Source organism: Carya illinoinensis, chromosome 5 (assembly GCF_018687715.1).
Source record: "Carya illinoinensis cultivar Pawnee chromosome 5, C.illinoinensisPawnee_v1, whole genome shotgun sequence".
NCBI lineage: Eukaryota > Viridiplantae > Streptophyta > Magnoliopsida > Fagales > Juglandaceae > Carya > Carya illinoinensis.
In genome coordinates this window covers 13,546,777-13,600,334 of record NC_056756.1, presented here as the reverse complement: position 1 = coordinate 13,600,334, position 53,558 = coordinate 13,546,777, and the positions used below count along the sequence as shown (strand labels likewise).

At 34.5% G+C, this 53,558-nt stretch overlaps 4 protein-coding genes across 7 annotated transcripts in view; 3 read left to right on the top strand and 1 right to left on the bottom strand.

The window, feature by feature from the left end:
• The first annotated feature begins 26,271 nt into the window (after positions 1 to 26,271).
• LOC122309585 (choline/ethanolaminephosphotransferase 1-like) lies at positions 26,272 to 41,944 on the top strand. 2 transcript variants are annotated; one of them, XM_043123111.1, is made up of 20 exons: positions 26,272 to 26,532; positions 26,783 to 26,948; positions 28,512 to 28,521; positions 28,696 to 28,746; positions 30,804 to 30,881; positions 33,918 to 33,993; positions 34,129 to 34,151; positions 34,228 to 34,328; positions 34,927 to 35,021; positions 35,195 to 35,263; positions 37,632 to 37,701; positions 37,986 to 38,049; positions 38,135 to 38,175; positions 38,265 to 38,349; positions 39,294 to 39,356; positions 40,608 to 40,666; positions 40,760 to 40,812; positions 41,083 to 41,155; positions 41,517 to 41,576; positions 41,737 to 41,944. In XM_043123111.1, exons 2-19 carry the CDS (start codon positions 26,812 to 26,814, stop codon positions 41,536 to 41,538), a joined length of 1,170 nt encoding a protein of 389 aa, XP_042979045.1. In that variant the 5' UTR covers positions 26,272 to 26,532; positions 26,783 to 26,811; the 3' UTR covers positions 41,539 to 41,576; positions 41,737 to 41,944. The 2 variants fall into 2 exon arrangements, with proteins under 2 accessions (XP_042979045.1, XP_042979044.1); XM_043123110.1 differs by having other exon boundaries at positions 26,273 to 26,532; positions 41,517 to 41,561.
• A 355-nt stretch (positions 41,945 to 42,299) lies between these two features.
• LOC122309586 lies at positions 42,300 to 45,780 on the bottom strand. 3 transcript variants are annotated; one of them, XM_043123112.1, is made up of 8 exons: positions 45,213 to 45,777; positions 44,675 to 44,755; positions 44,506 to 44,565; positions 43,955 to 43,998; positions 43,148 to 43,190; positions 42,984 to 43,055; positions 42,801 to 42,902; positions 42,300 to 42,681 (listed from the first exon to the last, which is right to left on the bottom strand). In XM_043123112.1, the coding sequence occupies exons 1-8, from the start codon at positions 45,597 to 45,599 to the stop codon at positions 42,562 to 42,564; spliced, it is 909 nt and encodes a 302-aa protein (XP_042979046.1). In that variant the 5' UTR covers positions 45,600 to 45,777; the 3' UTR covers positions 42,300 to 42,561. The 3 variants fall into 3 exon arrangements, 2 of the variants coding, with proteins under 2 accessions (XP_042979046.1, XP_042979047.1); XR_006242460.1 differs by having other exon boundaries at positions 42,639 to 42,681; positions 43,033 to 43,055; positions 45,213 to 45,780; XM_043123113.1 differs by lacking the exon at positions 43,148 to 43,190 and having other exon boundaries at positions 43,033 to 43,055; positions 45,213 to 45,779.
• A 3,760-nt stretch (positions 45,781 to 49,540) lies between these two features.
• On the top strand, positions 49,541 to 51,410 carry LOC122309363. Its single transcript, XM_043122834.1, has one exon. The coding sequence runs from the start codon at positions 50,196 to 50,198 to the stop codon at positions 51,369 to 51,371; it is 1,176 nt and encodes a 391-aa protein (XP_042978768.1). The 5' UTR covers positions 49,541 to 50,195; the 3' UTR covers positions 51,372 to 51,410.
• A 2,089-nt stretch (positions 51,411 to 53,499) lies between these two features.
• LOC122308835 overlaps positions 53,500 to 53,558 on the top strand; it is a 1,968-nt gene continuing 1,909 nt past the window's right edge. The window contains exon 1 of the mRNA XM_043122093.1: positions 53,500 to 53,558. This exon is cut by the window's right edge and continues 435 nt beyond it. The gene's annotated coding sequence lies outside the window, so the exon portion shown is untranslated.

The following is a 53,558-nucleotide window of genomic DNA, read 5'->3' as shown; positions in this document are numbered from 1 at the left end:
TCCGTCTCAAGATCTGTCTAATCTGGGCCTATTAGGTGGCAAGTGACAAGAAAGATAGGAGGATGACTCGTGCAACAAGAGGCCGAGGAAGCCGAATATACAAGACTACGCAGCAAATAAAACTAGATCCAACAAGATTTGGGTTTATTTTTGTTTTGTTTTTGTTGTAGGTTGGTTTTGGGAAGTAGGGGATTTTTGTTGCGCCGTGCATAGGCAGACTACCGTTGGGACCAATCCACTCCCTAGCATTTGGATGAGGGCACTCACACTGTAGTCACACATGGGGGCAAGGCCGACGACCACCTGTACGGCAGTACATGCAACCCATACTGGTGATGTACCAATGAAAGTATGGCAACACATTGACTCGTGATCACGTGAGCTTGCTTTCCAACCATTGTCAACCATCTATAACGTTGATCCAACGCGCAATGGCTCACTCATAAGCCATGTAACTACTATTGCCTTTTCAGTGGAGGTAGCAATTTGTGACATGATTTGTGAATTTAATACGAATATAATATAAAATTAACAGATTTTGATTTGATGTTCACGGGTTTAGATTAAAACAAGTTAATCCGTTAATACACAATTTATTAATGGGTCAATAACTAGTTAATCCGCTTAATATGAAATCAATTCATTTTGACCCGTTTAGATTTCATTTCAAAATTAAAATTTTATTATTGGTAAATTGTAATATTATTATTTTTAAGTGTTATTATATTTTTATTATTTTTATTGCTACGATTGTAATTTTAAACCTATGATCATATTTGTTATTATATGGTTTATAATATTGGTTTTATTATATGTTAAAATTTAAAATATATCGATCTATATTTTTAAGATATTGTGGCTACTAATAAATATAGATTTTAATTTTTATATAAAATTATATTAATCATGTCAAATGAGTTATGCGTCTTAGTTCAATCAATTTACATGAAAATAGTTTTAATAGGTCGTGTTGTGTTAATTTATTTCTGATTAATTATTTAATGTGTCAAAATTGATGACACGACATAAACCGTTATCTAAATGAGTTGAATTAAGGTTTGAAAATTTGACACATTTAAGTTTAACGAGTCAGGTTCAAGTTGATTTATATAGTCGAATGTTCATGACTTGACACAATATGAATACGACCTGAAAATACAATTTGCCACCCCTACTTCTCAGTATAAGCCTGTAACAATCATTGTAACAACCCACTTGTTATACATGAACCCCGAGCGGGGTGGTGGGGTAGTCAGATGCAGATACTCATCCAGCACCCTTATACCATGTTTGGTTACGCAGTTTAGATAAGATAAGATAAGATGAAAGTTTAAAGTTAAACAAAATATTATTAGAATATAATTTTTTTAATATTATTTTATTTTAAATTTTGAAAAAATTAAATTATTTATTATATTTTACGCGGGAGTTTGAAAAAATTATAATGATTATATGAAATGAGATAAGATAAGATAGTTTGATTTTATATAACCAAATCAAACTTGAGAAAATCTACGAGAGAGAGAGAGAGAGAGAGAGAGAGAGAGAATCCAAAAGGTTCGTTTTTTGAAGTACTTGATATTCAAAACTGGCTTTACAAAATTAATCGACTTTTTCAGACAAGGTAGGTAGATGGGTTGGATGTAATCGACCACCGCCCACCCTTGTGCTAGGGGACATCACTAGTGGAAGCTTCTATCGTTTTCCTTTCCTATTATTAGATGTCTTATTTGTAATGGCTAGATTTCTGTCATTTTTTAGGCATTGTTTTTAGAAATGGACATTTTCTATGTTTTACTGAAGATAATACATTCACGCCGGTTGGGCTCCCCAATCTCAAAAAACAGCCCTCCAATGACAACTTGCCACATAAGTCGTTTAATCTACGTCTCCTGCATTTGCCAGCAGCTGATCAAAAAATCACAAACTCTTCAATCTTTCTCTCATGCCGGATATACTCATAAAAAAAGAAACATAATACTAAAGGGGAAAATCTTTCCATTTACAACGGCAGTAACATCTTCAACAAATCCATCCATAGCTGCAAAATTGAAGGTCCCAAAACAGTATTAATCGACAAAAATAAAATCCAAGCGAATAAGAGAGAAAAGATGAAGAAACCCCCTGTGCCGAACCCCCTGGTTTCGGCTTACTGGTTTCATGCAACAGTCTTATTTCGGCTTATAGGAATGAGTTTCATGCAACAGTTTGTGATTATTGGTTTGCGTTCAGTCATTTCCATGCAATCTGTCAAAATGTTATCCACATAAGTTGTTTAGTTTACATCTCATGCTCTTTTTGACGGTGATTGCTTCGATGTTGTTTTACACGGACCACCTCGCTACTTTTACCTCATCTTCCTGTGAGTTTCTCTCATGCTTCATCAGCTTATTTACCTGGCTTTATGGGTCCAAACTTAAAATATTCCAAAATTTGTTTTTCCTGTCAATTCTTATGTCTCTATTGTAATATTTCATTAGTCCCAAGTTTCAATTTATGGTTGCGTTAGAGTCAATTAAAGTTTTTCATTGAGTCATTGGAGTTTCTATAAGATATATATTCTTTTTCTAGAGGCCCTTTTCAATCAAGCTTTTGTTGGCAATTGATTTTGTCTATGTTCGGTTCTCTTTTTATTTTTGTGGTTCCTTTGGTTTTGGCTAAGGGGGAAGGGGATATAAGGATTTTATTTCAGATAAGTTGAGATTAAAGTTAAAAATTGAATAAAACATTATTAGAATATATTGTTTTAATATTATTTTTGTATTGAAATTTGAAAAAATTAAATTGCTTATTTTTTTTTTGTTGGTAATGGGGTTTGTTATGTCCACATGGGTGAGAAGTTACTAATTAACTCTCCACCACTACCACATCTTCAAGGGAAGTTAATTAGCTTCCCATATGAAAACTCTTTAAAGAAAGGGTTTACTTACATTATTTGGTGTGTGAAAAGTTTAAGAAAAACTCTCATCTCTCTCCACATTTTCCTAGATAAACCATCTAGATCTCTTGATTTTGAAGGGTGGAATTTCTTATGAAACTCTAGTAGCCTCTTAAGTGACGCAGAAATGCAAATAATAAAGTGACGTGGGCCGTAAGACGAGCAAAGATCCAACCTTATGGAAATTCTGCTCCTTAAGGTAATTCGATTTAACCTTATTTAATATTAGTATCAGAGTTAGGTTGCTTGTTTTTGCCCATTTGAATATGATTACATGGTGTTTGATGCTTTGAAATGAGTGTAAAAGCATGTAATTGATAATATGATATGATTGTTTATGTTTCAGATTTTTCATTAGAGGCTACAATATGACATGTTTAATGTTGAATTATTTACATGAAAATATTTCTTATAATGTCATAAACATGTTTATTAAATTTGGTGAAGTTTTGTTGCATATAGAAGAAGAAATCTCAAACCCTAGTTTTTGAAGTTCATGTTGAGATCGTGATTTTGAGCCCCGTTTTAACCAATCAGATCTTATTTTATGAAAATATGTTACCCAGATGACTAATACAAGAGGAGGGTGAATTGAGTTGTATTTAAAAATTAATAATTATAAATCAAATACACAATATAAAATATAAACAAAATACGAAGCAGCAATAAATATAAAAAATAAGGGTAAGAGAAAAGCGAACTCAGTATGTTAACGAGGTTCGGCCCCACTGCCTACGTCCTCGCCTCAAGCTACCCCTTGAGAATCCTCAAATTCACTATTGAACCTCATTCAGATGGAGATAGAAACCTATTACACCTTTGAACAACACTGCTATAAAGGATCCGTGTAGAAAACTCTCTATACTTGCAATCACCTTACACGCGGTGATTCAATTATTCCTTGTGTAGAATATTTTCTACACGCACAAGAGTTATACACATCATTTTACTGATTCAAGAGATGATAGTGGGTAGGTTATCAGAAAATACTCATCAATGAGTGAAATAAGAACAATACAGCGCAAACTATATCTCTCTCAAAATAAACAAGAATTAAAACTCAATGCTTAGAAATGATATAATGAAAGTTTTGAATAAATGTTGTATGCTCTTGGTGTTGTAAATGTAAAACTGAAGTTCTCAAATGATCTATTTATAGGCATATAAGATTTTATATTCAAATTTAAAAAGTTCACATGTCAACGATAACATCATTCACTTTTTCAAAAGATTCAAATAAAAGTTTTTCTTTTTCAGTTGTCAAAGACAACATTATTCAATTTTTAAAAATTGCAAAGCTAATCTTTTTACTTTTCACATATGACAAAATAAATACTATTTACTTTTCAAAATTTTCAAATAAAATCATATACCTTTTGTATAAGTCAAAAAGAGTATCAATCACTTTTGAAAATATTCAAATAAAGCAAACACATATGAAAGATGACAATCAATCATTTTTAATATTTTTAAAATTCTCAAACAAAATCATTTACTTTTTACATAAGTTAAAAAGAGTATCAATCACTTTTGAAAATATTCAAATAAAACATGTACATGTAAAAGATGACAATCAATCATCTTTAATATTTTCAAAATTTAAACCTTTAATCATGTCATGCACATGTAAAAGATGAGAATCAATCATTTTTCAAAATTTTCAAATTTAATTTTCAAAATATTCATGCACATGTGGAAAATGTATTTTAATACTTTATGATAAAATATTAATTTTGATTCTTAATCCTAATTTCAAATTTTTAAGAGATTTACAATATTACTCTATGAGTTTTAATGTAAACTTGTTCCCTTCTTGCTCATGCTTGGTTCCTTGATGTGCTTGACTCTATTGTGTAGACAACTTGAGTTTGAGATTCCTTTATTATTTGAATTCATTTGTTATCATCAAAATCCATATGTACATATATAATTACATGAATCTTGAAATCTTAGATTCAACAAAATAAATATTATATGGTTAGAAAGCTGGGTTTATTAGCTGTAGTTTGATATACCATATGCTTGATTTGGATTTCGTATGAGTAAGTTATGATCGATTGAACATGTGTGCTCGAAATCCAAAAACGACAGAATTTTTGACTTGATGAAGAAGACGATGAATAGTATTTGTTTTTCTTGTCTCACTCTTGGTAAGAAAGAGTATAGTCCACCCATCCACCTTGCTCCAATTTTTAATCAATTTACCTACAAAGAAATACATTAAAATGATCGAACTTTGTGTTTAGAAGTCTGAAAACACTATAAGAGGTGAATGTGATGTGCACTCTCTGCCACGACAAGTGAAGCAGAAGCAAAACAGCCTTTAGGGCAAAAATGAAGCCCACACGTGTAGGCAGCGCATGAGGGCACTTGCGGAGTATTCTAATGCCATTTTTTTTGTCACTTCCGGCACATGTAATCATGTGTTGGTGTCTAAAGTTGACTCATATTTTTATTTATTTTTTGGTTGAAATAGACAGCCAAACTTTTTTTTAAATGTTTAAAAAAAATTGGAATTTTTTTATCATACTTCCTCAAGTCCAAATTTCTGTGTTATGTGATATTTATATAAATTATCTGTAGACATATGTATTGAATTATTATTAAATATATGTCCACATTGAATATGTGTCCCTAGATTTGATGACCTATTAAACCATTCTCATTAGTTGAGAATGTGGGCTCTCTATCTATTAAACCATCATATATACTATTATGATTGAACGTTTGAGTTCATTAGTTTAAATATATATATATATATATATATATATATATATGTATATAAATGGATAGAGTTGGCATTGATAATTTGTTGGGCTCATGTGTAATGTATATATATATATATATATATTTATGTGAATGGAGAATGTGTACCTTATAAGTATATCGATGGCATAGCATTCCTATTTATTTATTGTTCTCTTAAAAAATTTGTAGTAAGATTTTCTTTGAAAATGTAATATTGGGAATGTAATTTTATTGTTGAGGCCATGTAAAAGGATGTGCTACACGTTTATCACTATACTTTAAGGTCACCTTAACATGATAATGTACCAAATTACCAATGAGACTTCAGGTAGAGACTATGCGCAATGTATTTAGCACAATGATTATGAATTCTCATTTTTGCTGAATGAAGTATATGTGTATGAGTTTTGAGTATTAAAAAAAAAAAAAAAACTCATCTATAAATTTTATTCAAAATTAATTGGATATGGTATTTTGACTCATAGTGGGAGATGATTACTAGCTTTTTGCAAAATTTTCGATCTCATTATGTAGGAAGGAACTCCATAGTCTAGTTAGATTTTAGAATAAAATTAAATGTGTACTAATATCAATCTTGCGCAATGAATATAGTGATAATGATAACTAAGAACGTAGTTGCTGACCTTACTAAATGAGAGAAATTGGATAGAACCAACTATGACATTTGGCATAGAAAAATTCAATATCTGCTTAATGAACAAGAAGTCCTTGAGAATTTGTTTCACCATATGATTCAATCTGAGGAAGGGAATACTTCCCAACATCATCGTGATATGAAAGCCTATCAGGTTTGGGTAAAAAAAGATTGGTGTGCACTCTTTACCATACTTAGCAACATGCACAATGATCTTATTGGGGAGTTTGAGAACTACCAAACTGCCCAAGATATGTGGAACTAGCTAAAAATCACCTATGGGGGGACATCAGCTACTAGGCTCCGTGCTCTCTCACTTTGAGGTTTGAGCAGTATGTTATGGACCCTAAATATACCATGACTGAGCATTTGAGGTCAATGTCTACCTTGATTCGTGATTTGAAAGCTGCTGGCAATAATCTCACTGATGAACAACAAGTTATCGCTATGATATGATCATTGTTCGAGTCAACTTGGGGGCATATGAAACTTGTTTTGACACACAGTGAGAATATTAAGACTTTTGCCGATATATCTCACCATTTAGAGCTAGAGGCGGAGCGCATAGATACGCACCGTAATATTCTATTTGTTGCCCAAGCTGTGAAAAGCAAGACATTCAGGGCTAAGCGCAAGCAACATGGAAGATCTGCTTGAAAAAGTAGTAAAAAGGCAAGCATACTGGCAATGACAACTCCAAATTGAAATGCTATAACTATGAAAAATGGAACATTTTGCTCGTGAGTGCACTGAGGCAAAGAAGGTGCTCCATAAACACAACTCTCTCATTATTTATGTTTGTTCACATATTTTTATTACTCACTCAATTCCTGAATAGATTGTAGATACAGGAGCAACCAAACATGTAGCTCGAGTTGAGTTGAGTTCATAGATTATAGAAGAATACCAGTTGGCAAATAGTGTAATTCTCCTAGATTCTGCTTGGGATCAAACAGACATATGAAGCGTCGGGATATGCAACACATGGTTACATGCCCCCGTTCATGACATATAGAATGCAATATTCCTAACATGCATATAATATTATGCAATATTCGCAACGGATAATTTTTTTTTAGCAATACTATGCACCAAACTTATAATATTCCAAATAGTTAAATCGTAATCCAAGCATACTTAACAAAATAAACATTCACGATTTCAATACGAGTCTCAGAATACTATAATCTAAAAAATATGGGAGACCAAACTCCATATTTATATTATCAAAATACACTATTGAGAAAGTTCGTCAAGTAACTCGTGTAACTCGACTAACGAGACCAGAATATTGTTCAAAAACGAACTATGGAAGTTGTAAGCTCTGCGGCGTCTAGTCAACCTACTTTAGTCTACTAGTGTCTTCTCCCTACTCTGATCCTAACACATCGCCTACAATTCGGAGGGAATTACCACTGAGAGATTTGATTACAAATTTCAGTAAGTTAACAGAAAACTCTCATGCAGGTTAATGATGCATGCATGACAATAAAAGTATGAATGCATAATTAAAGTCGTAAGTAAGCATAACATAATTTGATATATAACATGGCATAACTGACATAACCTAAACTGAAATGTGAACTAAACTTAACTTGACATGACATGAACTTGAACTTAAAACATAACATGGACTAGCAACATAACAAGAACGTGAACTTGAAACATAATATAGACTTGAAACATAGCATGAAAGTGAACATACATAACATAAACATGAACTTGAACTTAACATAAACCTAAGTATAATATGACATAAACGTAAACTTGAGATATAACGTAAACATGAACATAACATAACATGAATGTGAACTTGAACATAACATATACGTGAACATAACATGACATAAACGTGAACTTGAAATATAACATGAACCTGAACATAACATGAACATGAATTTGAACATAACATAAACATGAACATAACATGATATGAACATGATCTTGAAACTTAACGTGAACATGAACATAACATAACATGAATGTGAGCTTGAACATAACATAAACATGAACATAACATGATATGATATGAAGATGAACTTGAAAGTTAACATAAATATGAACATAACATGTACGTGAACATAACGGCAGATTATACTCCTTCATCGTAGTACTCAGTAGCACATAGCCTTGACCGCAGTACCAGGTAGCGCGTATCATCCTTTTGTAATACGGCAGATTATACTCTTTCACTGTAGTACTTGGCAACGCATAGTCTTGACCACAGTACCAGGCAGTGCGTATTATCATTAACCGTAACATAATTTAACATAACGGTAGATTATACTCCTTCACCGTAGTACTCAACAGCACATACCTTGATTGTAGTATCGGGCAGCGTATATTATCCTTGACTATAACATAACTTAATATAACGGTAGATTATACTCTTTCACCGTAGTACTCGGCAGCACATAGCATTGACTGCAGTACCAGATACCGCATATAATCTTTGACCATAACATAACTGATTTAACCATCTATAGTACGATAGATTATACTCTTTCACCTTAGTACTCGATAGGGCATAGATTTTACCGCAATACCAGGCATCGCGTATTATCCTTGACCGTAGTACAAATTAACTGATAACTGAAACTTAACTGTTCTCAAAATAATCAACTGTATTCAAGATGAAAAGTGACTGGAATATGAAAGAACAGAAGTCCTGAAGTCACATAACATGACTTAAACATAACTAGAGAAACATGACTTACTTGAGATAGAAATATTTTATAGTATGACATAACATGTAACAGACAACATTTCATGACATGACATAACATGTAACAGTAAATATTACGTGACATGTCATACATGTAATATATGGCATAACATAATATGACATACTTGTGACATATAATAATACGTGACATAATAAATTATGTAATAGATAAGCCTTCGTGATAGAATAAATCATGGGTAACAGATAAACATGTAATGACATGACATATATGATAATATACATATATAAATTGTAATTCACTTACCCATCATACATACACAGTAAACTGATAGTAAGTTAGAAGCTAACTTACCTTAATCGTCGCATTCTACAAGAATAAAGTGCGAAACTTAAGGAACTGTAAAAAGGTATTCTAAAAGTTAGAAATTTAATTACTAACAATTAGAAACATGAAAACAGGCTACCTTAGATTAAAATTATCATTTTACCCTCTATATGTAGAAAAATGGCAATTTTACCCCTAACTTAAAAATTTCACATTCTAACTCCAAAATTTTTTTAAATTTACATTCATTTTGTAAATTTTGTTCTAAACTCAAATATTAATTCAGAAATTTTTTAATGGAAAACACACTATGGCCGAAACATCTATAGGCCAATTCTCTTGGTTTTTGTGGCATTTCCTTCCAACTTCTAAACTCATGCTTAAACCAAAATTTTACAACAAAGATCTTTATATCGTAAATTTAAAGCCATACTTAAAACATTCATTTAGAAAAAGCTAATAATCAATACCAAACATTTTGTAAAAAAGATCTAAATCCTTGAATCATAAGTTTTGATCCTAAATCAAAACATTTTCAAGAATTTCAAAAAATCAAATCTTACTTATAACATATTCATAATATCATCCTAAGATCAACCATGCTTTAAATCATCAAACTAAAGTTACCAAAATCACAAAATAATACTTGGAACTTTTGGTTTTACACTTAATCAAAAAACATAAACTTTTTTCTTAACTAGCTTTGATCAATCTCTTGATCCATGACTTAAAAAGATGAGATCTTCAGACTAAAACATCACATGGTTAAAAATGTGTTCTAAAGAAGATTCAACCATCAAACTTAAAATCACATGGCTAAAACTCAATAAAACATGGATCTAACTCAAAATATCAAATTTTAGGCCTAACCGAAATCTTCTTGCATAGAAAAATCATATATTTAAAACTAATACTAAATATTTTCAAAATGACATCCTAACATAAAAATAAGGGACTCGAAATCATCATATAAAAATATCAAAGTCTTTAGAGTAAGATCAAACCACGAAATATTCAAACTTTCTCTAAACAAAACCTGTTTTTTCACTTCCAGTTTTTAAGTTTCTAGATCTAAGAAAATCTATCATCAAAAACTTTATTCATGCAATAAAAATTCAATGTAAACTCATAAACATATGCTAATAATACTCCATAAAATTTTTGGACTAAGATATTTCTATTAGATTGGTCAAAACTCCAAAACATAACATATTTTCCAGTTTTACGTCCAGAATAACTTTTCCATGGTTAAAAATACTTTTAACCACTCAAATAACCATGGAATGAGACGAATAATATATTTATGGAAACTATACTCAAATATGAACATCTTTTATAAAGGAGTTATAGTGTGAAAATACTTAACAAGGGTTAAAAAACTCCACGCAAAAAGACTCAAATATGCCCGAGATAGCTCTTTTGGGTTTCTATCTAAGAACAAGGTGAAGAAGTGATTAAATGGAAAGAAGTGTCTTGCACGACTCTAGACTTCTGGAGGGGGAATATATGGACTTGAATGACCTTTGACTGGTAGTGGCTATGTGACAGAAAGTGGAGAATAGTGAGAGGCAAAAGACTGCCTGTAGAAGCTGTGAGGTATGGAGGTTGATGAGGTGGATTCTCCTTCACATCAAGGCACTATTGGATGCAGCCAAGGGCAGTGAATGGTCTACCATGTGGGGGAGGAAATTGTTTCAAGAAGTTTTGCCAAGATGGCCAAATTCATGGGTCTTGGTGGGTCTCAACAAATTGGGCTTCAATTTGGGGTTTAAATGGGGTTTGGTTAGGGTTTGAGATATTATCAAACCCAAATCTAATTTTTCTTAACCTAATCAAATTTTCAAGCTTTAAAAGGTTGTATAATGATATCATAACAAGGATCTGGTGAATTAATATCATGTGAAAGTGATTTAATCAAGTGATTAAATACAATACTAGAAATCAGATAAAAATAGGTTTGGAGGCCAACTTTAGGATTTAGGAAAACTGTTTAGGGTTTCAGTTTTCAACCAAGTTTTTGGAGTTTCAATTGGATTCCAACCATTTAGGATCTCGCTAGGGTTGAAACCCTTTTTGGTCTGGCACAATTTGGTTGACCAGATCAATGAAAAAAAGTTTTGCTTAGGTGACATGATCTCACACCTTGATTTCATTCACAAATCCATCTAATGGTTCCTCTTTGTGCCAAGTGTCTAATACTATTCACTATGTGTGGTTAAGATCTTGCCAAGTGTCTAAATAAAATTTCTCTAATCTAATTTGGACATTTCATATTGTGATTTTGAAAACACTGCACTTACTACGCTTATCGAGATTACTATTCACTCCAAAAAAATGCATAATAAACTTAGTGCTAAAAAATCCTAAATATTCATATTAATTTAGAGTGAAAATAGTTTACCAAAACTCAACCCCGAAGTACCCCTACAAATAATTTTACAGTTTCAAACAGGCATTTCGTCTGAAATTATGAAAATAGGTTCTTACACCATAAAATCATAAATAATCAACTGAGTCTAGTGGCGTAAACCATAACATATTCTGACACTTCTAACTACCTCAAACAATTAAAATCACATTTCTAACATCATAGTGAGTGATAACACTGACTATGTTGACAGACTAAAACCTTTGCGATCAGTCGATATGGAGTTTTCACGAGATTCCTAAAATTTATAGAAATTCTACTATTGAATTTCTAGCGGGCTGTTACAGACAGTACGCTATATTGGGTAACGAAACTCGGGAGGAAGTGCTTAGAGTTGGCACCTACCAACTCAAGATGCGTTTAGGACACTTATTACTTCTTCATGATGTGCTATATGTACTTGGTGTTCAATGTAATATATTTTCAATTATTTCTATGTTAGAATTTGGTTTTACATTTCTATGTTATTTCTATGTTAGACTTTTATTTGGATACGACTTTGTATGGACATGGTTTTCTTTTGAATGGTTTCTTTATGCTGAATTTAGATAATTATTCATTTTCTTTTATGGTTTCAAATGATGATGATATTATTTCTAATTCATTGAAATGTCATGCTAGACTAGGCCACATAGAAAATGATAGAATGGCGGGACTAGATAGAGAAGGCCTAATCAATAATATAAGCCTACCTGTGTGTGAGTCTTGTTTAGCCAATAAGACTTATAGGAAGCCTTTTGGAAAGGCTCCTAGGGTATCTTATCTTTTATAATTAGTCCATTCTGATATTTGTGGACCTATGAATGTGAAGGCACGCTATAGCGCCTCTTATTTTTCCACCTTTATAGATGACTACTCATATTTCAATCATGTATATCTGATCTCCAATCGTTTTGAAGCATTTTAATACTTCAAGCGTTTTGTAGCTGTGGTTGTGAATAAGAAAGAAAGGAATTTAAAAATTCTACAAATTGATTGGGGTCAAGAGTACTTGTCTAAAGACTTTCAAGGATTATGTGAGCAAAAATGGATGCACAAGCAATTAATGATTCTTGACACACCACAACAAAATGGTGTTGAGGAAATGAGAAATTGTACCTTATTGGAAATGGTTTGATTAGTGATGACGCAAGCTAAACCTGCCAATACCTTTTTGGGGGATGCTCTTCTAGCTGCAGCCTACATTTTGAATTGTGTGCCTTTTAAGTCAGTTTCTTCAACCCCATATGGAATAATGCAAAATTAAATTTGGAACATTTGCGTTCTTGGGGTTGTGCAGATTATGTTCACACAACTTCCCATAAGTATGGAAAACTTTACTCTAGAGCAAATAAGCATATCTTTATAAGATATTAAGAGAGCTTAAAGGGTTATGTAATGTTTGGTGAACATCCTAGCGAAGGGATGACAGAAATAGAGTCACGTGATGTTACATTTATTGAGAGTAATTTTCTTCTGTATAAGGGATAATTGATTGAAAGAACATTAGGAAATTGTTAATAGATATAGCACCCATAGTAGACAAATGGGAGATGTTGGTAATGGGTAAACCCCATGACCTATGTTATGTCTACATGGGTGGGAAGTTATTAATTAACTCTCCACCACTATCACATCTTTAGGGGAAATTAATTAACTTTTCATAGGAAAACTCTTTAAATAAAGGGTTTACGTACATTATTTAGTGTTTAGAAAAGTCTAAGAAAAATTCTCATCTCTATCTATATTTTCCTAGAGAAACCATCTAGATTTCTTGATTTTGAAGCGTGAAATTTTCTAGGAGATTCTAGTAGCCTCCTAAGTGACATAGAAATGCAAATAAAAAAGTGACGTGGGTTGTAAGACGAGTAAAGATTCAACCTTATAGAAATTCTGCTCCTTAAAGTAATTCGATTTAACCTTATTTAACAATTTTGTATGAGAATTTAAAAAAATTATAATGATTAAATAAGATGAGATAATATAAGATGATATATTTTGTGAAAATGAACAAGGTGTAAGAAAGTGAACAAGGCAGTAGGGGCTGTTATGTGGACAATTTCGGATGTACTATTCCGGAGATGCTTTGTTTATTGAAGGATGTATACTGTGTTATTTGGATAATTTCCATTGCATTTGTGTAATTCAAGGTGCTCACTTGGGTGGAAGTGTTCACACTTTCCCTTTTGCACAATGTTTGTCGAGGTGGCGATCATTTTTACTCTTCATATGGCTAGCGTGTAGTATACGTGCCAAGTCAGCTTGTAAGCCACGAACTAAATAGATGAATATTTGTGTCAGTCTACCGCATGAAGAGCTTAGACTATCGATCTCAATGTTAAAATGGGAAAGTCAAAATTGTGTGGTTTGAACCGTAATTTTAGTATAAATGTGAGGGTAAAATAGGCATAAAAATTTAAAAACAATACTCTTTCTTATCTAGAGAGTAGATATTTATTTCTAACACTAGTTGGCACTCAACGTGCAAGGCACGTTTCTCTAGTTGGAAGGAAAAAAATATTTTCATTAAATACAATATTACCAGACAATTATCAAAATTCTCTAAAATAAATACCAATGCTTGAATAAATAAAATGCATGAAAAGATAGTAATGATAGTAATAATTAATTTCTATTACTAAAGTATTAAGTCAAAGACAAATAAGTTAAAACTAATACAAGTTTGAAGGAATTGAAATTACTGTTTTATTAAAATTACAATTTTTTCTAACAGGAGCATATATGATGAAGATGTTTTTGCCATCAATTGATCAAAATAGAGAACCTGAAAAAGGACAAATCAACATGAAATATGTGTTGTGCTGCACCTGTCCTCCTCCATTTTCATCTGTTATTTTGCTTCCATTTGTAGGAGCAACGTGCAATGCACGTTTATCTAGTTTAAAGAAATAATTATTTAAAAAAAAGTATATATTTCATAAAAAAAATTGATTTCAATCAATAATCTAAAGCATATGGAAAAAAATGTGAAATCTAGTTAATATTTAGGGTAATGATAGTTAAGTATATTTTAATAATTACATGCTTGTATAGATTAAAAGATAAAAATATTAGTTCAAAATATGACATGGTCTAACACATATTTATAACATCGATAGTTTTAGCAAAGTTTCATGTCATAAGTTTAATACAAACCCAACAAAAATATTAGTTCAAAACATAACTTAGTCTAACACACGTGATAAGTTTAATACGAGCCTAACAAAAATATCAGTTCAAAATATGAGTCTTTTAATGTTTTTATTCTAATCTATCATTTTGTGTCATCCTGTACAACATCAATTAAATGGAAGCTACCTTTTACATATGGCTTTCAATGATAAATCGGTTCCTTCAAACCCAGTTGCATTAAAAAAATTCAACAAAAGCATGCTAAGATAGTAAAAACAAACTTTTTTATTGATGAGATTAAAAAAAGGTTTAGTTTGTTCGACGCATGTTGACACCATGAATATACAACTCTCAATTACCATGCATAAAAAACACCCGGATTTATCTGAAAATTATTTTCCATTATTCAAATTGCAGCGTCCAACAATACTAATTCAAAACCTTATGCTTTACTATAACCCTACCTGTTTGTATTGACCAAGAAAGATCTCAAACCAAAGCCACCACTTCTAGTGCCAGCTTGAATGTATGCAGTCACTCTTGGAGAGATAGACATTGATGCCCCAAGAATATATAGAGCAAATGCCATTCTTGGTATATTTCTAAGACCACTATATTGTTAAGCTTAGTTAAGATTGATTGGATATGCATGATTAACTGCATATTTATATAGATCATTGGATCATGACATACATTGAGACTCCATAAGAGCTCATGAAAACTGCACATATTTGAAATATAAATCTAATTCAAAATCTTATGCTTTATTATAGCCCTACCTATCTGTATTGACCAATAGAGATCTCAAACCAAAGCCACGACCTCTAGTGCCGTATGCAGTCACTCCAGAAGAGCTCATGAAAACTGTACATATTTGAAATATAAATCTGAAACCTTTGCGACTTCAAGAGTTTGATGAATGAAATTATTAGATCTGAAATATCATCTCTTAAATACAATTAGTAGTTCAGATTCATATTACAGTTTTGTAAAAAAGTGTACATTATTAAAGGAGAAATAAAATGGAACACATAGAAGATCTAACAGAAGATAGAAACACAAATATGAATATTTGTAAAGTATTATTTTATTATCTCAAAGCAAAATTACAGAAATTTGAGGCTCTTCGCCTCATTATTTAAACGCTCTTACTCTTCAAAAATTTGCATGCCCCTCCTATCTAAAGGAGTAGGCAATCAAAAAGAAAATTTAAGTAAGGATTTTAAATTTCTGTTCTCTTGCTTTAGTGCTTCTATCTTCATGTTGAACTCCAGAAGAAGCCGCTAAAGGATAGAAATATTCTCGTTGAGTTTGTTAACTCCACCAGTCTTGGATTATAGTCGTTGAGAAAATGCGACAATGATTGATGAGTATCGGGTACCGAGACTCACAAGCTCGTAGATAATTTCATTAGTCAGATCATTATTGTATTGCATTATAGCACCTATAGTAAAAGCAAAAATAACTGGTAAACGAGGTGCAGAATACCTCATATATTGGTTATGAGAAGATTGCTGAGCTATTGCAGAACGAGAATGCAGAAAGAGATTGCAGAGTAAGAATGCAAACTAAATTCAGAAAAGTGAAGAAGATAAGATGCGAAAGAAGATGAGCTGAATAATTCTTTTATAGAGGAAATTATGACAAAGCATCTCTCTATTGCTTCACAGCATCTCTCGTGAAACATCTCTCTACAAGAGATAAGAGATGTAGCATCATAGTTCTACGGTGCCTGACAGCTACAGAAGAGCGATGTAGTATCATAGCTGTGGCGCCTGACAGCTACAGAAGAATGATGTAGTATCATAGCTGTGGCGTCTGACAACTACAGAAGACCTGTAAAAATCCTACGGATCAAAGCTGTCTAGTCTAAAACAGAGGACCACCGTTTTTATTGAAAAAAAAAACAGAGAGAGAAGTTAACAGCTTAATTTTGATGAATTGTCTACTGACTATGTTATTTAGAAGAACATTTAAAATATATTGCTTATGTTTTTCTAAGGCAATCGAGAGTTTACCATTGAAACCGAAGATCTTAGACATGGGTATGGCTGAAAAAGCTCCGAGAGGTTGAATCCGCACCGTTTTCCACTAGAAAACCCTTCGAAGAGAGCAAAAAAGAGAAATCTAAAGAAGACAACGGCCAAAATCTCTTCGTACAGAGCTTTAGAGCAAGAGTTCATGAGAGAAACCCTCATGCAATGTATTTATGCTGAGAAGTGAATTCTCTCTCACCAAATGAAAACCAGGCGTCCTTAAAGTGATTTTTGGTTTTACTTTTTGGTGAATTACGACTTGTTTGGATGTTGGACTAAGTTTGTCTTCGATCCGTTAGATCCCTAGATTAACTACTCTACTCGCAACACCATCAACATGATATAACATCATATTTAATACATTACGCTACCCGTTCATTATTAATCAATCATTCAATTACAGTATTGGTATTTAGTCTTAACAAAAAAAAAATATAAAAACATTAATTATGATTGATTAAAGATTGCAAAAAATAAAAAAATAAAAAATAAAAATTGTGCTTAAACTTCTAAGTTAAAGAAAGAAAATGAGAGAGAAGTCGACAGAAAAATAACTGAACGGTTTCTATTAATTTTTTGCAATCTTCAATTCAACACGTCAATCAATTTTGGATTCTTTCCCGACAGCCTCACCTATTTTGTCATCAAATCTAACTACTCTCTCACTAAAAGTCTCACACTCTTCAACTATTAAATGAGATATATAATACTTTCAAAGGATAATTAATTAATTATATATATATATATAGGTGTTGTTTGTCCAATGGAAACGAAATAAGTATTAAAAAAGACAGCATGTTGATAAGGTAGCAGCTAGCTAGCTATAATTAATGATGTTATTAGCTAACATCATGCGGAAGACATCATTAATTAATTAATAATTACATCAAGGTATGCACTCCACCATAAACTATTTTATATGTTAGCAATTTATATTAAAGGAAATATAAATCAAAAGGTGCGACGTGTTAGGTGCATCATTGCCTAATATATAAATTAAAGATTAGATTTAATTAAACACGTTTCCAGTCAATCAAATATAACTCAGAGTATAGGGTTTGGACTTTGTGTTTGGGATTCGAATAATTGAGTGGACCCCACTCGATTAGAAAACGTGCTGGTTGGAGATTGAAATCATTCAATAATTGCCCCCACTACTCATTTTTTTATTTTCCATCTGTCACTAAAAGAAATAATATTGCCCATTGTTACTTTATAATGGTAATTCACACATATGAACTAATGAAAACAACTAATTACAGAAATAAATTAATCAATCAATCAAACAACTAATTATTTCCCCATCGTTACTTTATAATGGTTCACACATATTAACTAATGAAAGCAACTAATTAAATAAATTAATTAATCAATCAAACAAACAAAGCTAGCTAGCTAGGCCCATTTTACCCATGAGATCGAGAGTTTTTGATCTTTTTTCTACTAAGATCTTAATTAACCCACCTCTTGAGATTAATTACCTAGAAAAAGACAGCTAGATAACTCAGGAAAGTTTGCATGCATATGTGGTGAATTGATATTGAAGATAGCTTAACTACTCAAAAAATGAAATTGACAGACAATATATATTTTAATTGATTAAAGGGTTCTAATCACATGGATATTTGCTCAAAATTAAAATCCAAAAAAGTCTATATGTTCCTTGATTGGCATTTGGAGCTCCATCGTATGGAATATATATATATATATATATATATATACATACATATATATGAGATTTATTATGATCAGCCACTATTCACTTTCACACCAACCACTTGTTGTATTTTTATAAGATGTAGGGATACTTTTCATAGGATATATAAGTACTTTTTATAGTATAAGATATCCCACCAAACCCAGAAAGACAAAACCCTCTACTTGGCCATACCCCATTGACCATACTATACTATTATCTTCAAAATTATTAGGGTAAAGTTGCCAATAAATTAATAAATTGTTAATTTGTATCAATCACTTTCTTATAATCTCATCTATCCGAGTCTAGAAGCTAGCTTGATTTGAAAGCACACTGATTGCTGCACCAACGTACTTCTACTCATCATATATATATATATATATATATACTAGTAGTGAAGCAAGCGTCCCTTGACGTTTGCTCTAGTTGTGACAAAATAACTTAATAATAAAATAATATACATGTCAAAATAAAGTAGCATACATATCATAATAACATACATGTGAAAATAAAATTATTTTCATTTAGTTGTATTTTCATGTATTTTAATTAAATGATTATTTTATTTAATATAATTAGTGGTTCTGTTGTTTTAATTTTAACGTGTTTTTCATTATATTATTTTATAATTTATAAATTATAAAATTTATTTTAATGTTCTTTCTTGATATTAATTATTATTTTGTATTTAAATTACTCTTTACGTTAAATTATTTTATTATTGGGTTTAATTATTTTATTTTATTAATATTGAGTTGTAGTGTTTTTATTTACTTTTATTATACTTTTTTACCTTATTAGACTTATATTTTCGGATGGGCTCTACTTTAGCAGATTTTTTCTTTATTTTTGGATCAAGCCCTTTCAATTTTCGGGCCCAGCCCAACCCGTGTACCTTAAGTTCAGGCCCCTTATTCCCTTAAACGGCGCCGTTTTGGTTCGTGCCCCTTAGGGTTTCATTCTTTCTTCTTCCTCCTACTGGCGCCGACTGCTTCTCCTCCATTTTTATTTTTTCTTCCTCTGTTTTCTGTGTGCTGCTGCTGCTTCTCTCCGGTTCTTCTTCCTCTCATTGTCGAGCAACCAGCCGTGCGCACCCAGCTACCCAACCTCCACCGAAAGCCACAGCAGCCCAGCAATGCCGTGCAGCTCTTCCCCACACGGCAACAAACAAAGCAAATGCTCCACCGCAGCTACCCAACCTCCACTGAAAAGCCTCTATTTTGCTTCCTAAAAACAGAGCAAATGCTCCACCGTGGCCAACCAACGAGGGCACAAAGTTGCGGAGGCAACGGAACCTTCCCCCTTTGGACGCTGTCCTAGTTAACGCTCACCCATTTTCTGTCGTTTCCCCCCCTCCAGCCGTCACGTGCACCACCCCCAACGTGCAACATTTACTTTTTTACCTTATTAGACTTATATTTTCGAATGGGCTCTGCTTTAGTAGATTTTTCCTTTATTTTTGGGTCAAGCCCTTTCAATTTTCAGGCCCAGCCCAGCTCATGTACCTTAAGTCTGGGCCCCTTATTCCCTTAAACGGCGCCATTTTGGTCCATGCCCTTTAGGATTTCATTCTTTCTTCTTCCTCCTGCTGGCACCGACTGCTTCTCCTTCATTTTTATTTTTTCTTCCTCTGTTTTCTATGTGCTGCTGCTGCTGCTGCTGCTTCTTTCCGGTTCTTCTTCCTCTCATTTTCGAGCAACCAGCCATGTGCGCCCAGCTACCCAACCTCCACCGAAAGCTACAGCAAGCCCAGCAACGCCGCACAACTCTTCCCCACACGGCAACAAACAGAGCAAATGCTCCACCGCAGCTACCCAACCTCCATTGAAAGCCTCTATTTTGCTTCCTAAAAACAGAACAAATGCTCCACCGTGGCCAACCAACGAGGGCACAAAGCTGCGGAGGCAACAGAACCTTCCCCCTTCGGATGCTGTCCTAGTTAACGCTCACCCATTTTCTGTCATTTCCCCCCTCTAGCCGTCGCGTGCACCACCCTCAACGTGCAACGTTTACTTTTTTACTTTATTAGACTTATATTTTCGGATGGGCTCTGCTTTAGTGGATTTTTCCTTTATTTTTGGGTCAAGCCTTTTCAATTTTCTGGCCCAGCCCAGCCCGTGTACCTTAAGTCCAAGCCCTTTATTCCAATAAATGGCGCCGTTTTGGTCCATATCCCTTAGGGTTTCATTCTTTCTTCTTCCTCCTACTGGCGCCGACTGCTTCTCCTCCATTTTTATTTTTTCTTCCTCTGTTTTCTATGTGCTGCTGCTGCTGCTTCTTTCCAGTTCTTCTTCCTCTCATTTTCGAGCAACCAGCCATGTGCGCCCAGCTACCCAACCTCCATCGAAAGCCACAGCAGCCCAGTAATGCCGCACAGCTCTTCCCCACACGGCAACAAACAGAGCAAATGCTCCACTGCAGCTACCCAACCTCCACCGAAAGCCTCTATTTTGCTTCCTAAAAACAGAGCAAATGCTCCACCGTGGCCAACCAACGAGAAAGCTGCGGAGGCAACGAAACCTTCCCCCTTCGGACGCTATCCTAGTTAACGCTCACCCATTTTTCGTCGTTTCCCTCCCTCCAGCCGTCGCGTGCACCACCCTCAACATGCAACGTTTGCACCGTCGCGTGCACCACCCTCAACGTCGCATCTCTCTTTCCCTCGGGTTGCTGTGTTTTGTACGGACTGTATAAAAACTAAACATACAATTACACGGAAACAAAAACGGAATGAGAAAACACTGTTTATTCCTGTAACAATAGGATAGACACTTATTATTATAGATAGATATATAGTGCATCCCATCATTCATGGAAGTATAAAGTCTTACAGCTGTTACCTAACTTGCCTTAAAAATAATTAAAAAAAGGATTATAACTGTTCACAACAATAATAATAATAATAATCATACATTAAAAACTCGTTGGAGGATAAACACAACTGAGTGCAATTCAATTTTAAATATTATTTAATATTTAAACATGCAGTTGAGTGCATTTAAACTTTAACTACTATGGCCTCACAACTGACAAAACAAACAAACGATGCTTACCCTCTTAATCTACTCTACTATTATTTATTATTATTTTTTACTTTATTTTTAATATTATTTAATATTTTATTCTTATTTTTTACTACTATTTGACAATTAGATTTTCTCCTCTTTTTATCTTTTCTTTCTAAATTACTTTTAACGTTTCTCACTTTCTTAGAAATTTACAGCTAACCGAAAAAAAAAGAAAAGAAAGTAAAGTGGAATATATAAAGCTGAATTGAAATGATGACTGTCACTCACTAAACAAATTATTAAGTGCCTTTTGCTTTTTTGACAAAAAAAAAGTGCCTTTTGCTTTTTAAGCACTAAAGCCAACACTAATACATAAAACTACGTTAATTATGGGAGGGAGCTTTCTATAATATATATATATATATATATATGTCATTTTCTCTCAAGAAAGGTTGAGAATTTTGACAAAGAAAGAAAATCATCCATAATATATATACAGTAGCTAGAATATCGCTTTCTAACATAGAGTTTATGGAACCAATAATTACGTGTCTTTCTTTCTCTTGAAGTCATTGGGCAGGGAGCTCTCATTCCTGTTGTTAGTGAAATAAAACATATATAGTTAATTTATGGTGTTTGCTTGTTGATCTACTATTATATAGCTTCAATTTAAAAATAGTTCAACATACATAGTACATCTTGGTTTGATTTACTGTTCTTGTATCTATTTTCGATCAAATTTCATAATTTGTTCTACTGACAATTTTTAATACCACAATTTAACTCAATCCTTTAATCTCCTTTGATTTTTTATTGGTCCTCTGATTTGATTGGACTATATATTTTTGTTGTCACAATGTTTTTCATCTATGACGAATTGACCACCTACCTAATTTGGATAGCTAAGAAGTGTAGAGTAATATTTTAATATTTCTGTAGTACATTTGACAATAATGCTATCCATAAAAAGGTTGAATCAAGTTTCGAAAAAAAAAAATGCATCTACAGCTAATCAATAAAGTAGGGTGGAAAAATGAGCGAATGATAAAAATAAGTGTTTATGAGACCTATCAAAGTAGCGATAAGGTTTGCATATGGATCATGACCAATATAGAATCTTGTGTATGTGGAAATGTTCCGTAAGGTCACTGAGTCTAATAGTAACTTAAAAAGGACCCAACGACACTTATGAGAATTTAAATTAGCCAGCCATGGGTTTGTGTTAAACATAAAAGATTAGTCTAAAATATCGAAGGGTGGGGCTTCTATATATAATAGCTTGATACATAGATTGATGCTTACGATGCGCAATTATTGAGCAAAAAACTGTATCAGAAAAGATTGAATACGATTTTATATATAAAAATATTAATGATTTTTAGAGCTAATTAATATAAACGTATATATTTTTCTTGCATAACATGAATAATAATTAATAATTAATTGAGTTGATCATGATCAGTAGGTGACTCGCGAATTTCATAGTGGGGAATGTAAAACTTGATCATGCACCAACCATCAATTAAAGTTAATTAAATGTTTATTAATTACGTAAGCCTGAAATTAATTAAATTAATATGCTCTTATTCGAATCTAACTACTCAACAAATCTAACTACTCTCCCACTAAAAGTCTCCACACTCTCCAATGTCACCATCTCTTTTGTCTTGATTCTCACCCGAAATCATGTGCATAATTTATTTTATCTCGCCAAATCTAACTACTTTTCCACTAAAAGTCTCCACACTTTCCGGGTGTCCCACGATTAGCTATTGAGAAGGATGAATGAAAGACTTTTTGTAAGGAAATAATTAAAAGTTTGATAAAATAAATAATAAATAAATGTATGATTAAAAAATAATAAATGAAGTTAATGGTTCCTAACGCAATATCACGCAAAACAACAAAAGCACGGTTAATCTCTATCCTCAGAGCTGCAATAAACTCAAAAAGTGGTTCATCTGGGATATGGAATTCTGGAATGTGCGGTGGATGTCTACATGATCAAATAGATGTATGAGCAAAACGACTTAAAATAGAGAAATTGAAATAATTAAACCACCACAACAAGAGCAGCCTTACTTTTGGATGAATGTGGATGCGTTTGACCATAAGAATAGAATTGAAAGTGCCAAAATCAAGATATAGCAGAACAGAGTCAGCAAATGGCCAAGCTCGACTCGAGCTCGGCCCGCTAATGCAAAATTTTAGCAGATCAACTGGAAACATAAAAAAAATATAATAATTAAGCACACTGAGATATGAACACAATCACTTCAAATATATCAACATATGTTCGGATCTATAGGGGAAGAAAACCAACAACTGAAATAAAAGGTTTTTAAAAAAATGTACATTAACTTGGATTTCTAGGAAATGAACAACATGTATTCATTTCCCTGCAAATACGTGATGGAAGAAAAAACAAACAAAAGAGAAAAAGAACAGAGAAAAGGAGACTGAAAGAAAAATAAAAAATAATGATCAGCCGAAAGGGAAAAAAAAAGTTAACAACTCTGACATCTAGCACGATCTCTCAAAATGTATGAAGATCTGTTCGGATCTAGAGGGAAAAAAAGGTAACACCAAAACATTTCTCACCAAACCCAAAAAAGTAACAAAGTCTCGTCTCATCTCTTTGCCCCATATTCTCTCTTCTTCTCCTTCTTCAGAGCTCTCTCTCTCTCTCTCTCTCTCTCTCTCTCTCTCTCTCTCTCTCTCTCTCTCTCTCTCTCTCTCTCTCTCTCTCTCTCTCTCCCTCCGTGTATTTTTAAAGCATCTTAGAGGGCATCGATGGAGTCAATCTCTCCAAAATATCAAGAAACTCATAACGCAAGCCCGTCTTTCTTGCCATCCCCTAACAGCCGTAGCTCCAACAGTAGCAGCAGCAGCAGCGCCACCAATAGCAATGGACTCTAGCCCATTCGTATGATCTCTTGAACTTGTTTTTGGTTCTTTGGATATATATGATCCAAGCAGTCAAGAGTCATCTTAGATTTTTGTAGACATAAATTTTCAAACTTATTGCTTGTCATTTATGGCTAGGATCAATTTTAATACTGAGTCTGAAATTTGAAACTTGGTGTATCTAACTTTAAGTATATAATGGCTCTAGAATAAGACTAACTTTCGTTGCATAGGATGGATTTGATAAATAAAAAAAACAAACAAACAACATATTTGGGTTAAAAAGGAATCTATAATAATCATATACCAATAACCATCAAACTTAACAGCATATTTTTGATTCTTGATATCCATTGTCGGATTAGTAACCAAGAGCTGGGACGGGGTTCGAGTGGTGCTGGCTCGCTCTTCACCTTCTCCAAGTTCATGCTTGAATCCAATAGCATTGAGCTCGTCTCTAGAGAGTGCTTGTCGGAGGAAAAGCCCGAAACCCAAATTTCTGCTACTAAAAATCAAACTTGCCCATCGTATCAAAATTACACAATCTTTATCATTCTTCAAGTAAGAAAAAACACAAAAATGAAAGAAAATAGAAGAAGACTAAGAAGAAAGCGGCCGTGGAGGAGGTAAAAGTTGATGAAGATTCTGTGAAGAGAAATAAACGAGGGGAGAGAGAGAGAGAGAGTGGTTCAGCAAGAAGGGGAGTGGAGACAAAGAGATAAGAGAGAACAAAGAAGAGAGAGACGAAGAGAAGAAGAATTGAGAAAAGTAGAAAAGTAAAAAGAGAAAGAAAAAAGATAAAAAAGATTAAACATACAGAAAGAGTGAAGATATCAGATACACACAAATGAAATGAGAATTTATTACTTATTTTTGTAATTGCAGAATAGATATTTATTATTATAGAGGGATGGAACTGATATGCTATTTAAAAAAGAAATGTATTATTTTTCTTTTCGAAAAAACAAGTCAACAATCAGTATTTTAGGTATGAAGTATTTTTGAAGGTGCCTCGTGTGCACGTGGTTAGTCAACAACCATGGAATCGCACAATATCTGTAGCTTTGAACTTTGAAATGAGTGTGCTGGTGGTGTGAGTCAATCCAACCAATCAACGAGCGTGTCGTATGGAGGAGGACATCACCATCATTAATGCGTCCAAACAAGGAAGCAACGCGTGTGTCGTGCTTCCGGAATATGCGTTTTATAATGAAAAAATTTGTAAATATAATTATGAATTAATTTAAATATTAATGTTAATTTAATGTGATTGATTAAAAAATAAATTTTATAAAAAATAATATTAATTTAAATTTTAAATATAAAAAAATTAATATTAAAATATAGATTAATACGTGATTTTATTTATTTATAATAAAATTTTTTTATAATTGTGTGAGAAATAGATGCTTCTCTTTTATCACGTTTTTAAATATCTTTTTTCCGATGCCGACAGCTTAAAAAAAAAAAAAAAAGATAAGACTTTCTTATGTGATATATTTTAAATAATTAATATTTAAAAATATTTAAATAAATAAAGAAATTGAGAGATAAAGAATCTAGCTTTTAAGGAGAGCCGTTATTCGTCAAGCTTTACTAAAAATTAAAAAAATACATAAAAAGGAAAAGAAAAGAGGAAAGAAAAGAAGACCACCACTGGTCCACAGTCACAGAAAAAAGTGCACACGAATTATACGCGTTTGAAGTGCCAGATGACGCCTGGCCGACGTCGTTTTCAGCTTTTTAACCCATCGGATTGGAACTGTCCGAACGGAGATCATACATACTACGTATTGATATGGCAATGGCAATGGCAATATATCGATATTGTTCATGCTTCAATCTTGTGTCCATTTAGATTTTCTTGTGCACACTTAGGGCGGGAGATTAACCCCCAAAAAATAACTACCAAAAGAATGTGCCATCTTCCCTGAACCGCTTCTTCCTCTCTCTTCCTCCTCGCCTTCGCTCGATCTCTGTGGTTTCCCTAGGTACTGTTATTTTTTGTTACTTCTCCATTTTCTTCCTTCTACGATCTGCTCTGCTTTTCAATTTCCTGTTATTCTGTATTTTTTAATCTGTTTTAAATATCGCTTTTCCATGCAAATTCCATGGATCATAAATGCTTCGTGTTCCGTGTTTAGTTTAGATTTAGATTTCGTCTTTGCTATTATTCTTTTTTGTTTGATTGCTTTATTTGCCCACATGCTTCTACTAATTGCAGCTTTTTGATCTGTGCAGGTGGCTTAACGGGTTTTTTTTTCGGCAGAATGGGGTATATAGGGGCGCATGGTGTAGCTGCGCTCCACAGGTACAAGTACAGTGGTGTTGATCACTCCTACGCTGCCAAATATGTCCTCCAACCCTTTTGGAGTCGCGTCGTTAATTTTTTCCCCCTTTGGATGCCGTAAGTCCTTCTCTATTTTCATTTCACTTCGGGTGAAATCGGTTGTTCTAAACTCTACACATATGCAATTCTCATTGGAATATGTAGTTTTAATGATTTCTAAGCTGTCTAATTTGATGTATGGCAATCTTACTAAAGCTCACAAATAAAATTCTATAACTAAAATGATATATAATCAATTTTGGAATATTTGCCGAATAAAAAAAATGGAATATGTGCCTTTAGTTTGATCTGTGTGCTAGTCATAGACTCTCCGATGATTTGTTATTTAAATTCAATGTATTATTAATTTTTGGCGTTTGATGTGGAGTTCCAAAACTGCTAATTGTGGCTTTTTTTGTCAAAAAGGACGAACCATCTCTAATGTTGAATGTCAGAAAGAATGCGAGTTTCAATCTCGATGCCCATTCTGCTTCCTAATTTCTGGTTGGAATTCAGAATTTGGGATTTTCCAACCTTTCTTTCTTTTTATTTTTTTAAATGTCGGAGAACCTCTCAAAGGCAGCGCCCTTTGGACCCACCCCTGCAGAGTAAACCCCAGTTCCGTGCACCGCACCATTGGAAGTTTTTCTACGCGGAACTGGTTAAATTGCTGGATTTTCACAAGGGGTTGGGCCCAAAGGATTGTTTGCACCCATGAGATGTTGAATCTTGGACCTTGAGAGGAGTGATACCCCAAGATCAAGGCCTTCACCACTTGGGCCAACCCCTTGGGGTTGGGATTTTCCAACCTTAGTATAAGTTTTTCTTAACTTGGTGAGAAGGCCCGATTTTTCACCGAAGATCGTCATTTTTCAATGCTTCATTATTAACTCAAGAACCTGTAAGCAGTAGGGTTAACTTGAGAATTTGGTTTGACAAGCTTAGAATCTTTAAAACTTAGTCTTAAACAAATATCGAACACTATAGTGTAATTTTTTTTTTGATTGACACCGGGTGTTCGAGAACAGCTTCTTGACTAATCCCGGGGGTGCACAGGCTCTCGACAAGGAGTTTCCTGCAAGTGCACTTCGGGTAATTCAAGGGAAAAATCTCCCAGTTTGATGGCCCCTAGAGATTGTTTGCACTCAAGAGGATTTCCTTAGACCTTGGAGGGAGCATACCACCAATACCAAGGCCTTTACCACTTGAGCCAATCCCTATGGCTTCTATAGTGTAAAATAATGATACTAGTTTCTTATCATGAATTATGAAGCATACAATTTCTTCTTTTTTTGGATGGTATGAAAATACAGTTTCTTACCATGTGCTGTCATGTAATAGATCCGTAGTTGTAGATTTTTGGCCAAGTTTTCTACCTTGTCATTACTAGCACATCATTTGTTTTTTTAAATGGTGGGGATGCCTTCAGTTATTGTCTTGTAATATCCATGGCTTTTAAGATTTCCGGAGTTATACGTCACATAAAAAAAAGATTTCCATATTCTTAACAACTTTGGAACTTCTGTAGTTCATAAACTTCCTGTGTGCAAGTGTTATTACATTTCTTTTCTTATTGAGATGTGCTGACTTTTCTTATTTTTCTTTGATCTTTGCGTGTTGCATTTTGGGAAAATTTCCAAGTCCGAACATGGTATAACAATCTTCTCTCTCTCTCTCTCTCTCTCTCTCTCTCTCTCTCTCTCTCTCTCTGTGTTTTATTTCGGTGAGTCGTAATTTTCACGTTACCTTGATATAACTTGTTATAAAAATTAGTATAATGCACTCATGCCTGTTCACTGACAGAATACTCTTTGTATTTTGTCAGATAACACTTATGGGATTCATCCTTTTGGGGATTTCTGCACTGCTTGGCTACGTGAGTGGGAGATATCTGTTGTGATGCTTTTAATTTCATAATTTATATATGAGAACGAAAACCGTCAAGTCTTTGTATCTAAATTTTTACAGTTATTTTCATTGCCTGGTGTCTGAAAGCATGACAAGTTTAAAATTTTCCTTTGTTACTGTACTTGAATATTTAGTTATTTGTTGATGGTATCCTAGGTTGTAAATTTTCAGTGTTTTTTTTAGCTTTATGGATGCCTTCAACATCAAGCCCATCCTTCTTGCACCCCTTAACTTGCTCCCTTTTTCTTTCAACTTTTTTTTTTTTTATTTGTTTTTGGAAGAATAAGAGGCTGGGGGGGGGGGGGGGGGGGGATATATAATGCACTTCTTTTTTCTTTCAGTGTTTTTTTAGCTTTATGGATATGGCTCGATGTTGTATATTTGCACTGCAAACCTTGAAAAAACTCGGAACATCAAAACTTTGCCGAACAGTCAAAAGCTATATTTTCTCAAGTTATATTTATCATGAATGCATTCTTAAGTTATAATAAAGAGAGTAGGCCTTCTTCACACTAAAGATTTCTGAAAGGTAAAGAAAAAGGTTTCTTGCCCCAAACCCCTGTGGTTTGCCCCTTTGAGGATTTAATTCTTGTCCCTTTATTTTTTAGGTTTAATCTTCTATGATGTTATTGTTTGTGGATTGATCCCCTCCATTGGCATTTTTTGTCTAACATATGTGATGGAAAACGTGTGGCATTTGTAGCACTGCCATGTGGAAAATTTTAGTTTGAAAAAAAAAACTTAAAAATTACTTGAGTTAGAATTTATTTAAAATTAAGACCTAAATGCAAAAAGGAGGTGGAAGGTCTGCGCCTCACTTGTGGCAGTGCCCCTCACCCCAGGAGGGGTTGGATAGTGATCCCCCTTTCTAAGCTGGTGCAGGAAACCCTCCCTCTTCCCCCATCTTTTTTTTTTTTTTTTTTTTTTTTTTTTTTTTTTTTTAAATTTTAAAATAGATTATAATATAAAATGTTTTTAAATTTTGAATTGACTGTTTAGGTATTAAAAAATAAATAATTTTTTTCACATGGTTCATCACTGAAGAAGAAAGTTGCATAAATTACAGGTTTATAAAAAATAGGATTTACTACTGTCCTATTCATCAAAATTTCAAGAGCACATTTAATTTCAAAATTTATTTGTTGCTTTCACTAGTTCCTAGATTGTTTTTTTGTTTTTATTTTTTTTATAAGTGCACTAGTTCTTATATTGTAACTAGGTGTTTTCTCTTTTATACCCCCTGCGTACTTGGGTTATGCCTATTTACGTGGTTTTAATTAAATATCTTTTTACCTATATAAAATAAGAATATAGTTGATAACTTTTGTGGTATAATTTGTTTATTAGTAAATAGGAATTTTATTAAAAATAGGTGATAGCTTTTGTGGTATAATGATAAGTGGAACTAGTTTTTTTTTTAATTTTTTATTTTTCAACACTAACATCCACAGCTAATGTTGTTATGAAGCATTTGTGATTTAGCGAGGTGATATGCATTTTTAAATTTATATTAGCAAGAAAGATGGTGGTTGTTGATTTACTTGAACTCTATGTACAGGGTTGCTTAATTATTTTTCTAGTTTCTTTTAACCCTTGAGCTTGTAATTTATTTTAGAAACCATCATATTTTGATTGGGAACTATGCTTTAAGAATACAATCAATATCACATGGAAAATACCCTAGAGCACTACTATTCCAACTAACAAATTCCTCATAAAGTTTGACATGGTGGTCACCTCTTATTGCGTGCATTTTTCCTCAAATGCATGGGTTTGTGTGGCATATTATTTGATAATTGAATCTCCATATTCCTTGTATGATTTTTATTTTTATTTTTATAAGTCTTGTATGAATTTTATGTTGGAATATTTGTTAGGTTTCTAAAGCATTTTTTATCCCCAATTTGCTAACTGTTGGACAGAAATGTTGCTTTAAGATCTGTTGATGAAAGCTATGAAGAGAAGTGTGATGGTTTAGTGTACCCTCTAAATTCGCTGAATTATTGTTATATTTTATTGTTTCAGATTTATTCACCTCGTTTGGATACGCCTCCTCCAAGATGGGTTTATGTTGCGCATGGATTGCTACTTTTTCTCTATCAGGTTTGTTGAGAATTAATTCAAGTTGAGAAAGTAATGTTGCTTCTTCTGATCATTTTGTCGTATGGTATATGTTTCTCCATACTTGACAACTGAATTGAGTGATAATTCAAGACACTCATTTGTGCAATATTTCCTTGAGCTGATTACTTTTAGTTTCATATAGTATTCTTGTTTGACTCGTAGAGCCGTTTTGCTCGATTAACTATTGTGAGTCTTACCATGTTCTTATTTCTTTGATTGATCTCAAGAGAATTGGATTGTGGATTTTTTTATTTTTATTTTTAACAAAGTTTGGATTGTCTCACAGAAGGCTTCTATCTGCATTGTATATTGTTTGTTTTTTTGATAAGTAATAATAAAGTTTATTGATGTAAAGAAAGGCGTAAGTCAGGTACACTGGAAATATACATGTGAATACACCGCTTTAAGAGCTAGAAATTGTTACAAGAAAATCATGGAAGCTGAGACCATTGAACTCTAAAGCAACGGCCCACAAAAACAAAGTGTTCCATAAAAAACTCCTAAATTCTTCTATAGATCTTTCCTGATCCTCAAAATGTCTATCATTTCTTTCACTCCAGATGCACCATAAGATACAGATGGGGGCCATTTTCCACAGTGCTGCAATCTGTGCTGTCCCTGAGATCCCTCTCCAACTTGCCAATAACTCAACTACCCTTCCTGGCATTGTCCATGCTAGCCCTATTCTGCTAAAAAAAAGATTCCAAGTATCCCTGGCAAAATCACAATGTAGGAGTAAATGGTCCACTATTTCCCCACTCTTATTACACATACATCACCAATCCATCATTATAAGGCCATGCCTTCTTAAATTATCAATGGTTAGGATCTTCCCGAGGGCTGCTGTCCAGACAAAGAATGCCACCTTAGGAGGTGCTTTACTCCTTCATATGCTCTTCCACGGAAAGTTGGGCAAAGGTTAGGCTGTAATAGTCTCATAAAAAGAACATACCGAGAATTTTCCTTTTCGAGATGGTTGCCAAACCAACTTATCTTCAGTTAAAACATCAGGGGAGATGTTATGGAGCAGGTTAAAAAACTCCACCAGCATACTCACTTCCCAGTCATGAGCCTCCCTAGTGAGATTTATGTTCCAAGCTTGGGCATCATATGTAGTACCCCACAAGTCAGCCACCTTCACGTCTTTTTCCCCTGCAATGCTGAAAATAGTAGGGTCAGCCACCTTAAGACATGTATCACCCACCCACACATCATACCAATAATTGGTTCTCAGACCATTCCCCATACACAGCCTGGTGTTACTAGAAAATACCCCCCAACCTTTTCTTATATGCTTCCATAACCCCACACCATATGCCCCCCTCCCTTCATTAGAGCACCAACACTCCCTTGCACTCCCATACTTCGCATCAATCACCCATTTCCATAAAGCTTCCCTCTCGTAATTATAACGCTACAACCATTTCCCTAGTAAGGTCTTATTAAAAACCCTCACATTGTGAACCCCCAAACCACCTGCACACAAAGGTGTACACACCGTATCCCACCCAACTAGGTGAAATTTAAACTCATCCCCTAGATCACTCCACAAAAGCTCACGTTGTAATTTTTCAATCTTAGAGGCAATGCTAGCTGGAAGGGGAAATAAAGACAAAAAATAAGTGGGAAGGTTAGATAAAGTGCTCTTAATAAGTGTGAGCCTCCCCCCCTTAGATAAATGTAACCTTTTCCACCCGGCCAACCTATGCTCTAATTTTTCTACCACCTCTGTCCAAATTGTCTTAGCTTTAAAAGATGCCCCCAAAGGGAGGCCAAGAACTTCATTGGCAACGAAGAAACCCCACACCCCATAATGTTGGCCAACTCCCGAATGTTACTTACATCCCCCATTGCTACCATCTCCGTCTTCGCGAGATTTATCTTTAAACTGGAAGCCGCTTCGAAACATCATAAAATGGCCTTCAAAGATTGAATATGCCCTGCATTATCACCACAGCAGCGTATCGTTTGCAAATAATAGATGAGAAATAATAATGGGACCATGAAGATTCCCTACTGAGAATCCTGAAAAGAATCCACCTGCTATAGCAGCCGAAACCATCCTACTTAGAGCCTTTATCACAATCACAAATAGTAGAGGGGATAATGGATCACCTTGTCGTAACCCCCGCGAGCTATTAAAGAAACCCATAGGTTCAGCATTTACCAAGACTGAAAACCGAGCTGTAGATATACAATGTCTCATCTGTCCCCTCCATTTTTCCCCAAAACCACAACAACCCAGTAAATAGAGCAAAAAGTTCCAATTGACATGATCATAGGCCTTCTCCATATCCAGTTTACATAAGATACCCGGAACCTTCGACTTAAGCCGGCTGTCCAAACATTCATTGGCTACAAGAACTGAATCCAGTATTTGCCTACCTCGTACAAAGGCATTTTGGGACTTCGAAATAATCTTATCCAAGACCGTGCTCATCCTGTTGGCCAAGACTTTTGCTAGTATCTTGTACACACTGCCCACAAGACTTTTGCAAAGTAACTGTGGAAAACTGCTGCTCAAAACTTGTGAAGGTCCTTTTTAGATCTTGCGACTATCTAAGACTAGCTTCTGTGAATTAAACTTTCTTCAGATAAGTAAGATATGAATTGTATTACTGATTAAACCGGTTAATACATCAGTACACAGGATGTATACATAAAATCCACTTATCTATCAAAAGGAAATAGAGCTAGAAAATCCTGAAAGTTATAGTTAGAGGTGGTAACATAGCGTTGGGTTATTAACCAAAGATACAAAGTGTTAAGAACGAAAGGCAGTTCCGATACTGGTTTTTCACGGTCCCCAAAGCTATGGTTTTTTAATTGAACTTTTTAATGCAACTGTGCTTTTTTAACTCCAAATCTTATGTCCCGATTAGTTGATAGCCTTTTTTTCCTGCACTTTTAGGTGATGTATTAAGTTGCAGGTCTTTTATTGGAGATTCTCATATTGGCATACCCCAACTCCCTTTTATTACTCTTCTTTTTAACCCGTTTCTAGTTTGATGTTAGACCTTTGATGCTGTTGATGGAAAGCAAGCAAGACGAACAAATTCTTCAAGTCCATTAGGGGAGCTCTTTGACCATGGTGAGATGCTGTTGTCATGTATATTATCTTACTTTTTTCTTTCTAACTTGTAAGATTAGTGTTAGTACTACTTTTCAAAAGAAGATAAGTGTTAATACTGAAGAATAATGTTCTTGCCTTCCCAATGTATTGCAGGATGTGATGCCCTTGCTTGCGCGGTATGTTTCGTCATCTTTAGTTGTCATTGTATGTCCCTTAGATACATTACCTTCATCAGTTTTTCCTTAAATATAGTTGGAAGCATTGGCTTTTGGGAGCACTGCTATGTGTGGAAGAAGTACTTTCTGGTACTGGGTGATTTCTGCCATTCCATTTTACTGTGCAACATGGGAACAGTAAGTTGTCTACTGGTACTGGTTCACTATCTATTTTTGTTATTTATTAAGTATTTTCTACCTTTCGGGATTTTAAAAATACAGTAATAATTTTATCATGTATTCCATTTATAAGCAAAAAGAAGGATTTCACTAGATAGGTCTCTCTCTCTCTCTCTCTCTCTCTCTCTCTCTCTCTCTCTCTCTCTCTCTCTCTCATATATATATATATTGTGTACTAGGGTCGTGCCCTCTGTGCTTTCTAATAAAATTTATTACTAATGAAAAAAAAAATTTCTTGGTACATGTGGTATTAAGTAATAAATTTTCTTCCTCACACCGCCTCCCAGTGTTCAAATCCCAGAGTTGGGTGGGAGGGGTCTTTTTAAAATGCTCAAGCTTATTCGCATTTTGACCCTGGATTATGATTACCAGATCTGTTTGCTCCTTATGACCTCTCTCTGTTTTTTTTTTGGGTACTTTCTGTGGAAAATGTACTATTTGGATTATTGTTTATTATCATGCTTTGCAGAACAATTTTGTCATTGTTGATATATGTAGGTTTGACCGACTGTTGGATGTCTCGTTATCAGTACTGATATTTGATTTTCTGATCTAGCTATTTCACCAATACCCTTATTCTTCCGGCTATCAATGGACCTACAGAGGGTCTCATGTTGATTTATCTGTCACATATCTTCACAGCTATTGTAGGTATGCTGCCCTACCAATGCCTTGTTTCTCCCTGAAGTAATGTGTGATTTGTACTTCCAAATAATTGTTCTGAAATTCTATTTAAAATATAATGCATCATTATTTATATTGTGGAGTTTCTTTTGTTAAGGTTAAGTACACTTGATTCTCATTTGAGTTCTTAACCTTTCCAGGTGCTGAGTGGTGGGTTCAACAATTTGGAAAGTCCATACCCTTATTCAGTTGGGTGCCAATTCTTAAGGGTAAGAATATCATTCAGAAAGCTGATAACCTATAACTCAATATATTTGGACTGAAAAAACCATATGGAACCCATGCTCAAAGTTCTTGCATTTTTTCTATGGTGGTTTAGCCATAGAATGGGAGTATGATTTTGGGTTTCTTTAGCCAAAAGTTGTTTCTGTTTGTGTTTGATTATGTGTTTACCTTGGGGTGTCCTTTTTATTACTGCGAGGTAAACTTTCTGCAGCAGTTTTTAGATTACAGCAGTGCCTTTAACTTTTTTGGTGAGATATATATTGGCAAAGTCATGGCGGAATGTGATGTTAAAGGATAACCTTTTGAATTTTTTATAATTCAAATGCTAAAGGAATGTGATGTTAAAGATTATTTCATGTGGACTTCGTTGGAAACTGTAATAAATTGTGTTAATGTCACGTTTCGTAATTCCAGCAACTCGGGTTTGGGCCTTTATACCTGCACACTCAAGAAAACAAAGTAGAGGGGCTCGGCGGTGGCTGGGGAGCCTCTGATGCTTAAGTTAGTAAATCTCCTTAGTAGTTTGTGCTAGAGTGCAAGAGCTTAGAGAGTGTTCTTCATACCTAGGGGTCGGCTTTTATATAAGGTTTCTGGGGGAACATCTCATACCTACATCAAGTATGTCACTTCGACTGTTGTTTGGTTAGAGTCCTTTAATGCGGCGTGGCTCCCCGAGTGGAGTCTTACCGGTAGATGATCAGCACCACGTTCCTCCATACCCTTTGTTAGGGAATCAAGAGTCATCCGTGTTTCTCGCCCACCTATAGGTACAAGTCCTTGAGTGTTAAGTGTCAGTGGGGATGCCAGGGCGACGAGTCTCATCTGTCCTTGTCATTCGTTTTTCCCGCATGGGGGTTGCTTCACGGGTTGGTTTAGCTCGTGGGCCGGTAATTCAAAAGAGGTGAAATGAATCCTTTAGAGAAGGATCGTTGGGCCGGGTTGGGCCCCTTGTGGTCCCTCGTGGGCCTAAGAGGAGGTAAAATCCACTTAGGGGTGGCAATATGTCACACGACCCGTTAACCCAACACGAACACGACACGATAATAGCGGGTTAGGGTTTAGCCCTAATGGGTTCGGGTCAAAACGGGTTGACCCGTTAAGACACGATTGCTTAACGGGTTGATAACGGGTTAACCCGTTTTGACCCGTTATAACCCATTATGACACGTTAAGAAAGTTAAAGTTACAATTATACCCTTATATCTAAAAATAAAATTGTTAGAATTTCAATTTCGATATTTTTATTATTTGAATTGTAGTTTTGAACTTATAATTAGTTTTATAATTTTTATAGATATTATAATTTTAACATTTATATAAAATTATGCTAAATTTAATCAGGTTAAAAAGGTTAATTTCAGGCCTATTCAACCTATTTATATAAATAGTTTAAAATGAGTTGTATTGTGTCGTATTAACCTATTTCGTAATATTTTCTTAATTTATTTGTTTACTTATAAAAAAAAATATTTCGTAATATTTATTAATGGGTCAAAACGGGTTGACACGACACGACCCGTTATGTTAAGGGGTCGTGTTAGGGTTTGAGATTTTGACACGATAAGTTTAACGGGTCGGGTTAGGGTTGACCTATATGACCCGTTAACACGATTTGACATGACACGAACACGACCTGTTAACATGATTTGACACCCCTAAATCCACTTACAAATTGCATTACAATTTATTTGTCATCTATTGGCATTTGTTGTTTAGTTTGAGTGCAATCTTTCATTGACATGCACGCTCATGTTATTGTTAGGCCATTTAACTGACCGTGTTTATAATTTTAATAATTTTCATAGGGATCCCATTCTGGTAATATACTAATATGTGCTTATTTATTTTAGTTTTTCTGTGTGCCCTTCGCAATTAGGCACTGTTTCTATCGTGCAATCTTAATTTTACATTCCTTTGATAGGGCTGCTATTTGTTGGGTTCTTCATGTTTCATTTCTGTTTAAGATGTCAGAACTTCTTAAGTTGTACTTCTGCCTGGAGACTTTGATCTTGCACCATTTTTTCCCTCTTCATTTTCTTATTAACTAAAAAAAAAAAAAAAAAACCTCTTCATTTGGTAGTTAATGAAAGAAGCCTCACTAGAAATTAGCTAATTGGCAATTTATCTGAATTTCCCATCCACACCTCTCCTTAAATTGGGAATTTGTATTTTTGTTCAACTGTTTTCACTATCTTATTTCTTCATCTTACTTTTCTACCCTGGTTGATAATTCTCTATGAAATTCTGCCTTTTGTTTGCATTTATCTGATTATCTGAATGTTTACCTATCAAAAAAAAAAAAAAAAAAAAAAAATCTGAATATAATATGTTTTCATTTTTGTGAATTTTCAGAAATTCCCACAAACATAACCGTGTTGCTTCTGATGACAGCTTTTGGTGTTATACCAACAGTCACATGCAAGTATGTACTCCCCATTCTAAGTTATTTTAAGTTTAAAGCCTTTTCCCCGTGACACCCTTTGACCTATAGACCAACTGTGTTGACCCATGACATTTCCATCATATCATATTACTGTTATTGTTGGGCTTTTTAAATTGAATAAGCTGTATGTGTGCATATTGGCGTTTACAAAATTTAAACTCCCAAGTCTTTGCCTATTCCCATCAGAGTTCACTTGTATGAATTAATATTGTTGTTTGATAAAGTTCAGCTTAGATCTCCCTTGTATTCTTTTCACTCTGCAGCATACACAATGTCTATAAGGTAGTTCAGGGAAGAAAAGGAAGCATGCTGCTGGCACTAGCAATGGTAATACTGCAATTTATTGTATATGTGTCTTGCTTCTAGTTTCTTATAAGAGACGTAATGTTGTTTTCTTGCTGGCTCTTTTTAGCTTTGCCCTTTTGCTACACTCTTGGGAGGAGTCCTTGTTTGGTATGATTGAAATCTGTTGTATGTTTTATACATTTTTTTCATAGTCATATTTATAGAGGTTTACACAGTGGCATTGTTTTTTTATGCAGGGATTATTTGTCTCCATCTGACATAATGGGGAACTATCCACATTTAGTTGTATTGGGAACTGGACTTGCTTTTGGTTTCCTTGTGGTACGATATTTTGTTTTGGTGCAACTATTTATTCAGTTGAAGTTTATACTTACTTCATCTGAATTGGACCACTTTATTACTATTGCTGCTATTTTGCATTCCCTATGTATTTATTTATGGTCTTTATTTTCACATTCTATGGTCATTGTTGTATCTTGGTGGAAATAACAGAACCTTGTGATCATATAATGTGATCCAAGGTTTTCCTGTTTATGGTGGTAGCTGCATCAAGGTGCAGAGATTTTCACACTTGCCCTGTAGTTATATGTTATTGTATTGCTGTGAATGCCACGTGATGATATAAAAGCAGAATAGATGCACTGGTTAGTGTTGCGAAATTAAAGTACTTACAGAGAATTCTAACTAGGGTTATCCTTTGTATACCTCCTGTGTGCTTAGATGGCTCCCCAAGTACCAATAAAATTTAGTATCCTTTAACTTTTAACACCAAAGGAAAAAAAAAAAAAAAAAAAATTTGCAGAGAATATAAAGATCTCTGATGCCTAATAATGTCACTCTGGCAAATACTGCGAGATTAAAATTCTTCCATAGGTTTATTTTACTCAAATGAGAGGTAGAATCCTTTCAGTGCATGGATGATCCTGCCTTTAAAAATTCGAGGGTGTTTTTATGGTTTGCTGCATTGTAATCTGTTGAGGTATTTGGGGATTTCCAGCACATTCCTCTGGGATTCACAGAATGTGTTGAAAATCTGGATATACAAGGAATTTAGTAATTTACATATACATCTACACTTTGATTAATTTTCTGCCACTGTTTTCTGTCGTTTTAGTGTCCTCTTGATAGCTTTGGTGTTTGTTTGACACTTATAGATATTCTTTTGCTGCGTAAAATTTTGAACTTTTTTTTCCCTCAGACCCTTTGTTATAGACAAATAAAATTATTATTGTGGAATTGCTGCTGAATTACACCTATTTTGGCAGGGAAGGATGATCCTGGCTCATTTGTGTGATGAACCAAAGGGGTTGAAAACTAACATGTGCTTGGTATGTTTCATTCTCTTACCAAACCCACTGAAATTGGTTGGTAATTTCAAACTCGGTTTAAAATTCATGGTGCACTCTTTTTATTTGGCGGTCATGTGGCTTTGGCCATCTATTGTCCACCAGTTGCTCTCACCATAACTGGTGGTGGGTGATTTCGAGAACTATTGGATATTTGAAATGAATCTGGAAAATGAAAACCCAAAATCAATTTGAGTCTGGTACTTCTTTCCTTTTTATTTATTTATTTTTTCCAAAGTAAATGAGCCCGCGGTCACTTTAGAAAGAATATGTAGCAAAAGCTTCCAAACTTCATTACCATCAACTAAATAAATTCTTATCATTTTTTTGAGATAAATTGTATTAAATCAGGCATTGCTCATTTGGTTTGGTAAAATCAAAAAATCCTCTTGAATTTGCTATGGTAGGGTTGTGGTGATAGGAGGAAAATGAAATCACAAGTCCTAGCTAAAACAAAAAAGTCCTTTTTAAACCTTGATGGCCAGTCATATGGAGATCTAGTTTCCTCAAATGAAACCAGCTTATATTCTTTTCTTTTCTTTTATACCTCTTGATCGTTGTTAACTCACTTCATAGGTTGATCTAAGAGGAAAGCTACTGATTCTTCTCTTGTCAGTAGAACCATATGGTGCTCAATTTCTCAAGCTTGTACATTCTCCTGGATAAGCATGGAAAATAAAATCAGGGGATTTGGTATTCCTGATGTAAATGTGGGCTGTAACATAGTGAGCTTTATTACTTGGCATGATGTATTATGTAAATGTGGTTTCTTTATCCAGGTTTTATGCTGGAGTAAAAAGGGGATGGTAGTTCCATCACGTTGAAGTCCTACACTATTGTTATAAAATAGGAGTTGTCCAGCAATCTCAATATCAATGGGCTATCAATATTAGTCTTCAGATATATTTCCCAAACCCCAATTTAGGGGTTATTAGTTTTAAATTTTGCTAATATTGTCCAAAATTGACAGGACCTGTTGTCCTATATTACGATTTTAATCAGTCAAATTAAAAAAAATAAAAATAAAAAAATTATTGATGACATCATGACTTATATTAGGGTTTAGTTAATTAGTGATTCATATATGCTTATGGCCTTCACCCAAGCGCATTTCCACCTCTCATAAGTAGGGGAAGTGGGTGAGGTCCTACCGTCCTAGTGTCAAATTACTTGGGTGTTGAGTTAATTACTAGCCAGAAAAAGTTTGTTTCACCTATCTATTGCTCTGTGCAGTCACTACTGTATCTCCCTTTTGCCATTGCAAATGCACTCACAGCCAGATTGAATGATGGGTATGTTGTAATTATAAGCTGAATAACAGACTTGTTTTATTTATTATTGGCTTTCTATTTTACTCATGAACCTCCGTTCATCTTTTTGGGCAGTGTTCCTTTAGTTGATGAGAGTTTAGTTCTTCTCCTGTACTGTCTATTCTCAGGTATGGTGCCTTTTGACTTTTTTTTTCCTTACCTGTAAAATACTCATCTATTTTCATTTACAAACTCATCTTTCCAATTATTTGTTTCAAATGCAACATGGATCTCCTAGTTGAGCTTATTGTTGGAGAAGCGCATTTAGGCATTTTCTTCTGCAGTGTTTACTTGGGAATGTATTGGTTTAGCTTTTTCTGACAGTTATATATTAATTATCTTGATATGTGAATGGCTCTAACTGTTCTACATCTGAAAATCCTCCTTACGGAACCCAGCGGGACTCTATGTGCACTTTGCCACATCTGTTGTTCATGAAATCACAAGTGCGTTGGGAATCTATTGCTTCAGGTTAGAAGACAGCCACAACTCTCTAGAATTTGGCATTTTCTCTTTTCCCAACTTGGTTTAAATCAGGTTTAGATTGGATTTTGGTTTTTCGGTTTCAAAACCATATTGTCTTTTGGACTTGGCTGATCCAATCCTCCAAATTATCTTGAAATGTTTGTATAAAAATTCGTCAGAGTGCAGGTTATTTAAATTTGTATTTGGTGGGCATGGCATGGTTGCAAGTCCAAAATGTAGTTTTGTTTATTTGTGGTGTCTTTACACTGGTATCATAATTAGCATTTAGCTATGGTATTTTCCCTGTTGTAGCTTTACAGAGTATGAGCTTCATCCTCAGTTTTTTCTTTTCTTTTGCCAATCACAGGATAACTAGGAAGGAAGCTTGAATTTTGCTGGTGTCTTCTTTGGGGTATGCCCTTCCCAGGTTCACCCATTTTTCTTGAGAATTTCCCCAGATTTTGCCCTTGTAAATTTCAACGTTATAATCAATGGTTTGGTCTATAATGTAGTTCAGTTTGTTTTTTGGTGGTAATATATCTCTATATGCTTTTTTCTGTTTTGTTTTTGGCATTTTTGCCTTCCAGCCGTCAAGTCAAGAATGATGCAGCAGCAATGCAGAGGTTTTGTTTTTGTTTCCGTTTCTCCTCGGCTATGCTGTCTATCCTATGGGTTTTAGTATTTGAGGCCCACGCCCAAATAGAAGACTAGGCCAGTTTAGATACATAAAAAGGCCAGTGTAATCAAAGCATTAGAAATCTACAGTTGCAGATCATATGGATTGCTTTCTATCTTCTTCTTCTTCTTCTTCTCTCTCTCTCTCTCTCTCTCTCTCTCTTTCTCTCTCTTAAATTAATTAATTAATTTATTTTTTAAACAAATTAGACAATTGGTTTCTGTTTGGAAAGAAAGCCAACTGATAAATTTCTTCTGGATTATCCGCCGCGGGGGGATGGGGTTCTTAGGTTGGGTAATCGAGTTGGGACGGTTTATCTTGGTCTGTTTAGAGCTCTAAGTGGCAAAGCGAGACATGGTTTTGAAACCGGAAAGCCCAAATGACCTTGAAATTTTTGTATAAAATTCCTCCAATCTCACTTGAAGCAAAATATCTTTGTCTCAACCTTGTTCATATAAGGGAATTGGATACATATTAAAAAAAAAAAATGCACATGCATTTTGTATTGATGACAGTAGTGACTTAAAAGGTAATCCTAATTCAGGTAACGGATAGTACCTCTACAAATGGCTTTAATAGGTTATATAAAGAACGGACTTGAATACACAATGAATAATCTAAACCAGAGCGACACCCCATCCCACAAGAGTAGAAAGAAGCTATTGATTTTTCCTAATACATTTGCTGTATGGTGTACATGAATTAGAAAGTAAAAACGACCCTCTGTCATTATTCCTTAAATAGCCCTTTCTATCCACCTTGGCAATCTCAATGAAGCCTTCATCCCAAGTCTAGTGAGGAACACAGAATACAAAATGTGGAGCAAGAATATGAAGCACCCACTGTTCAGTAAAACCTAATATAATAAAAAGGGAAATATGTAAGCCTTGGTACATGGTGAGCAATTTAACGGGGAAAGGGGAAGAATGTTAAAAAAAGCACAGGGAGGAAAAGCATGTGCAGAAGGAAGAATACCAGGATCGTAAATAAGGCATATATAAAATTCATTGAGGGAATTGTGCCAAGGCCCGAAGCAGTGAATATGAATGCTAGAGAAGCATGAATGTTTATTGTAATCTGCAAGCAAATAAAAGAATATTGGTGAACGAATTGCAGCCATGCAAGTAAAATCACAGAGGTGATAGGAAAATCAATTACCAAAGCAAATATGTTTTCCCTTATCAAGAATGAAGTTATTAAGACATACCCCACAGCACCAACAGCTCGAACCTGCATATTAATATAATCACTGTCAATAGAAACTAGGTAAGGCGATGTCTAAAGCATGTAAGGAATTTGAGGCGAAGTAGAGCAAACACTACAATTGTGCACAAGACAATTGAAAGACTCCAATTTGCTCCCAACCTACGAAAATACCAAAAACAAAAACATCAATTTGTTACTGCTTGAGTTTACTTGTTTAGAAATCAGAAATTCACACTTTTTGAATAAGTAAAGCAAATTCAGCATTCAAAATTACCCTAAGTAAACTAATATAAGTCACTTGGCACCAAATCCATATGGTTAACATCAAAACGTTTGTGTGTGTGTGTTCTAAACTTGAAAAAGCAAGGCAACTGCTTATTAAAAACACAAGCACATCAGACCCTCAAAGAGGCCAAAATATATAAAACAGATTATTACAATTATGGTATAAGCATAAATAAGAATCATCAATGCTGATTCTTACAATGCCTTGTTCAAAACGATATTTTCAGACGGTTAGAGCTAGCCTGGGTTATGCCTGCGACTGTGCTTGAACTGTTGGCATGCTGGTCGAACCTTGGCATTCCACAAATCTCAGCCATGTGAAAAATGATTCCTATATGTATTCTTTGGTGCATTTGGCAGGAAAGAAATGATCGGATATTTGAAGATCGGGAGTGTTCTTTGGAGGAGATTAGGTTGCTTCTTGTTAGCACTTTATTTTCTTGGGCCAATTCTGTAGATTTTAATGGCCTCGATTTGCACGACTTTCTCATCTCTATTTCTTCTGTATAATTAGGTGTTTTCTCTTGTATACTTCCCGTGTACTTGGGCTACGCCTATTTTATTAATAAATTTTACCAATTACCTATAAAAAAACAAAAAAAAAAATCAATGCTGATACACCTTGAGGCATCACATACCTCCATAAAGCACCCATTGTCAAGCCAACTATTCCATGCTTAAGCTGCAGAAGAGGAACATCCAAAGAGGAGGTAGATTATAAGCTATCCTGCTTTCCACCCTCAACCCCAAAAACAGAAGGGAAAAAAAAGAAAAAAAAAAAAAAAAACCATCTATCCCTGAGAATGGAAGCTAAGAAGATCCACAAATAAAAGTAAATAATAACAGAAATTAAATCGTGGTATAACAAGATGCAAAGAGTGCATAATAAATAATTTTACTTTAGATTTTTCTTAAACTAAATTCACAAGAAGAAAATTAAATCCACAGTAATAGTAATTGAAGTTTGACCCAAAACACAGATTCCTGGAAAGTGAAGCTGTAAGAAAGTCATAGATGCACAAGAGAAATATTTGCAAGAGTTTAGAAATAGCTTGTTTCTGTCACAAAACTTCAAAGGAAGGGGGAAAAAAAAAAAAAGAGAAAATGAAAACAAACTATGTCAAGAAGGCAAACACAAAACAAGATAGTCTGTTAGGCAAAAGGCATATGAATTTAAAAGGGAGCTCACCAGATAGGTTAAAGCTTTGACTGGACCAGACAAGACTAGTAAGAGCATGGCCGTTGCCACCTATAAATAAAAAAGATCATTTCCTTGATTAAACTGATGATTCAATGGTCTACCAAAAAAAAAAAAAAAACCTTATAACTTAATATGGTGGGAATAAATGGTCACAAACCATGGTTTTCCTTCCGGCAGCAATGCCCCATCTCATCGAGGAGATTACTATTGGCAACGAGAAGACACAGCCAAAGTAATTCTGCGGAAAAACATATCCCTTTCAGAAAAGATGAACGGCAGAATAAATAGTAAAAAGGACGTGCTCAAACCATCAGCACATTGCTATAAATGACTGTAATTTGTACAGCCCATACATATGCGGCGAAGGAAGAGACAGGACCTATTTATAACCGATTTCTAACCAAAAGGTGAACCAAGGAAGCCAGAAAGAACCCCAATCTTAAACTCAATAGCCATGGAACATCCACACAGAGCAATTTAGGATTGGAAGAAGTATAAGTTTCTGCTAATGTGCGAACTACTTAACAAATAAGACAAACGAAGCTGAGAAATTCCATATCAATCCCCCTACTTTCCTTTAAGCACCATAGAGGCAAAGACTACAGCTTTAATAATGGTAATAAAACGAGAATTTTCGCTTCTCTAACTAAATTGAGTCATTGACAAATACCATTCTGCAATTTATACCGACAAACCTCAATTGCAAGGGAATTACTCAAGAAGTACACTAAGCCGGTGAGCGCAGCAAACATGGAGCACTCCACCAATGCCAGCGTTTTCCGATATACCGCGCCATCCGGAGACAAGTCTTCGACTTGCGGTGAAGCTTTGGTGTAGCCTCCTTCGTTTCCAGTAACCGGTGCCTCAGCTTTAGAAACCTTAAATAATCTAAACTCTGGGTTGCAGAGACGGATTGATAAAGAGAAGGGATTGGGTCGGAGGGAAAGTGTGGGTTTGTGGAGTGGCGGAGGGAGGGCTGGATTCGGAAACTGAGGTGGAGGGGGATAGAGATAGAGAGGTGTATTTGGGGGAATAGAGAACGATGAAGAGGATTGATGAAGCAGAAGCTTGAAGGGAATCATGGAGATGGAAAGACTGGTAAGTCTTGAGAAAATGTGTGTATTTTTCTTGTATTTTTTTCCCTTCCCTTCTATCTAGAATCTGGGCACTGAGGAAAAAATGTGCAGGCAGCAGCGGAGTCCGAGACGATTTTAGATAGAGCTGTGGATGAGCTTTAGGCCCAATAGACAGCTCTGGATAATACAGCCGAAACTATTTTAGAGATTTTATGTATTATTGGAATAGTGTTAGATATATGTTTAGAGTATACGATTATCCAAAGTTTTAAAATTCGTTCAGGAGACCATTCCGGTCGAGGCAGTAGAATGGAATATTTCGATACCGGTATGTTTCGGTACCGTTTCGGGATTAGTTATATATTATATATAAATATTTATATGTATATATAAACTAACAATTAATAAAATAAATACATATATATGTAAGTGTGTGATATGTATATGTGTATATATATAGAAGAATTAAAGATTTATAAAATGAATATATATTGAAAAAAATCATAAACTTGAGTTAAGACATAAAAATAAAGAAAAAAATTAAAGAATAGATAGATTATTACAAGTAACAATACTTTTAGTGCACGGAAAGATGTATTTGAATTCTAAAAGTACAATTTTATTCATTATTTTTCAACTTATTTACAAGAGAGTTTTTTTTTTTTTTTTTGGGGACCAGAATTACTATTCCGGCCGGAATACCGGAATTCCGGCCGGAATTGACCGGAACGGCCGGAATTTGATCAGAACGGCCGGAATTTGACCGGAACGGAATAAATACCTATCCGGTTCCGGTCACTGTTCCGGCACGAAAAATTCCAGCCGAAACGGAACGGTTTTTAAAACCTTGCGATTATCTCATTGAATCATTATAATTTTTTTAAAATTTTATATAAAATAAAATAAATAATTTGATATTTTTAAATTTTAAAATAAAAATAATATTTTATTTATTTTTTAATTTTTATTTCAACTAATCTCATATCATCTGTAAAAACAAACGTGGTAAGTTTACCTAAACACTTTGAAATAAATAAAATACCATAAAAAAATATTTTTTCTTTTAGATGGATCCTACTATTTTCTGAAAAAAATGCCTTATGTGGAGTTTACACACCTTAAGCACAAATAAATTATGAGAAATGTTTTCACAAAATTAAACTCACAAACTTACATCGTTTGATATGATACATCATAATATAAAGTTATTTTTATTGTAAGGTAGATCTAATATATCACATGAATTTACGTCAGTTTATGATTTTATTTTTATGAAATTTCTTTGTGATTGTAACTAGGGCTATAATGGAGTTGAGCTGAGCCGAGCTGGGTTTTGGCTTGATGAGCTTGCCTCAACTCAAAATATTCGAACTCGAGCCCAAATTCAAGATTTTTTTTAATTCTTTATTCGAGCTTGACTCAATAAGCTAAACTCTCAATTTGAACTCGTCGCACAAACGAGTTCGAGTTGAGTCGAGCTCGAATTTTTTTTTTAATTTTTGAATAAGATTTAATAATTAATAAATTAAAGAAATAAAAAATAAAAAGATTTAATATTGAATTTATACAACTAATAAATAGAACCTCTATTGAATTATAAAATTTTAAAAAATTTATAAATAATTAATATCTAACTAGTTGATATTTATCCAAAATAACAATATATTATATGCCTACATATATTATTAATACATATACTTAATATGATAGCATATATCTATTTCATATATGGCTCCCACATACTAGTATATGAAATTATTAAATTTTATCAACTAATTATTATACAAATAATAAAATATACCTATGAAGTATATTCACTATATAGACATAAGTAATTAGATTACATATTATATATTTAATTATAAAATTGGTATGCTTATATTATTAGCTAATACATATGTATATATACATAGACGTTGAGTTTTAATCGAATCGAGCTAACAAGTCGACTCGAGCATAAATGAGCAGGCCTTAACGAGTCTTAGCACAGTCAAGTCGAGTTTTTTCGAGTACGTGTCATTTATAAATCGAGCGAGTATCTGTTTTCATGAATGAGTTTTCTTTTTTTCATAAGTCGAATTCGATTCGAATTTAACTGAACGAGTACAAGCGAGCTATCGAACAGCTGGTTCATTTACAGCCCTAATTGTAGTATTTCTCATTAATTATTATTATTATTATTATTATTATTATTATTATTTTTTGTTCAAATTATACAAATTGGAGATACATCTTGATTTGTCATTGGATTTTTAAAAAGAAACTAAAATAAAGAAGAGACTGCAAAAACCCTAAACCTAATAGATGTGTGTATTTAGTTTGAAGAGTTTCTTTTTAATGTTATTGTTGATAGATTACAGATGGTGTTGTTTTGGTTTTTATGATGCTGTTGATAGGTAGAGAGTTAAGGGCAATGCATGGGGAAGGATTAATATTGTTGCCATATATTTGACTGCAAAAGGGTCCCAGGAAAGTGCATGTCGGACAACAAAACATGTTTAAAAATGTGCAAGTAGCTTGTAGTTAATCATGAATAAAATTCAAAAGAAAGCACTAAAATCTGTCTTATATATATAAATATTATAATTAGATGGTTCAAATCCAATGTCTCATGCACTTGAATGCAAACTTATGATCCCCAAACGTTTACAAAACTTTACAATTACTGACAAGGCAACAAAATTATTAGTGAAGACAGACAGACCAAAAGGGTCATCATAATTATAACCATTTTTGAATTCAGTAAACAAATGGTTACAATTGAATTGGTTGATGCCCCTCCTCTCCTCTCCCCTCCCCTCCCCTCCAAAATGATGCATGGGGATCTTGCATGCGTGTTGCGTGCGTCTCAGCCATGATGTCTCGAGGTAGATGATAGATGATCATGTGTCTAGCTGTACCCATTTCTTTTATAGCATTTTTCTTTTCTGTTCGTTTTTTGGGTCAGAACTCAAAAGTGTGGCATGCCATTTTCCAAGTACATAGATTGTCCAATCTAATTGCGTAAGAATCCTGACCCTGACCCCCTACGAAGTTAAATTCCCATTTAAGATAATGCTATCTGTTTTTGCCAGATTTGTCAAGAGGTACTGCTATTAGTAATTCTTTGATGATTCGGCTCAATCGTCTACATATCATTCCATGCATTGTATAGAATTTTATCGGCAAGATTCTTTTGGACACATTAATATCTAACCTCGTCATTTTGATATGAGGTTAAATCTCAGAAAGCTGTTCATCACCTGCCTATCAAACACAAGCTTAAGAAAAAAAGGTTAGAACTTCAATCAATAATACCAATAAAAGACCCATTTATCAGTAGAAAAAAACAGAGATGTCAGCTAGCAAAGCAAGAAAAAATGGCAAACGCCCTTTAATGGCATATTAAACATTGGGTGATTGAGATACAAGTGAGCAGAAAGTCAGGAAGAAAGGTCCCACGATTTTTCGTATATATTGAAAGAAAAGTCATGACAGAGAGAAGATAACTCTATACATAGAGGAAGTTTACCAGTGCACCACGGCACGTCAAAGCCCCCATCTGGTTTGGCACAACGGGACACACATTGCCTCCATCATCCTCTACTTTCAGACCTTAGGGGTTCTACTTCTACGGAGACTCTCACCAGCATGATTCTCCATGCTTTTCCTCAAATCACAACCGTCCGTCTATCTTCCGCCTAAAGGCCGTGGAAAAAGGGTAGTCTGTAGGGTCAGAAAAATATATTGGTCGGTGGGACACGTGCTCAACATCTTTGGGAAAGTGACAGATTATCAGATTGTGTCTCGCTGAATGATGATACAGCTTAAAAGGAGCTGTACAGGTTAATGTGTGTGCTTTGCTTCAGGCTAGTTTGATGGGTTACTTTCACATCGCACTGATCCAAGAAAATCCCAGACATTGCCATTGGGGAGTGATAAGAGCTAGAGACAATTTTATTTGTATTTTTTGCTTTCTTTGCGGATTCAGAAGGGAATTGATGTCATTTCGCTAGACATGAAGGTTAAAAGGAAGAGACAAAGAAAAGAAGACAATCGTGGAAAATTTTGACAAAAAGTCATTCAACATATGACAGATTGATGGATCCCCAGATCAGACTATCTTAAAAGACTTGTGGGATTTGTGGTGGGACTTCTTCTTTTATAAATTTTGTGTCAATTTTCGGTGGGAGTTTAGCAAGGGGATGGTGGCATTGATGGTACAAATGCATGCAGTGCTGGAATTTATGAGGGATAAAGGAGCTTTGTTCACTGATTTACTCCATTTTCTGTTGCATTCACTTCCCTACACAATAATGCCCTTTAGGAGCTAGTGCTTTCTTGCGTCACTTCTTTTTTTCTTTTTTCCCCCCTCCTAGCACTGTTTTCTGGAGAGAAAACGTAAAGTTGACGCCTCTGTTCCTATCGCTCCTCCTTATGTCATAGCACCATGATCCTTGACATCCAAAAACACCACATTTTGTTTCCTCTCATTTATAGTCCTCACCATATTTTAAGCTAGTATTTGATCATCTTTCTGGACCCCAAAAAGATTTTCCTCACTCTACTTTGTTGTTTGTTCATTTCAAGATCGAGAAGCTGCGTTTACAGGAATCGGGAGCAATGAAAGAGAGAGGCAAAGCTGTAGAAGTGTTCAGCAACGACATTGAGTATTATTCTTCATCGGATGCTCCTTGCAAGAAGCACCCATCTTCATCCTCCTCGGCTGGCATTTGCGCTTATTGTCTCAAGGACCGCCTGATCAAGCTGGTCTGCTCCGACTGTGGAGAGCAGCGCCTCTCTTCTTGCTCTTGCTCCGAGATCTCTTCCAATCGGAATTCATGCACTGTCGAGGTAGGGAGTGTTGGTCGAGTCTCATTCCTGATAGAGAATGAAAGGAACGAAATTTCACGATCGCATTCTAAGCCCAAAGCCCAAGAGAGGGCTGAGGAAGTCGTTGTGCTCAAGAGGAGCAGCAGTAGCTGTGTTGAGATCAAAAGAAGTACTGGGTTTTGGAGAATTGGGAGGCTGTTTAGGAAGAAAAAAGAGAAGAACTTCGAGGGATCGAGTGTTGCTGGTGGCTGTGACGATAAAAGTGACTTGTGGTTGGTTGATTATATGGGTGTGTCAAGGTCCAGATCCCTCTGCAGTTTCAGGGGGGGAGGGTGGTTTGGGTCAGAGGATGGTGAAAATTTGGTTGTATCAGCTGCTAGGAGTTCTATTTCTGCTGCCAGGAGTTCTGGCGTCAATGGTGGTCTACCCTTAGATTCTGGGAGAAGAAGTGGTTTCAGTGAAGCAGAGCCAAGAAAAAGTGGGTTTGATGGAGAAAAGAAAGATAGTCACTTGGAGTCTGAAAAAGGTACTGATCTTAAGTCTGTGAAGAAGGGTGGAATTCTAGAGCCTGATGCTGGTTTTAATGGAGCTAACAGACGTATTTTCTCACTCAAAGAGAGTGATTTCAATGGCATGGACGATTCAAGCTTTATCGACTTGAAGCTCGATTACTCATCAGAATCGAAGCCAGAGTTTCCTGCAGCAAAAATGTCTGGATTAACAAATCCAGACTCGGCTTTTGGCAGTACGAGAGGGAGTAATTTTGTGGCACATGAATGTGGGGGTTCTCTTGGGAATTTGACGGGAGATGGGAGTTTCTGTAATGGGGGTTCCTGTAGGATTACAGTGAATGAGAAAGGGGTCAGAAAAGGCAGGAAAAGTATGAAAGGATGGCGCTGGATTTTCAAGCACCATCAAAGCTGGGGAAGTGCAAGGAACGACGAAGATCTCATGTTTAAAAGCTGATGAATGAAAAACCTAGACAGCAAAGTGTCGTTTCTGTGCAGACCAAATCTCAAAAATTCATCCTTTTTTTTTTTTTTTTTTTTTTTTTTTTTTTTTTTTTTTTTTTTTTTAATGTCTTACCAATTTTAGATTGGATGCTATTGTGCTGGTAACTTGTCCAGGCCAAAAAAAAAAAAAAATGTTACATATATTATATATATTTTTAACCCTATCATAAATTCTTCATCTTAGATTATTAGAATTCATGTATTATTCTCTTAAACTATCTTAAATAGTTTATGCTAATTTAATAAATGTTAGAGATTAGAAGCTGAAGCAAATTTACTAATTTACTCACTGTATTGGACAACAAACAAGTGTCACCTAATCTGATTGATCGATGTTATTTTGATTATGTGAGCATATTAACTGAATTGTTGGATATTAGTCCGGTTCTAAAGCCTCGTGATGGACACAATTAGGACTCGATTTACTCCCACCCAACTCTGTATACCATAGCATGTCGGAAATAAATGAGGATATACTCGACGTAAACACTCCCTTGATTGGGGGTGTGCCGTCATGTCTTTTGGTTGATTCACCATTAGCATGTTGGGAATAAAGAAGATATACTCGACACAAACACTCTCTTGGTTGAGGGACACAGTCAGTACTCAATCCGCTCCCACCCAACCCGAGATACCATAGCATGTTTGAAATAAATGAAGATATACGTGATGTAAACACTCCCTTGATTGGGGGTTTGCTATCATGTCTTTTGTTTGGTTCACTATAGCAAGTCGGAAATAAAGAATGACATACTAGACACAAACAGTCAAACACTCCCTTGCTTGAGGGTGTGCCGTCATGCATTTTGGTTGATACACCATAGCATGTCGTGAATAAAGGAGGATATACTCGACCTAATTTGTATACACTCCATTAGTTGGAGGTCGTGCCGTCGTGCCTTTTGGTTGATACCCAGTTGAGTAAACCAATCGTGAAAGCTACAAACGTGGAGCGCTATAAATGTAGAGCGAACATAATTAGAGATGGGTTGAGTTTGCCCTTCTTATTTGATGGGTTGGATCCTCAACGGATTATTCTCAAACCAAATTTAGCTTTGTGACCTCGTTTATTTTCAGAAAGAAAATGTTACTCCTTCAGTTGGGGCTATTGCTGGTTTTTTTTAATGATTAAGTAAATATTTTTTTAATAATGTAGTGAATTTTTTTAAATATTTAAAATTGTTAAACAAATACATATAAAAAAAAACATACACACAAAATGAACTAGTGGGAGCTCCCAACCTCATAGCCACACTTTTCAGAAATCATCTTAACTCATCTCATTTAATCTAATTATTATAATTTTTTAAATTTTTAAACAAAATACAATATAAAATTCAAAATTTTCAAATTTAAAAATAAAAAGTATATTAAAAAAACCAATACCCAAACCAAATGTTGCTTACAAGTAATTTCTTAAGGTTTGTGTGGTTGTCCTTTGTCTTCCAATAATCAAAATAAGGAAGACTCCGTCCTATTCAAGTTTAGTCCATTAGTAGGCATAGAAATGATGCTTGTTAAATACATGAAAAAAAAAAAAAAAACTCTGATGGAGAGAATAAGAATTTTAATTGAGTAATGCTAAAAATAAGTTCCAAATGTATAAATTTTAAGCAAGATTTTTGATTAAAAAAAAAAAAGTGAATCCCATGAAAATAAAGTGAGTTTTTAATGCTTTTTCGTGGTGTAAACTGTAACACTGTAATCAATTATTTTATAAAAGGCATGCACGCAATTTGTACATTGAAGATTTATATATATTTGAAGCCTATAACTGTGAATGGAGATGTTTCGATTTTTTGATCATGTCATCTGACCCAAAAAGGGAAAAAAGACTCAAAGGTAGCAAGCTCGTTTTGATAATGGAGTGTTATGACATTTTATTTATTATTTAATTACTATTATTATTTAATATTTTATTATTATTCATAAAATATTTAAATTTCATCCACTGCCCAAATGCAAGTTAGGTGAACAGCTTTGAAATTACAATTTGGATAAGCGTCAAGACTGCAGGACAAATGGCAAGTGGTATGAAAGTAGGTCAAATATTAAACAACAGCAGATTGGCCACACGACAAATGACAAAACCTTCAAATTCCAATATTGACCTTGCATTGACCTTTCAAAGCCCTGTAAC

Coding starts and splice junctions, on each gene's coding strand:
- LOC122309585 (XM_043123111.1), top strand. CDS start 26,812: ATGGGGTATATAGGGGCGCATGGTGTAGCTGCGCTCCACAGGTACAAG. Junction 33,994..34,128: donor AGGGGAGCTCTTTGACCATG/GTGAGATGCTGT, acceptor AATGTATTGCAG/GATGTGATGCCCTTGCTTGC. Junction 38,350..39,293: donor TTGCTTTTGGTTTCCTTGTG/GTACGATATTTT, acceptor CTATTTTGGCAG/GGAAGGATGATCCTGGCTCA.
- LOC122309586 (XM_043123112.1), bottom strand. CDS start 45,599: ATGATTCCCTTCAAGCTTCTGCTTCATCAATCCTCTTCATCGTTCTCT. Junction 43,056..43,147: donor CAATTGTCTTGTGCACAATT/GTAGTGTTTGCT, acceptor ATTAATATGCAG/GTTCGAGCTGTTGGTGCTGT. Junction 42,682..42,800: donor ATGCCTTATTTACGATCCTG/GTATTCTTCCTT, acceptor TTATTATATTAG/GTTTTACTGAACAGTGGGTG.
- LOC122309363 (XM_043122834.1), top strand. CDS start 50,196: ATGAAAGAGAGAGGCAAAGCTGTAGAAGTGTTCAGCAACGACATTGAG.